General features: G+C 41.1%; 1 protein-coding gene and 1 pseudogene across 2 annotated transcripts; one reads left to right on the forward strand and one right to left on the reverse strand.

Moving 5' to 3' along the window:
• Positions 1 to 281: 281 nt before the first annotated feature.
• Positions 282 to 35,751, reverse strand: Fcrl2 (Fc receptor like 2). 2 transcript variants are annotated; one of them, XM_058574108.1, is made up of 12 exons: positions 35,463 to 35,748; positions 34,526 to 34,546; positions 28,917 to 29,174; positions 28,371 to 28,655; positions 27,272 to 27,559; positions 25,850 to 26,128; positions 25,091 to 25,207; positions 3,578 to 3,605; positions 2,585 to 2,703; positions 2,289 to 2,357; positions 633 to 661; positions 282 to 536 (listed from the first exon to the last, which is right to left on the reverse strand). In XM_058574108.1, the coding sequence occupies exons 1-12, from the start codon at positions 35,491 to 35,493 to the stop codon at positions 498 to 500; spliced, it is 1,563 nt and encodes a 520-aa protein (XP_058430091.1). In that variant the 5' UTR covers positions 35,494 to 35,748; the 3' UTR covers positions 282 to 497. The 2 variants fall into 2 exon arrangements, 1 of the variants encoding a protein (XP_058430091.1); XR_009225363.1 differs by lacking the exons at positions 282 to 536; positions 633 to 661; positions 2,289 to 2,357 and adding an exon at positions 3,813 to 3,913 and having other exon boundaries at positions 2,618 to 2,703; positions 35,463 to 35,751.
• Positions 35,752 to 53,720: 17,969 nt separating this feature from the next.
• Positions 53,721 to 54,046, forward strand: LOC124082476 (thioredoxin-like; annotated as a pseudogene).
• Positions 54,047 to 72,089: the final 18,043 nt, after the last annotated feature.

Below are 72,089 nucleotides of genomic sequence, written 5' to 3' on the forward strand. Positions count from 1 at the left end.
GACACTGTGGCAAGTACCCCAGGCTGCCGTTTCCTCCCACAGAGTCCCCTGTCAAGTTCTCACAAAAGCAAAAGAGAATTCCGTTTATAAGTGAGGTCTCTGGGGGAGGCAAAAGGTAACCGAGTCCTAGTTTGGGAAGGAAAAAAAGAAGCCCCTAGACGGGTTCTATTGTTCTCACTTCAGAGGAGGAGAAGGCGAGGCCTTGTCTCTGTGTTCAAGTCTTTTCACGTTGATAATTTAAGAGAAGATCTAGAGATCATTCACTTCACAGTACCTGGATGTAGTAGCAGTTCAAGAAATATTTAATGAATAAAAGAAAATGTTGGGGAAGGAAGTTGATGGGAATAAAAATCATGACCCGAGGTGGCTTGCTTAGAGTCCCTGGGGCACATTCTTGCTGTGACAGGGGGTCAGCCTTGAGCATTCGCATAGGGGCTAATAAAATCCATAGTGAGGCGCTATCTTTGCAGCCCATCTGCTCTTGATTCTGCCAAGTTTTATGACTTCTTCACAGAGGTGTAGATGACTCGGAAATCCTGGGAGAGACACAAAACAGTGGGACACACCAGCATGAGAGAAGGAATAAGGTGAAGAAAGTCGAGACGCAGGGATTGCCAAAGGCTCTACCTCACCTTGTTCTCCAGAGACGTCCTGATGTTTGCTGTGGAGGAAAAAAAAAAAAGATACTGAATACTTGGGTCTCTGCTTATATCCTTGGCCCAGACTGTGTGCGGCAGGGCAGAGAAATGCTACGTTTCATGGATGGAAGTCCAACCCTTCCTGTTCCGTAAAATCCATCCATTAAGTTTGCTCACTCTGAGCTCCTATAAGACTGCAAGCCCCACGTCCCCCACCAACACTTACTAACAAAGCTCTCCCTCTCTCTGATGCAACTTCCTGTGAGCTACTATCCTCATGATTTATTTTATTTTATTTATTTATTTTTTTTGGCTTCTCTGACCATTACAATATCCTTTCAGGGCTCATTTTCCTGTCATTCCTCTATGTTTTTTAGATAATCCACCACTGATGGTTCACCTTACCATAGAGAAGGATACTTAATGCACATTTAAAGATGACAGATCCCAGTCACCCAGCAGTTGGAGTCTGGCTGCAGGGTCTGCTCACTACTGTCTGCCTCTTTCCCCCTTCTTTCAAAGTGTATAGTAGGACTGAATCTCCTCCTTCTCCTTAACTGCAGATCAACACCTCAAGAGCTTGGAAGATGAACACCCAGTAGACACTACTGTACTTTTTCCATTCTGCTGGGCTGGTCCCAGAAGGAAACAACAGAGGCACTACTTTAATCCACACTAACAGAGGACCTAGCTTCACAGGTTCAGAGGACAAAGGTTGAGTGACCACAGGTCAGGAAATTGACCAAGCTACCAACAGCCACTGGCTCTGTCAGAGGCAGCTAAGAGCACAGAAGAAAGGGCAGGGTTCAGGGCAACAGTTGGAAGGACAGAACTCTGCACTGCCACAGAACTGTCATCTTGGTTCCTGCAAAGCTATGTGTCCAAGTGACAATTGTCTAGATCAGGTGATTCGTGGAGTCATCCCAAGTCTTCAGGCACTTAAAGAGAGGCACGGCTTATTTCACTTTGCATGATGTTCTCCATCTCCACCCATTTACCAGCCTGGGAGGTACTGAGGGACAAAATCTACCAAATCATGTTGTGTCTACGGCATGAATTGACCACAAGAAATCCCACCTTTGTATGTGATTAAATACATCACTTAAAATAATGGTCAATAATAATGATGATAATATTAAAAATAGGAGATGAATAGAGCAGATCAGTAGAGGGGGAAGAAGGAGGGGAGGGGAAGGGAAAATAATGAGGCATGAGATTAACCAAATTATGCTATGTGCATGTACAGATATGGCATTTTCAATCCCACTATTATGTGTGATTATAATACACTGATTAAAAACATAAACTAAAAAAAAAAAGGCTTTGCAATGACCCATTCCAACTGAGGGAATTCTTCCTGGACTTTGGATATGATAGCTTTAGAAATTCTAACTCTTTTCTGTTTTTTCTTCTCTCTTTCTTATATCCTGGATACTCCTTAACTGTCTAGTCCTATTCAAATGAAGAATTATTGGATCTTCTGCTTTTTTTTTTCTTTAGTTCAGTTTATTCACAAGAGCCTGCCTCCAGGTACCTCTTGATCCTTCTTGGATCATTCCAAGGGTAAGTGATATCTTGCAGCCTGTTGTGCACAAAACGCACATTTCCAAGGAAGATCCACCTGACAGGAATCACTCTGAATTTTCTTACCTGAGCCTTCTGGCTGCTGGCTGCTATAGATCTGGGAATAAACCACATCCTCATCTCCTCCGGGACTCACTGCAGGAAGAAGACAAGTGTTCTCTGATGTTTACCTTTAAGTTCAAGCATCAGCTACACCTTCCCAGTCTCCTGCTCCATGACCATACCCCCAACGTGGCTCTGAGGGACTCATTGATTTCTTGGAGTGACTGGGCCTCCTGAGGTTGGGGAGGCAAGACCGCCTGGTTGTCTCTTCTGCTTCCCTCCCTGTCCCAGCGCTAGATCCCCTCCCGGTGGGGACTCACCATTGACATACTCCGGCTGCAGATCCTCCGAGTCCGGGAGTGGGCTGGGGTGGGTGAACCCTTGAGGATTCAGGCTGGCAGCACCTCTGTGAGAAAGTGAACTATCTACGTGGTAGTCCCTGGGGAGAGAGAGAATAGAGAGGGAAGAGGCTGGGGAGAGCATAAGTAGAAGCCAGGTGCAGGACACCCCCGTCAGGTGACCAAATAGCCCATTACACAGATTATTGGTTCTGACTTGGCAACAACTTTCTCTTCCTCATATTTTTTTCTCCCTAGATCTATTTTTTTTCTCTTATAAACTCTCACAGAACTTAACCAGCATCTTTCTCATTACTTTATCTCTGTCTTCCTTGTTCTCTGTGCATATCTTACATCTCCTATAAGATATTATCTCTCTTGAGGAAATAGGACTCTAGTCTATGCATATTTTCACCTCTCTAGGGGCTAGGGATATAGCTCAATGGTAGAGCACTTGCCTGTCAGGCATGGATTAGAGGAGCTATTTTCTGGACTTCTGACTAATAACTCTATATAGATGGCACATGGATGGGTATAGGAGCTCCTCTGGCTTCAAAGGAATAGAAACTTTATAATTAGTTTGTCTGTTACTCAAGGCTCTGGATTCAATCCCCAGTACTGCCAAATGATAATAATCATAATCATAGTTAATAATAATATTTTTACCCCTCTAAATATCTAATGATAACTTACTCATACATATAGGTACTCGATAATCATTAATATCTAAGTTAGTACATTAGTTAAAATATATTTAATCCTAAATAACTTAACACCTGGAGTCATGTGGATCACCCTAAGATAGAGCTCTGATAGCATAAATGTAATGAAGTATTAAGAGACAAGAGTATTAAAAGGAAGACACCACATGATCCAATAGCCTCGGTCTCTATTACAAACAGAGAACTCATAGGTATTCCAAATTGCGATCGAGGGAGCACTCCAGAGTTGCAATTTTGCCTGGGAAGTTCTCACCTGGGTGCATTAATGGCAGAACTTTCTCCTGAAAACCAGAAAAAAGAACATTCATTTCAGAATAGAAGCTTTTTCTCTTAAAGCTTTGACATACTTATCTGTGTATAATTAGCTAGTAAGACATAAGATATAGAAGAATGAACCAACTGTATTTCATCCAAATGATTACTTCCTTATTCCAACACTATTAGTTATTATTTGAATAAATCATCTGCCATCCCCACTCCACACATACATCCAGACTTGAAATGCCATTTCCAAGAGAGCTTCCTGCATGAATCCATCACTGGATGAATTTTCTATGGTGTTCTGCTGTCTCTTTGTCCATGCACACACCTGTACAATACAATTTTTAATTATTCTAAGATATATTTTAATTGTTAACGGATCTAGTTTTACTTTGTTATTCTTCCATTTTAGATTCTACATGGCCATTCTTAATTTTTAAATGTTTTGATGTTTGCAACACTCAGCCTACAGCAGTGGTCTTGGGGTTAAGCTTGATACTGATATTCTTAAGATCCATTAGTCTATATCTTGCACCATTCATCTTTGCAGAGAGATGCAAAACAAGAAACATGGCCTATTAGCATAGAGGTACCAGGTATGTGCTCAGAGAAGCTATTTTCTGGACCTCAGACTAATAGCTCCATACAGATGGCCACACGGATGGGGAGTTCCCCTGGCTTAAGAGAAAGAGAAACTTCATAATTAGTTTGTCTATTATTTAAGGAAAGAAAAAAAAATTACTTTAGTTGTTTACCAAACAAAACTATTATTCAAGCATCAGACTTGACATTTTAAATCATCTACGAAATTAGTGTATGTTTCTAGAAACTCTTTCTTGAAGACATTATTTTTAAAATGGACTTCAGCCTACTATCTAAACATTCAGAACAGAAACTGATGATCTGCTGTTTCACAAAAGAGATTTAAAAATATTCCCAAAAGTAGATACATTATAAATATTCTCTGATTGTAACAAAACTGGTAATTCATAACAAAACCAGGAAAAGTCTAGATGTGTTTATAACTTTTATTTTTGGTACTGAGGATAAAACTAGGGGCACTCTATCGCTGAGCTGTATCACCAACCATCCTGATTTTTTATTTTGAGACAGGGTCTGACTAAGTGGCTGAGGCCAACTGCAAACTCACAATCCTCCTGCTTCAGACTCCTAAATTGCTGGGATTACAGGTATACACCATCTGCACCCAGCTCTGCCTATACTTAAAAGAAAAAAAAAGGAAATAAATCTCAGGATATTAAATATGCAATTTTTTTCAAAATAATGAGGATAGAGAAAACAGAAGGCAGTAACTAAAAAAGATAAAAGCAGAATTCTAGAATTATAAAGCAAAATGGTTAGATCAAATTAAAGTAATTATAAGAAATGTACAGTACTGCCATAGAGGCCATATCTTTCTGGTTTAAATTTCAAATGTATGGCTCTCAAATCCTTGAGATAGACATTCCTAGGTGGTACAAGTGGCAAGAGGCAGGAAGAAGATTTATCTCAAAGAGGCAGAGAAAAAAATTGACAATTGGAAGTTTTCTAAAGTTGATGGTCAAAGAAAATGGATACATAATTGATTAAATTCATTAGCCATTGGTGATTAACTCCATTTCTACCTCCTGTTCCTTCCCCAGTGGCCAGGGTGGGACTGAAGTTCTAACCTTCTAATTACATGGTTGATCTTCCTAGTAGCCATCTCCCATTCTGAACACACCTAAGTTCCACTCAGCCAAGGACCATCTTATTATTATTCCTCAGGGAATTACAGAGCTCTTAGGACGTCTGTGCCAGTAACCAAGGACAAAGAGCATGTATACCACAGTGAATCTCACCATCACGCATATTCACAAGACACTAACTAAAAAAAAAAAGCAAAAGACAGACAAAAAACTAAAATTAAATAGCAGAAAGGTCATTAGAGTAGAAGGACAGGAACAGTGGGAGGGAGGAGGGATGAGAAAGGGGAAATACTTGGGACTAAATTAGAGCAAACTATATTCTGTGCCTTTATAATTATGTCAAAATGAATCCCAATGTTATGTATCACTAAAAAGAATCAATGAAAAGTGAAAAGAGAGAGAGAAAGAAGAGTAAATTAACAAAAAATGTTCAGGTAATCCCTAGTATTTCAGAAGCTCTTGTGAAGGGCTGCAGGTGTAGTTCAGTAGTGGAATGCTTGGCTAACATACATGAAGCCCTGGGTTCAGTTTTCAGTACCACAAAGTTTTTAAAAATAAAATTAAAAAAAAGAAGCTCTATGGTTAGAAACCAAGGACAAAGACCAAATACATACTTTTTATATCATAATATCATGGTATATTATAAAGGTATCACTTCACTGAGGGAATGTTTTATGAAATAAATGGTATAAGAACAAATATGTAAAGGCAGGTGTGGTGGCACATGACTGTGATCCCAAAAACTCAGGAGGCTGAGGCAGGAGGATTATGAGTCCAAGGCCAGCCTTAGCAATTTATACTAAATGTGAGGCCATAAGCAGTTTTGTGAGACCCTGACTCTAAATAAAAAATAAATTTAAAAAAAAAACCAACTTGTAGCTATCTGGGAAAAAAAAAAGTACATACATACATATGTACCCTAGTACATACTTAAAAATATTTCTGGACAGATAAAAAAAATAAATATGAATCTAAAACAGTTTTGCAAAAAAATAGGAGACTTTTGTTTATCATCTAAAAATGGAGAATGCTAAAACATGTTACAAAATCCCAAATCCACACAAGAGAGATTGAGAAACTAGACTACCTAAACCCATTTCTTTTGTATAACAAAAAAACCACTGTGAAAGTCAGTCAAAAGCACTCCAAAACCTTTTTACTATTACATAACAAAAGGCTAATATATTTAGTAGGAGAATACCACAAAATACTCAGAATAAAATGTCAGGTTCTTTGGATCCATGTCTAGGCTGCCCTTCTTCAGCTCAGGAAGCCCGAGTCTCTCTACTCTGCTTGGGCTGGAAGATCCTCAGGGAAAATCATGGGCATCATAAAAACCAGGAAATGAATAATGTCTTCAAGATGTAGCAAGATGGCAAAGTAGAGGGGAGAGGCACTTCCCATTTGCTCTGCTGTTTGGAATTTGAACCATCGGAATAAGGTCTGAGACTCCTACAAAGGGGGAAAGTAAAAGCCTGCAGTGAAACTCTATATAGAGACTCCCCTAACAAGTTTGACTCCTTTGGATCAGAGATGAGAATAAACAAATGATAAACACAAAGAAAAAACCCTACTTCAAAAACCTGACCAAGACCAGGCACGGTGGTGCACGCCTATAATCCCAGTGGCTCCAGAGGCTGAGGCAAGAGGATCATGAGTTCTAAGCCAGCCTCAGCAAAAGCAAGGTGCTAAGCAATTCAGTGAGACCCTGTCTCTAAATAAAATATAAAACAGGGCTGGGCATGTGGCTCAGTGGTTGAGTGTCCCTGAGTTCAATCCCTAGTACCCCCCAAAAAAAGAAACTGACCAAGAACAATAGTTTAGTGGGTTGCAGAAGAACATTATTAGTATTTTTTTTTAAAATGTATTAGTAGAAGGCATTCCTCTGAAGTGGCTATAATTACTGTGGATCAGTATCTCATCTCAATGTGATGTTAGAGACAGAACATAGTAGCAAGTTCAAAATGAGTGAAAATACTGATATTTAACCAACCCAGGACACGCAGTAAAGAAAAAACAACTCACTAAAAAATCCCTCACATAAAAGTAGAAGAAAGAATTATCCCAGAAGATGGGCATAAATACTAACAATATGAAAAATGAAGATAGCAAGCTATCCCAAGTACCTCACGACAACTGATCCCACGGACACCTCAGAATAGAGGAAACGCCAGAAAAAGAATTTAGAAAGTTGATAATTAAAATGTTCAATGAAATAAATAAGATTTAAGGAAGGAATTAAGATAGACCATAACAGAAAGTGAAAGAACATTTCAACAAAGAAATAGAGATTCTGAAAAAGGACCAAACACAAATCCTGAAAATTAAAAATTCAGTTGAAAAAATCACTAATAGACTAGACCACTTTGAAGACAGATTCTCAAACCTTGAAGGCAAAATATGTAACTTTGAAAGTAGAGTCAATGATAGAGAAAAAATGTTGAGATCAGAATATTCAAGAAATCTGTGATAACATTGAGAGACCAAATCTAAGAATCATTAGCATCCATGAAGGAAGAAAATTAAGATAAAAACGCACAATCTTTTCAATGAAATTAAAAAAAAATTCAAACCTCAGGAATGAGTGGAAAACCAAATGCAACAGAAAATTAGAACTCCAAATAAACAAGATCAAAAAGGACACTCTCTAAGACACATTATAACTGAAATGCCTGCTCTGTAGAACAAGGATAGACTTCTAAAAGCCAGAAGAGAAAAAGAAGAGGCCACCTTTAGAGTTAAGCCCATTATAATTTGTACTGATTTTTTTTCAACCTAGAACGTAAAAGTCAAGAGGGTTTGGAATAAAATATATAAAGCATTAAAAGATAACAATTTTCAATCAAGATTACCATATCCAGAAAAACCACCCTTCAGAATCAAAGCAGAAGTAAAAAAATTTCAAGACAAACAGAAACTAAAAGCAGTCATAACCACTAAACCTGCACTACAAAGTATACAAAGTGAAATATTTCATACAGAAGAAATAAAAGGTAAAAATATCAAAGCCAGCATATGGCTGAACTTCACTAGAAGAATAGTTAATTAAAGGAGAATAAAATCTGGATAAAGCATCATAAATAAATCAAAATGGCCTGGATGCATCTACTCACATTTAAAAAAAACCCTACTAAATGTAAAGAATCAAATAGATCATAATTTAATATTTCTGGCTGATTTCAAAACATCTCTCTTACCAATAGATAGGTCATCCAGATGTAAACCAAGATTCTTCAGAACCAAACAATGCTATTAATAAAATGGATCTAACAAACATCTATAGAATATTCTACCCATCAATAACTGAATTCACTTTCCTCTCAGTTGAACCTAAAACCTTCCCTAAAATAGATCATATTTTAGGACAAAAAGCAAGTCTTAGCAGTTACAAAAAAAAATTGAGATAATTTCTTGCATTTTATTAGATCATTATGGTATGAAACTAGAAATCATTAACAAGATAAAAACAAATCATTTAACACCTGGAGATTAAATAATATACTTTTGAAGGAGGAGTGAGTCATAGACAAAATCAAAGAAGAAATAAAAAAAATTCATAGAAACAAATGAGAGTAGAGAAACAACATACCAAAACCTCTGGAATAGTATGAAGGCAGTTCTAAGAGGAAAGATTATAGAATTGAGGGCCTACATTAAAAAAAAAAAACTCAAATAAATAATTTAATATTACACCTCTACGCCCTGAAAAAGGAAGAACAAACTAGTTCAAAAATCAGTAGAAGGCAAGACATAGTTAATATTAGAGACAAAATTAATAAAATTGAGAACAAATGCAATACAAAGGATCAAAGCAACAGAGTTGGCTCTTTGATATGATAAGCAAGATTGATACACACTTAGCCAAACTAATCAAAAAAGGAGAGAAGACACAAATCAACAAAGTTGGAGATGAAAAGGGAGATATCACCACAGATACATCTGAAATTCAGAGGATCATGAGAAACTATTTTGAAAGTTTATACTTCAATAAACAGGAAAACCAAAGAAACATTGATAAATTTCTATGATCTACCCAAATTCACCCATGGAATATAGAAACGTAAACAAACCAATATCAAGCAATGAGATTGAAGCAGCAATTAAAAGACTTCCAACTGAGAAAAGCCCTGGACCAGATGGATTCTCAGCCAAATCCCACCAAACATTGAAAGAAGAAATAATGCCAATCTTCCTTAAATTATTCCATGAAATAGAAAGGGAAGGGATACTCCTCAATCTAATCTATGAAGCCAGTATCACACTGATATGAAAACCAAAGACACACCAAGAAAACTATAGGCCAATGTTCCTGGTGAAAATAGATGCAAAAGTATTTAATAAAATATTAGCAAACTGCATTCAAAACCACATCAAGAAAATAGTACACCATGATTGAGTGGGTTTAATCCCAGGAATGTGAGATTGGTCAAATACATTAAATTAATAAATGTAACTCACCACATAAATAGAGTTAAGAACAAGAGGTACATTATCATCTTCAGAGATGAGAAAAAAGCATTTGATGATATCCAATACCTGTACATATTAAAAACACTAGAGAAGTTAGTGATAAAAGGAAATTACCTCAACATTATAAAAATTACATATAACAAACTCAAAGCCAACATCATGTTGGACGGACAATAACTAAAAACATTTTTTTCTCAAATCAGGAACAAGGCAAAGATGTTTACTCTCATTATCCCTCTTCAACATAGTTCTTGAAACTCTAGCCAAAATAATCAGGCAAGAGAAGGAATGAAAGGGATACAAATAGGAAAAGAAGATGTCGAATTATCTCTATTCACACATGACTTTATCCTATATCTAGAAGACCCAATAAACTCTACCAGAAAACTTCTAGAGCTGATAAACAAATTCAGTAAGGTATCACTATGTCAGATCAAAATGCATAAATCATTTGCTTTCCTATACTCCAGTAATGAATTTGCTGAGAAAGAAATCAGGAAAACTGTCCTGTTCACAATAACCTTAAAAAACAAAATAAAATACTTGGGAATAAATCTAACCAAGGAGACCTCTACAATAAAAACTACAGAACACTGAAGAAAGAAAATTGAAGAAAACCTTAGAAGATAGAAAGATCTCCCATGTTCCTGGATAGGCAGAATTAATATTGTCAAAATGGCCATATTACCAAAAGCATTAAAAAGAGTCAATGCAATCCCCATCAAAGTACTAATGACATACTTTACAGAACTAGGAAAAAATCCTAAAATTCATTTGGCGGAATAAGAGACCCAGAATAGCCAAAGCAATCCTTAGGAAGAAGATGCAGGAGGCATCACAATACCAGACCTCAAACTATACTACAGAGCTATAGTAATAAAACACCATGTTATTGGTGTTTTCACACCAAGACAGGCCTGAAGACCAATGGAACAGAACAGAAGAAGCAGAGACAAAGCCACATAGATACAGTCATGTGATACTTTACAAAGGTACCAAAAAATATGTTGGAGAAAAGATAGCCATTTTAACAAACGACAGTGGGCCATATTTAAAATAGTGAAGTGTGATCCATTAAAAAGCCATATGTAAAATAGTGAAATGTGATCCCTCTCTCTCATCCTGCACTAAAGTCAACTCAACATAGACCAAAGACCTAGGAATTAGACCAGAAACTTTGCAACTGGTAGAAGAAAACATAGACTCAACACTCCAACATATTGGTGTAGGCACTGACTTTCTTAAAAGACCTGAAAAGCTCAAGAAAAAAAAAGACAGTAATTTATACATGGAATAGCATCAAATTAAATTAAAAAGCCTCTGCAAAACAAAGGAAATGATAAGGAGCATGAAGAGAGAGACTACAGAATGGGAGAAAATCTTTGCCACCTATTCCTGATTAGGGGGTTAGTATTCAGAATATATAAAGAACTCATAAAACTTAATACTCCTAAACCAGCCCAATCAGGAAATGAGCAAAAAAACTAAACAGACATTTCTTAAAAGAAGAAATGCATATGGAAAACAAATACATGAAAAAATGTTCAGTTTTCCTAGAAATCTGGGAAATGTAAATCAAAGTCACATTGATATTTCACCTCACTGCAGTCAGAATGACAATCATAGAAAATACTAAAAAAAAATAAATAGTGGCAAGGATGTAGGGGGAAAATACACTCATACAGTATTGGTGGAACTGCAAATTATTTCATACTCTAGAAAGCAGTATGGAGATTCCTCAAAAACTAAGAATGGAACCACCATCTGACCCAGCTATCCCATTCCTTGGTATTTATCCAAAGAATTACAATCTGCATACCATAGAGATGCAGGTACATCAATGTTTATAGCAGCATAATTCACAATAGCCAAGTTATGGAACCAGTCCAGATGTCTGTTAGCAGATGGATAGATAAAGAAATGTGGTCTATGTACACAATGGAGTTTTCGTCAGCCATAAAGAAGAATGAAATGGGTGGAACTGGAGAACATCATGTTAAGTGCAGTAAGACAGACTCAGAAGTCAAAGGGCAAATGTTTTCCCATGTGTGGAAGCGAGAGCAAAATAAAAATAGGTTGTGGGCGGGGTGGGGGGACACCATGATAATAAAAGGGAATCAGAGGAATGGAGAAGGAAGATTGAAGGGGGGCAGGTAGCGTAGGGGTGGTAAAGGGAAACCCAGTGAAATGAGGTTGATCAAATTATGCAGGGTGCTTACGTAAAAGTGCCTCAGTGAATTCCATCTGTATTACTATAAAGAACAAATTCATAAAAACCAGAAATAGATGCAGGGAAAAGCCTGGGAGTAGAGGAGGGGAAACCAGGGGCATGGAGAAGGGGCAGAGGAAGGAGGTACTGGGGACTGAAGTGGAAAAAATTATATTCCATGCATGTTTGATGTCAAAATGAACCCTACTGTTGGGTTCAGGGACACCAAGATGGCGGAGACAGAGTATTAAAAAGAAGCTGGTGAAGGACCAGACAGGAGCAGAAGTCCTGATCCTGTTTGTAATAAAACCCATTACCATGACAACTCCTGCCACTGAGGACATCACCATGACAACTCTTGCCATTGAGGACATCACCATGACAACTCTTGCCACAGGTTCAAATTTTGAAATGACCGAGGGAAGTCAAGTGGGCAGTATTCTAATTAGGTTTTCTAAAGTAATCAATGGGGAAAAATTGGAAAATTTTCTAATCAGATATCATAAGACAAATAATGGGAGAAATGGGGTAAGGTCTTCAATCAGGTCTATTCAGGGAAGAGGACACCCTGTGCCAGGAAACAAGACCCTAATTTCCAGACATCGGGGCCTTGAGCTTCTCTCTTGCACTTGGCCCCCTCCATTCTACCTACTGGAGTGCTATCTTCACTTTAAATAAATCTGTACTCTGTTACTTCTGTGTGTCTAGCTCAATTCTTTGTTCAGGACATCAAGAACCTGAACTTCAACTGGGTATCCCAAGGGTAACACAACTATTATGTATATCGTAACACACTAATAAAAACTGGAATAAAAAAAGAGATTAAAACAATAATAACAATATACTGGAGATCCAACATGGTGGCGGGCGCGGAGAGATCAAGTCTCTGACCTCTTCAGCTGCGCGGGCATAGGGAGTCGTAAACCATTTAAATGCTGTTTGCTCAGGATCACTAGGCAATGCTGAGCTGACGTGGATCTGGGGCGAACAGTCTGGGCCTCTCAGAACACACATCGAGCCCGGATCGGCTGAATTCAAGTTCCCGTTCGCCTGCATCTCGCAGACAGACTGTGTGACTCAGCACTAAACAATTCCGCTGAAACAACTGGTCAGCCCTTCTGCACCTACGGAGGTAAATGCCAACCGAGCCTTCATAGGCAGTGGCCACAGGATTGAAACAGGGCTAGGGAGAGCCAGTCAGGACCCACCCGTTGCATTGGTCACCGGGCAAAGGGAAAGAACTGTCACCATTTGCATGGGATACCACCATGGCAGAGAACTGACATCACCAGAATGCGGCGGAGGAGATAACTTCATTGAAACCAGCGGCGACAGGTGTGTAACCCCCTAGCCTTCCCTCTCCACACAGCAGGAAACCTTAAGGGCCCCTCCCAGCTCTCCTGTGAGCGCGATAGCCAGACCTAGGGAATCAGGAGTGGCGCAGGACCTGCGGCACGGAACCCCCGGCTACCGCTCCCACCAGTGCTGACAACTGAGGTCTCTTGCACCAGCTACCGGAGGCGTGGCTACTGGAGGGCAAGCAAATTTCGCTGAGTGTTCTCAGCCCCAAGCTCTACAAATTTAGGGTCTAAGGGAATGGCAAAGAGGGAGAGTGTGCCCAGTCGTACATGAAAACAGGGCTCCCGGGAGCAGCAGACCTGGCGTGTAGCCAGTATTGTGGTGAGCATCACCCGTGAGCGGGGCCTGGCTTGAGGAAAAGTGGGGAAGTGACTAGACACAAGAGAAGGCCCTAGGCACTCAGGATTGGAGACCCGCCCAGTCTGGGAGGAGGAGCTGCTGCACAGTGATTGGTTCCCGCGTATTGAGAGGAGAAGCTTGGCGCGGTGGGCACAGCTCCGCCTACTGGAAGAGAAGTTAATCAAACTCTAAGACTGCATTTATTAATTTTTTAAAAATAATTTGGGTTTTTTTTTTCATTTTCATTTTTTTTGTTGTTGTTTTTAAAATTTCATTTTTTAAATTTTTTTTATTCTTTTTAAAATTTAATTTTTGTTTTTTTATTATTTTTTTAATTTTTTTTCTTTTTTTCTTTTCTATTTTTTTCTTTTGTCTTTTCATTTCTTTTCAATTTTCTTATTCCCCCTTTCTTGAATTCTACCTGCTTACTCTCATTCTCTTTAGAAGCATCAAATAAATTTATAGGAGTAAACAGTAACTCAGCAGTCAACAGAACAAGAAGTAACATGAGCAGCATGAAAAAGCAAGGAAGAAAAGGAGTACAAACAATGCAGGACAGCCTAAATATTCAGGAGGACCTAGAGTCAGCAGAAAAATGGTCATATAAAGAACTCAAGGAATACCTTAGACAGATGGAATGGAACCTTAAAGAGGATATGAGACAGCAAATTCAAACAGTGAAAGAACACATTGAAATTGAATTACATAAACAGATAAAAGAAGAAGTTAAGAATCTTTATCAGGAGATAGAGATTATTAAAAAAAATCAAACAATAATTGTAGAAATGCAGGAAACTATAAACCAAATTAAAAACTCAAATGAGAGTATCACTAACAGAGTGGAGCAAGTAGAAGCCAGAATGTCAGATAATGAAGACAAAATATATCATCTTGAAAGGAGTCTAGCCAACTCAGAAAGGCTGGTAAAAAATCACGAGAAAAACATCCAAGAGATATGGGATAACATTAAAAAAACCAAACTTAAGAGTCATCGGAAAAAAAAAGAAAAAAAAAGAAAAAAAAAAAAAGAGTCATCAGGATAGAGGAAGGTATAGAGATTCAAACCAAGGGAATGAGTAACCTGCTGAATGAAATAATTACAGAAAACTTTCCAGAAATAAAAAAGGAAACGGATATACAAATTGTAGATGCATACAGGACACCGAGCATACAAAATCACAGTAGACCAATGCCAAGACACATTGTTATGAAGATATCCAATATACAGAACAAAGAGAAAATATTAAAAGCTACAAGAGAAAGGAGGAAGATTACATTCAGGGGTAAACCAATAAGGTTAACAACGGATTTTTCATCACAGACGCTGAAAGCGAGAAGATCCTGGAACAATGTATTTTAAACTCTGAAAGACAATGAATGCCAACCAAGAATTCTGTATCCAGCAAAATTAAGCTTCAGGTACAACAATGAAATAAAAATCTTTCATGATAAACAAAAGTTCAAAGAATTTGCAGCCAGAAAACCAGCATTGCAAAGCATCTTGAGCAAAACACCACATGAGGAAGAAATGAAAAACGATAACCAAAACCATCAGTGGGAAGTGCCTCAGTAAAGACAGAGGGCGGGGGGAAAGCTAATCATGGAGAAACAAACTAAATTTAAAAAAAAAAAAGATAAATAATCAAACATGTCTGGAAGTACAAACCATATATCAATAGTAACTCTAAACGTTAATGGCTTAAACTCTCCAATAAAGCAACATAGGCTGGTAACATGGATTATAAAAACAAATCCAACAATATGCTGCCTCCAGGAGACACATCTAATTGGAAAAGACATACACAGGCTGAAGGTGAAATGTTGGGAAAAAATATACCATGCACACGGTCCTCGTAAGCAAGTAGGGGTGGCCAGCCTCATATCGAATAAAATCGACTTCAAGACTAAGTTAATCAAAAGGGATAAGGAAGGACATTATATACTCTTAAAAGGAACCATTCACCAACAAGACATAACAATTATCAATATTTATGCACCAAATAATGGTGCTGCAACATTCATAAAACAAATTCTCCTCAAGTTCAAGAATCAAATAGACCACAACACAATACAATAATTATGGGTGACTTCAACACACCTCTCTCACCATTGGACAGATCCTCCAAACAAAATTTGAATAAAGAAATTATAGAACTCAATATCACAATCAATAACCTAGACTTAACTGACATATATAGAATATATCAACCATTATCAAGTGGATATACTTTTTTCTCAGCAGCACATGGATCCTTCTCAAAAATAGACCATATATTATGCCATAGGGCAACCCTCAGTAAATATAAAGGGGTGGAGATAATACCATGCATTTTATCTGATCATAATGGAATGAAACTGGAAATCAATGATAAAAGAAGGAAGGAAAAATCCTACATCACATGGAAAATGAGCAATATATTACTGAATGATCAATGGGTTGCAGAAGACATAAAGGAGGAAATCAAAAAATTCTTAGAGATAAGTGAAAATACAGACACAACATATCGGAATCTATGGGACTCAATGAAAGCAGTTTTAAGAGGGAAATTCATCGCCTGGAGGTCATTCCTCAAAAAAAGAAAAAACCAACAAATAAATGAGCTCACACTTCATCTCAAAGCCATAGAAAAGGAAGAGCAAATCAACAGCAAATGTAGCAGAAGGCAAGAAATAATTAAAATCAGAGCGGAAATCAACGAAATTGAAACAAAAGAAACTATTGAAAAAATTAACAAAACTAAAAGTTGGTTCTTCGAAAAAATAAATAAGATCAACAGACCCTTAGCCATGCTAACGAAGAGAAGAAGAGAGAGAACTCAAATTACTAACATACGGGATGAAAAAGGCAATATCACAACAGATGCTACAGAAATACAGAAGACAATTAGAAATTATTTTGAAAACCTATATTCCAATAAAATAGAAGATAGTGAAGACATCGATAAATTTCTTAAGTCATATGATTTGCCCAGACTGAGTCAGGAGTATACACACAATTTGAACAGACCAATATCAATGGATGAAATAGAAGAAGCAATCAAAAGACTACCAACCAAGAAAAGCCCAGGACCGGATGGGTATACAGCGGAGTTTTACAAAACCTTTAAAGAAGAATTAATACCAATACTTTTCAAGTTATTTCAGGAAATAGAAAAAGAGGGAGCTCTTCCAAATTCATTCTATGAGGCCAACATCACCCTGATTCTGAAACCAGACAAAGACACCTCAAAGAAAGAAAACTATAGATCAATATCTCTAATGAACCTAGATGCAAAAATCCTCAATAAAATTCTAGCGAATCGGATACAAAAACACATCAAAAAAATTGTGCACCATGATTAAGTAGGATTCATCCCTGGGATGCAAGGATGGTTCAATATATGGAAATCAATAAATGTTACTCACCACATCAATAGACTTAAAGATAAGAACCATATGATCATCTTGATAGATGCAGAAAAAGCATTCGACAAAGTACAGCATCCCTTTATGTTCAAAACATTAGAAAAACTAGGGATAACAGGAACTTACCTCGACATTGTAAAAGCTATCTATGCTAAGCCTCAGGCTAGCATCATTCTGAATGGAGAAAAACTGAAGGCATTCCCTCTAAAATCTGGAACAAGACAGGGATGCCCTCTATCACCACTTCTATTCAATATAGTTCTCAAAACACTGGCCAGAGCAATTAGACAGGCGAAAGAAATTAAAGGCATAAAAATAGGAAAAGAAGAACTTAAATTATCACTATTTGTGGAAGACATGATTCTATACCTAGAAGACCCAAAAGGGTCTCCAAAAACCTACTAGAACTAATAAATGAATTCAGCAAAGTGGCAGGATATAAAATCAACACGCATAAATCAAAGGCATTTCTGTATATCAGCGACAAAACTTCTGAAACGGAAATGAGGAAAAACACTCCATTCACAATATCCTCAAAAAAAAAAATACTTGGGAATCAACCTAACAAAAGAGGTGAAAGATTTATACAATGAAAACTACAGAACCCTAAAAAGAGAAATAGAAGAAGATCTTAGAAGATGGAAAAATATACCCTGTTCATGGATAGGCAGAACTAACATAATCAAAATGGTGATATTACCAAAAGTTCTCTATAGGTTTAATGCAGTGCCAATCAAAATCCCAACGGCATTTCTTGTAGAAATAGATAAAGCAATCATGAAATTCATATGGAAAAATAAAAGACCCAGAATAGCAAAAGCAACTCTAAGCAGGAAATGTGAATCAGGCGGCATAGCGATTCCAGATTTCAAACTATACTACAGAGCAATAGTAACAAAAACAGCATGGTACTGGTACCAAAACAGGTGGGTGGACCAATGGCACAGAATAGAGGACACAGAGACTAATCCACAAAGTTACAACTATCTTATATTTGATAAAGGGGCTAAAAGCATGCAATGGAGGAAGGATAGCATCTTCAACAAATGGTGTTGGGAAAACTGGAAATCCATATGCAACAAAATGAAACTGAATCCCCTCCTCTCGCCATGCACAAAAGTTAACTCAAAATGGATCAAGGAGCTTGATATCAAATCAGAGACTCTGCGTCTAATAGAAGAAAAAGTTGGCTACGATCTACATATTGTGGGGTCGGGCTCCAAATCCTTAATAGGACACCCATAGCACAAGAGTTAATAACAAGAATCAACAAATGGGACTTACTTAAACTAAAAAGTTTTTTCTCAGCAAAAGAAACAATAAGAGAGGTAAATAGGGGGCCTACATCATGGGAACAAATTTTTACTCCTCACACTTCAGATAGAGCCCTAATATCCAGAGTATACAAAGAATTCAAAAAATTAGACAATAAGATAACAAATAACCCAATCAACAAATGGGCCAAGGACCTGAACAGACACTTCACAGAGGAGGACATACAATCAATCAAGAAGTACATGAAAAAATGCTCACCATCTCTAGCAGTCAGAGAAATGCAAATCAAAACCACCCTAAGACACCAACTCACTCCAGTAAGATTGGCAGCCATTATGAAGTCAAACAACAACAAGTGCTGGCGAGGATGTGGGGAAAAGGGTACTCTTGTATATTGCTGGTGGGACTGCAAATTGGTGCGACCAATTTGGAAAGCAGTATGGAGATTCCTGGGAAAGCTGGGAATGGAACCACCATTTGACCCAGCTATTGCCCTTCTCGGACTATTCCCTGAAGACCTTAAAAGAGCGTACTACAGGGATACTGCCACATGGATGTTCATAGCAGCACAATTCACAATTGCTAGACTGTGGAACCAACCCAGATGCCCTTCAATAGATGAATGGATAAAAAAAATGTGGCATTTATACACCATGGAGTATTACGCAGCACTAAAAAATGACAAAATCATGGAATTTTCAGGGAAATGAATGGCACTAGAGCAGATTGTGCTAAGTGAAGCTAGCCAATCCCTAAAAAACAAATGCCAAATGTCTTCTTTGATATAATGAGAGCAACTAAGAACAGAGCAGGGAGGAAGAGCAGGAAGATAAGATTAACATTAAACAGATACATGAGGTGGGAGGGAAAGGGAGAGAAAAGGGAAATTGCATGGAAATGGAAGGAGACCCTCATTGTTATACAAAATTACATATAAGAGGTTGTGAGGGGAATGGGAAAATAAACAAGGAGAGAAATGAATTACAGTAGATGGGGTAGAGAGAGAAGATGGGAGGGGAGGGGAGGTGGGGGATAGTAGAAGATAGTAAAGGTAGCAGAATACAACAGTCACTAATATGGCATTATGTAAAAATGTGGATGTGTAACTGATGTGATTCTGCAATCTGTATTTGGGGTAAAAATGGGAGTTCATAACCCACTTGAATCTAATGTATGAAATATGATATGTCAAGAGCTCTGTAATGTTTTGAACAACCAATAAAAAAAACAATATACTGTAATAAAAAAAAGAATATTAAAAAAAAATCAAAGGGTTAAAAAAAATGGCATGCGCAGAAAGCTCACTAAAAAGAGAGATTCAAATAAAAACTATAAGGCGTGCCGGGTATGGTGGCGCATGCCTGTAATCCCAGCGACCTAGAAAACGGAGGTGAGAGGATAGGAGGCTAGTCTCAGCAACTTAGAAAGACCCTTCAAAAAGTAAAAAGTAAAAAACACGGGGATGTTGCTCAATGGTAAAAAGTGTCCTAAGTTCAATCTTTAGTACCAAAAACACAACAACAAAACTATAAGGCAGTAATGTTTCTCAGTTAACAAGGAGACAAAAATGAAAAACTCACATTGAATGGCTAGTCGATCATGAAATAAGGACTTACATCTCCTTATGAAACAAACTTCCTCTGAAAATAAGGGCAACTTCCTATAACTTTTTTTTTCTATAACCTGCATTTCCTCATGCTGAGAATAGAAACTGCCTCATGCTAAGGAGAGAGAGCAGGGAGTTTTCAAATGACAAATTCTGTTTAACTAAATCTGCATATGCATATCCCCTGTCTTTTGTCCCACTTTGCTTATAAAAGTTTTCTGAGCCCCTGAGACCCCCCAAATAGAGTTATGAGATAGAAAGTTCTCCTCTGTCTTCCTGAAAGGTGCTTTGGAATAAACCTATCTTCCTGTCAATATGAGAATGACGAGTGAGTAAAGTACACTTGTGGGAGTGTGATTTGGCGCAACCACTATGAATAATGCTTCACTACAGACATCAGGTTAGGACGGTGTTGAAGGATCTGGGGAAATGCCACTAGAAAATGTGCTTCTTTAGCATACCAACGGCTTCAATCCAAAAGCACCTGGTGAACAGCGAATGCAGAGAGGGACTTTCTCCAAACTCCCCTTATTTGCCTGAAGGTAGATCCTCCAAAGGGAACACCCCAGTCATCAGTCTCAGGAGTTTCATAAACCAGGAAAAATAAACTCCTGTCAGCAGAAAGCAAGACTAGAAATCATCACGACACATCATCTATCATCTATTCTTATAAGGGCCTGTCTTAGTCTGTTTTCTGTTGCTTTAGCAAAATATGGGAGGTTTATTAAAAGAATCAAAGGTTTATTTATTTAGCTCATAGTTCTGGAGGCTGGCAAGTTCAGGAGCTTAGCGCTCCATCGTAACATGAAAGGGGTCATCACATGGTAAGACCAAGCAAGCATGCATGCTAGCTTGGGTCTCTAGCTTCCTCTTTTTACCAAGTCACTAATGCAGTCATGGGAATCCCCACAATCATGAGTTCATTTAACCCTATTTATCTCCCAACAGCCCCGCCTCTCTTATTTCACTATTAAATATCACTAATTTATGACTTTGGGGTTAACATATAAAAAGTTCTAGCATATGAACTTTTGGGAGATGCACTCAGAATATAACAGGACCCATTCATCTTTCCTAAAAACCACTTAACTCTCCCTAAGTGGCCTGTATCCTCTCTCCCTCCCCACATATAAAGAGGCTACACAAGCTCTTAAATCTCCCTGGTTTTTCGTGTATTCACTTTTCATTCTTCTGAGACCCTGGTGCACATAATAAACTTGCATACCTTTTCTCTTTTAATCGGCCCATTGTCAGTTTATGCTATCGAGAATCATTCTTAGGGATCTATTGACACATGTAGCATTGTGCATAATGGAAAATGACTTGAGGTGACCTAAATAGCCATCATTAAAAGGCCATTAAAATATTTATCATGAATCCTTAAGTAAAACACTTCACAGTCGTCAACAAGATGTGGTGAAGCGGAGTGTGGCTGACACTTGCCTGTAGTCCCAACTGCTCTGGAGACTCAGGCAGGAGGATCACTTGAACCCAGTAATCCAAGGCCAACCTGGCAACCTAGCAAGATCCCATCTCAAAAATAAGTAAATAAACAAACAGATGAAGAGTCATTGTGGTTCTGTGTGTATTTAATATGCAACATCCCCAAATCGTATTCATGAATATGCTAAGTTATACATAGCAGATGGTACGTTACATGAGATATTGCTGATAGACGAGATATTGCTATAGTGGAAGCCCTTGAGAAAAAGAACTGAGAGACCCAGGAAAGTGGGTGAGAGAAATGGTCACTTTTCACTGTATATTTTGGTATCGGGTTTTTTCTTTCTTTTTTTCTTTGTGATACTAGGGATTGAACCCAGAGACTAACTGAGCCACACCCCAGCCCTTCTCCACTTACCATTTTGAGACAAAGTGTCTCTAAGTTGCCCATGCTGGCCTTGAGCTGGGGATCCTCCTGCCTTAGCCTCCCGAGTTGCTGGGATTAAAGGCATGAGACACCACACCCAGCTACTTTGATATCTTTTGACTGTTTTACCCTATACATTTGTTACCTAATTTACTTAAAGATTTAAAGAAAAAAAATGAAAATTGCACCACTATGAGGACAGCTTATGAGTGGTTAATTTTAGGAGAGAGGAGATTAACAAAAATAAAACAAGACATTGTTTTCACTATAGCCAAACTTCTGTCCATATGTTGTAATGCTATGCAGAGCTCAAAAATTAATGATTCGAATATGGCTGATTTATATAGTGGCCCAGGGACCCTCAGGGGGGCAAACAATCAAGACCTTGGCTTTCTTTTATTATCTTCCAATGGATACATGTAGTTCCAACTGGGTTTGCCTACTTGAAAATTTAAAAAAAATAAATAAAATGAAATAAAAGTAGGTGATTTAAGTTAACCACTCTCACCGTGAAACAGGATGTTAATTTCAGATATCGAAGGATCCAAATCATGACCACTTGTGCTTGAGATTGAAACCTCCTGAAACAGTCACCCTAGTTTTATAAGTAGATAGCTGCATGTGGGTATGCGCATGTACACTAAAAAGCACTGGGAAGAAAGAATTATGACCGAAAATGCAGCCCAGTGTCCGCATGCTACATCAATCTGTATTGATGTCCCCCAGTCTGTTCCCAGATTTCTGTATGCAATGATTTGCAAAGTGATTTTGTCATTCCCCAGTAAAGAGGTAGAGACTATTTTTCCCATTTGCATTTGGGCACGTCCATGTGACTTACTTTGGTCAATGGGACAATAGGAGGCTTGAAAGGTGTTCTCATAACCCTATGTTGGACATTGTTACGGACTGAATGTTTGAGTTCTCCCAAAATTCACCTATTGAACCCTAAAGCCCAATATGGTCACATTTGGAGATAGAGTCCTTAATTAAATTTAAGTGATTATGTTTAAATGAAGCCACAGGGTGGGGCCTTTATGCAATAGGATGGATGTCCTTATATGAGACACCAGAGAATGTGGGGTCTTTCCCAGCACATTCCTCTAAGTAGTCATGTTAGCACACAGCAAATGACAGCTGCCTACAAGCTGCCTATCAGCTAAGAGAAGAGGGCTCTGAGTGAAATCTGCTTTGTTATATCCTGACCATGGACTTACCAGCCTCCAGATCTGTGAGAAAATTAAGCCACCTAATCCATGCTTTTTGCTGTTGTTATAGCAGCCCAAGCAGACTCATACAGACGCCCCATGCTGTCACCATGGAAAAGAACAAATACCCTCTTTTGTGGTCTAGACCAGTTGAAGTTAAGTCAGGTGATTCTATTTTCTTATTTTGTGGATGAGGAAACAGAGAAGGACTTGTTACCTTCTGCCCACGTAGAAGGTCCTGGAAGACCATTTCATCTCCCCCAAAGCAAGTCAGTGATAAGGAAAGAAGGTCTAGAAAGGCATTAGGGCCTGAGAAAATTATATGGGGAACAGAGCAGTGGAGAGGAACAGAGAAGCTGGTGTAGTATCATAATTCCTTAATCTTGGGTTGTCTGTTTAAAAATAGAACTTCCACAGGACTTGAAAATACTGGCTGAAATATTTACTAATTGGAAAAAAAAATTAACTGATGAATTCCCCAAATTCCTTTTAATTGGTGTTAATAGATAAGTCTAAGGAAGTGCTTTGCACAAGCTTAAAAGTTTGCATAGAGATTCTGGTGTGCTTATCCTGTATCTGATAGACTGAATGAATATCAGCGTGGTGCAGGGGTGTATGCCTGTAATCCCAGCTACTCTGGAGGCTGAGGCAGAAGCATGCTGGCCACAGGTTGGGACACAGGCTGAGACTGTCAACTAGAGCACATGCATATGACCTCTCACTATTGCCCAACCTGAGCAATTTAGTGAGATCCTGTCTCAAAATTAAAACAAAAATAAAAATTAGAAGAACTGGGGGGGTGTAGCTTAGTGGTAGAGCACCCCTGGGTTTAATTCCTAGTATCATGAAAATAAATAAATAAATAAATAAATAAAGCAATAAGATAATAAAGGGCCTGAGAAAATTATATGGGGAACAGAGCAGTGGAGACTTGGGGAGGATAGTCTCAGGGAGATAAACCCGGCTCCTGGAATCACTTTTTTCATTAAAACATTTGCAGATTCTTGAGGGCAGCTGAAGGTTTGTATTTTTTTTAAGAGAGAGAGAGAGAGAGAGAAAGAATTTTTTAATATTATTTTTTAGTTTTTTCGGTGGATACAACATCTTTTATTTTATTTTTATGTGGTGCTGAGGATTGAACCCAGCACCCCGTGCCTGCCAGGCGAGCGCACTACCACTTGAGCCACATCCTCAGCCCCAAGGTTTGTATTTTTTATAGTCATTTGGGGTTAGGAGAGTGGATTCCAGTCATGGGTTGGAATATGTGGTGGTGTGTGCAGAAATTTTTAAATCATGGCTGCAGATTCTTCACTATTTCCCCCTTTAGAGGTGGGCTCTGTGTCCTCTCCTCTTATATCTGGGCCAAATTTGTGGGACACTAGCCCACCATAACATGGTGGCAGATCATTCCCACTCACTCTGGAGTCTAGGCTAACATGAGAAAAATATGACTATTTTGAAGTCATTGTGCTCTGAGGAAATCCACAGAGAGAGGTCATCTGCATGTGCTCTAGTTGACAGTCTCAGCTGGGATCCCAACCCAAAGCCATCATCAACCACAAGCCATGGGTGACGTTGTCTCCTTATGACTCAAATAATGGATCCAAGAATTCAAAAAGAAGTCACTGCTCTTGTGAGAGCAGAGTAACTAGTAAGAAATGGATCAATCAAAGAGAAATGATCACACCAAATTGTTTTAGTTGATTTAAATCTACCTTACATATATCTTATTCTATTGTGTATAAACTATGTCTATTAAAAATTATGGAGTTGTATTCAATGCTTTGACTTTTAAGTTAAAAGTGAAGCATGGAGAAATGTGTCCGCATTTCTATCTCAAATGACCACAATTGGAAATAGTGGCATATTGTAAAATCAGTGGTGTGGTGGCAGTGTTGCCCTCTGCAGGGGACCTTGCAGAGTTGTGGAGTACGGGAAGAAATTGTTGGCTTTTAGAAAGTTTTCCTTTCCTTTTCTTCTAAGTCTTTTTTTCTTCTCTTTCTGTAAATCCAGTCTATATTATTGATGGAAAAGGTGATAGCAAGAAAGGGAAAACAAAAAGAAATCATAGACACCCACCTGGTGCCTTGTGGGACCAGCAATAACACAGCAGAGCCACACCAGTGGAGCCAAGGACCCCAAAGAGTCCCCCAAGAACTTTGGCTGTGACATGGCTTTTTCTATGTCCATCAGGTCCTGAGGGAAGAAACCAGGGCTTCAGCTTCAGAAGGTCAAACCTTGGGCCCTGGAGCCCAACAATGCTAGGAAGGAATGGTACGTGGCAAATGGAGGTTCAGTGGATTAGACGAAGGGGAATGGAGGGGAAGGGAGAGAGATCAGGGAAAAGACAGACAGTGGGATGACTCGGACACAAGTTTCCTCTATACATACATGAATCTCACCATCAGGTATGTACACAAGAAATTAATTTAAAAGGTAACTATGGGTAAAGGGCGGAAAGATCAATAGAGGGGAGGGAGGGGAAGAGGAAGGAGAGGTACTGAGATCTGAATTAGAATCAGATAGATCCCATGCTTGAATAATTATGTCAAAATGGATTTCACCGTCATGTCTAACTAAAAAGAACCAATACAATAATTAAAAAAAAAACAAAACAGGTAGATACAAATTCAGGTAAAAGCTGATTTAAGTGTAGACTGTATTCTTGTGGTTGGGAGGAGAAAATCAGATTTTAGACACTGAGACTCCCCTTCCCGCCTCTCCACACACCACAGACATCACCCTCCTGTCTTCTGAAATCCCAATATTGTACCAATAAGGACAGGTGGGGCAGTCATGGATCATAGTACGTCAAGTATCTAGGGGCCCCAAGCCCACCTGAGATGAGGAGTAACAGGGCCTTGCTGCGCTGGGCACCCTGGCCATTGTCAGCCTCGCAGGAGTAGTTTCCAGAATGTTCTGCGGTCAGAGAGAGGTTGAAGGATGCTCCTCCCCCAGAGGGTGCCGAGCTGTTCCCCAGGATGACGTCCTCAAGATAAAACTGGTACAGGATCGGGGGAGAGCCCCTCAGGGCCTCGCAGTGAAGCTCCACCACGTCCCCCACCTCAGCCTGGGCCCTGGGAGCCCCGAGGGTGAGGACAGGGCTGGACACTGGAACTGAGAGGCACAAGAAGATCATCAGTGGATCTGTGAAACGGCAGCAGAACCCCGCACCCCACACTAGGGCTGCAGCCGAGGCCTGGGGTCCTGTTTATCATTCTCACATTTCACCTCACCAAACAGAGACACTTTCCTCAACAGTGTGCAGTTGCCCTTGAACAAGGTGTCGGTTAGTGGGGCCAACCCCTGCGCCATCAAAATCCACCTATCACTCTGGACTCCCCTAAAACTCATCCACGAGTCGTCTCCTGTTGGCTGGAAACCTTACCAATGGACAACCGATGAACATACGTTTTGTATGTTATATTATCTGATACAGGGAAAAATAGTCCAGAACCATGAGAAATCACAATTTCCTGGAGAGATAGATGAACTGCTCATGAGCTGACTGGAATTAATTACAGGGTGCTTAAGTGCACACTTGCAATACTTGATCTCATCGCAATGGCACCAGCAGGTGACTCTGAAGTTACTAGAGCACCACAGTAGGCACAACAGTTAATCTTATGCAAGTTTACTTTCATGCCGCACCCTGACGTTTGTTTACGCTTCTCTCCACTGTGAATGGTACCGCGTCCAGCCTGCATTGTGTAAGTTTTGACAAATTTTAGCTTATTATACGATTTGTCTGTACTTTATGATAGTAAATAATAAAACAGATTATTATTTACATATATTTTAGGCATTCATGGCATGCCTAACTTAAAATTTTTTTTTTGAAATATTTCTAGGCTACATGGTTTATGGTTGGTCTGTGGATTTTTTTTTTTCTCAAATTGCTGTAAATCTAAAGAAACAAAACAAAACAAAACCCAGGTTTGTGGTATGAGCAGAAATGTGCAGGTCAAACCCATATTGTTCAAGGGTCAATTGTATCTAAAGATTTGGAAGAATATTGGTTCTGTGATACTGTCTAGAGATAGGGTGATTTGTTGTTCTCATTTTATTTATTTATTTATTTATTTTAGACCAATCCTTCCATGCAAAGAAAGATGTCCATTTAGTTTTCATGGCTAATCCATCTTCAAATTGTCTTCACAACACTGATCCCTGAGACCACCTGGGATTTCCTCATGCTACCTGGGTACCATGGTCTTAGCTTTAGCACGTTCAGCAGAGATGAATGAGAACATAACTCACTTCTCACAAGAATGTTCAGCACCTGGCTCTGGACAGGATCATGACCATTGTCAGCTGGACAGAGATATTTCCCGCCATCGCTCTCCTTCACAGCTGGGATCTCCAGCTCTGCTGATAAGGAACCCTGGGTCTTCTTTCCTAGACGGGTTCCTGTGGCCTCTCTGTGCCAGGAGAATGTGATGTTTCCTGTGCCCTCAGCCACGGAGCAGAGCAGGACCAGCTTCCCACCTTCTATCACTTGTCCCCCAGGGGCCTGGGTCTCCAAGCTCACTTTGGAAATGGGGACTCCTAGATGGGTATAAAATGACATGTGAGAAACCCTGACTTCAGGAGACTCTGAGAACAGCTGATAGACTGATTCTGCTCTCCAATGCAAGGTGTGGGAACATGGGGATTGCATCTGTACTCCGTGATAAGCATTCCTACAGAGATAGGGAGTCCATGAAAAATATCCTTGAAGAACATTGTTCTTGGCTAATTTCACGGGTAGCAGTAATTACAGATTTTTGTGATGAATTATCCATTTCATGAGATGGGAAACTTGAAATTTTTTCTGGATGAGTCACTTTGCAGACAGTGGTCCTTTACACAAAATGAAGAGGGACACTGGTATCGTCAGCCCCTCCCCTCCACCTTGCAAAAGGCATATTTTTCCTCTAATAAAATCGCAATAAAAATTCTTCTATTACTCTTGGTTTCAAGGCTTAAATCACAACCTCTCCACTGAGTTCTGTTCTGTTCACTTTGATCTCTGCTTTCTCTGATGCTTCATTTAGCCCCACAGGCCTCTGTAGTATCACTTAGCCTTCAGATTTGTGACCCCAGCATGTGGGCATTGGAAAAGCCAATGAACAGCAGGTGTCTTGCTTTTTAAAGTGCCCAGACCACTGCTCTTTGCTAATAAAGAAGAGAAAAATGATAAGAAGCTTAGTCTATTCCTGATTCTTAGAAGACAGATGTCAAGAGCAACTTGGAATGTCTCTATCTGGGTTCCTGCTTTCCACAAGGACAGGCGTTGCACAAAGAAGGAAAAAGACTGTAAATCCAAGTTCCAGTGCTCATCTCTTTCCCCCCTGGGCTCAACCTTGCTGATACTTACTCCGCACATGAATCTGGGATCGAAGGCTCTGTTTTCTGATCCTGTGACTCACTGTTTCTGCCTGGCACCAGTAGGACCCTGAGTCCTCTGTCCCCAGGGCGGGAATCTGGAGCTCTGGGGAGATTCTCCAGCCTGACCCCAGAACCTGATCGTCTCTGAAGAAGCAGAACCGGAGCTGGACATCTGACCTCTCTGGAGGGAGCTGAGTCTGACAGGTCAGGGTCACTGGACTTCCCTCCGTGGGCTGATAGGAGCTCGCTGTCAGCACAGGACGCGGGAACAGCTCTAGAGAGAAGGAAAACAATAGTCCCAAGAGCAGTGAGATTCAGGTTCCTGCTGAAAAGTTCTGGGTGAGAAGTGGCCGCAGGAAACAGGTGATTCAGGACCAGACACATTCCCCTCTGTGTCTCCTCTGCATGCTCAAATAGCAAGCGCGTCAGTGCACATTGGGTCCTTACTTGGGCAGCTTCCTTCTGCCAGATACCCATTCTGCTCCGTCCCCAGCCTCCTGCCCAGCCCATCGCACACAAGAGTGAAGGTTTTTACCTTGAACTGTGATCTTTACTTTTTCTGAAGATGTTTCCCGTCTCAGAAAGGTCTTAGAAGCAGCAGTACAGAAATAAATGCCGCTGTCACTCAAAAGCGCACCTTGTATAGGGAAGCTTGAGAGTTCATCGGAAGAAGAGAACTTTTTCCCGTCCTTATAGAAACTTATCTGTTTTTTTCTATTGTTTTCTTCCCAGCACGTCAGAACAATACTGTCTCCTTCAAAGACAGAAGAGGGCGCCAGGAGGGTCAGCCCATCTGCAAAGGAAGGAGGGAAACTCTATTTACCATTCCTGAAGGGAACCCCGATGTCCCTCCTTGCTCTTGGGCAGTGAAGTGTCAGGCAGAGCCTCTACATCTTTAGACAAGAGGAAGGTGCAAAGTCAGACCTTCATTACTAAGCGTTGCATACCATTTTTCCTTAGGGGGTGTGCTAGTCAGCTTTTCGACACTGTGATCAAAATACCTGGTACGAACAACTTTAGAGGCACAAAAGTTATTTGATTCAAGATTACAGAGGTCTCAGTACATGGCTGACGGACTCCATTGTCCCGGGCCCAAGGTGAGGTAGAACATCATGGTGAAATGGCATAGAGGAAAGCTGCTCAGTTCATGTTAGCTATCAAAAGATTAATCCACTTGCTGAATTAATCCACTGATGAGGTCAGAGCCCAAGTCATTGCCTAAAAGCCCCACCCTTGAACCATGTCGTATTGGGGATCATATTTTCAAAACACAAGCTTTGGGGGGATATTCCAGATCCAAATCATAACAGGAGAATCTTAGTTCAGGCTGTTGTAACTAAACACCACAAACCGAGTGGCTTTTCAACAATGAGAATTTACTTCCCTCACGTCTGGAGGCTGGAAGTCTGAGGTCAGGTGCATCTTTCAGGCTGTAACTTGCTGACTTCTCATTGTATCCTCACATAGGGCAAAAAATAACTCACTGGCTTTCTAGATTCATCTTAAAAGGAACCAACTTAGATGAATAAAGAAAATGTGGTTTATATACACAATGGAATATTACTCAGCCTTAAAGAAGAATGGAATTATGGCATTTGCAGGTAAATGGATGGAACTGGAGAATACCATTCTAATAAAAATAAGCCAATCCCCCAAACCCAAAGGCTGAATGTTTTCTCTGATATGCAGATGCTAATTCACAATGTGGAGAGGTGGCTAGGGAAAAATAGAGGTACTTAGGATTAGGTAGAAAGGAGTGAAGGGAGGGGAGGTGGTATGAGGGTAAGGAAGGAGAGTAGAATGAATCGGACATTATCACCCTATGTACAAATGTGATTACATGACTGGTGTGATTCTACATCACGTACAACCAGAGGAATGAGAAATTCTACTCTATTTATGTGTGATGTATCAAAATGCATTCTACTATCATGTATAACTAATTAGAACAAATTAAAACATCTAAAAAAAGAAAAAATATATTTATTCCATTTCCAAGGGCTCCAATCTCATGCTTAATTGTATCTCAAAGCTTTTACCTCCAGTCAGGTGTGGTGGCCCATGCCTGTAATCCCAGTGGATTGAGAGGCTGAGACCAGTTCACAAGTTCACAAGTTCAAAGCCAGCCTCAGGAGAGGTGAGGTGCTAAGCAACTCAGTGAGACCCTGTCTCTAAATAAAATACAAAATAGGGCTGGGGATGTGGCTCAGTGGTTGAGTGCCTCTGAGTTCAATCCCTGGTACCCCTCCCCATAAAAAGGTTCTTAACTCCAAAAACCATCCCATTAGGATTAGAGTTTCAACATGTACTTTTGGTGGAGGTAGTTGGGACAAGAACACTCAGTCCATCCAGGAATTTAATCTAATTTCTCTCCTGTCAGTTCACTTATTTGCGGTACCAGGCTATGTTCTGTGTTAGTGACACTTCCATTACATTTTAGGATTATAGGTGAGAACTTTGACCTTCAGGTAAATCACTAAGGCATCACAAATAAAAAATTTTCCTTAGCACTATTTGATTGTATCGTGACTGCCTGTCTCTGGGTGTGTAGCAGAAGGAAGGAGAGGTGTTGGCTCATAGAATACCACTGCAGAATCACAGCCAACAGGCCACAGGAGGATTGTGGAATTTGCGATTATAATTTTTGAGAAAGCTTGTGCTTTATTATTGGATGCTCCAGGAAAATCATCATGACCCGTTGGGCATTAGAAGACAAACTTTTTTTTTAAGTGGGTTTAATTGGATTTATTTATGGAGTACTGCTAGGCAGTGACTGAATGGGGGTAATTAGCATATCCATCACCTCAAACATCCATCATTCTTTTAAACCACTAGTATACACTTCCTTCAGAAACTGGAAAAATAATTCCTGGGGAAAGAAATTTGTTGGGAAGAGGAAACATTCTGAGTCATTGGTTAAGGACCCTGGTGACAAATGGTAAAATGGGCAGCCTCACAGGTAGAGGCCTGCTGCAGAGAGAGTCTTTGGGTCAGTTGATTCATTATCTCAAACTCCTTAAGGGTCAGAATGCCCCAAGAGTTAGCCACAGGGCAGAGAGCAGAAGGGACTAGAGGATGCTAAAGACATGCCATTCGCCCAGTAAGTGGGCACAGCAGGGTGAGCTGCCCGCAGCAGCCCGTGGAGGAGTCCGCTAGGGAGAGGGCATACAGCTGGGACGCACAGACGTGAAGGGGCAGCGAGAGTGCTTCATTGTCAAGAGTGACTGGCTAAGGGTCAGGTCACACTGCTTTGAATCCAGGTCTCCTGAATGATCTCGGACAGAGCACTTTAGCTTTCTCTGCCTCCGTTTGAACAGTGAAGAATATCTGCCTCTCATCGGGCTGTCTTAAGGATTCTGTGAAATAAGCCTAGAACCGAGCTTGCCTCTCCGGACCCCTCGGTTAACGATGAGGGTAGTTGAGGGGCAGGGGTTTGTTGCCGAAGCTAATGATGACAGAGGAAGAATAAGAGGTTATCTTGGCTGCAGTTCAAAAGCAACGGAAATAGTGGGTTTCAAGTCTGCAAGATGGGGTGTACACGGGGAGCCTGAGGGGTGACGGTGGCTTCAGTCAAGCCTCTTAGGAGTGGCATCGTAAGGAGTGGGCTTGAGCTGGCGCACAGCTTCACCAGGGAACCCCAGAGCTGGCACAGTGTTTGTGTTGGAGTCTGTGTCCACTTGCTTCCAGGGTTGCTGTGACTACTCCCACCACCTGGCCATTAGGAAGCCTCAGCAGAAGTGTGACCGACTCTCCTTGGCTCTGGTGCGGTCCATTCTGGGTACAATAGCTCTGGTGGACAGAGATGGATCAGAGGCCCTGGAAGGGCAGCGTGAGGAAGCCCTAATGCTGACTGTTCATCCTCAGGGGGTTCCAAACCCTCTAGCAATGAGGAGGGTTAGACTACTAGATGGACAGGAGCAGGGGAGGTGTGGGAAGGAGATGCAGGCTGCGCGCCATGGGGCAGCACACAACTGGCCGCTACATTGCCCAGGGAGCACCTCCTTGCAGGCAGACAGCTCCCTGTCAATCTGGAGAAAACAGGTGCAGGCCACTGGGGTGATTGCCAACAGGGTGAAACTGACCTTAAGGAGGGTAATGGCTGGAACTTCCCCCAAATGAATAATTCATAGAACGGGGAGGAACCTAAGCAGGCCATAAACGTCCACACCCAGAAGCTGTGGGCTTTGCCTTCTCCCTTGGGGCAGACACTCCCGCGTTCATTTTGCTAAATAAACCCTTCATCAGTGCCTCTTGTGGAAGTCTTTCTTTTGCAAGAGAAGAATGGATTCGCCCATCGCCGGGTGACAGGATTGATCAAGACCCAGCACGGTCATCCTGAGGGCAGGAGCACCCACAGGGATCCTGCTGGATTATAAGGGAGAATCGCACTGAGCTAACAGCAGTGAGGGGAAGGGGGAGCTCAGGCTGTGAACAGAGAAACCCTTAAGCAGAACAAACAAACGGGACCACAAAAGTGTAACTAGGGTCAAGCTATTTAGAGGCTTTTTGATTTTTGTTTTTTTACAAGAATTTCTGTGAAAAAAAAATATTTTCAACCAAACAGCAGCAAAAGCAAAAGGCAAATGATATTTCTCAGAGGTTTGCATGCGAGGGGGAAGTTCCCAGGTGGTGCCAGCAGGTTATGGGGTGGGGGGAGCCGAAAGGAGGAAACGGGCAGAGGGGGGCCACCTTGAAGGTCTGGGTGGAGAGAGTCATTTTCGGCTGCTCTGCAGATTGGCATTTTTGTCCCTTTGCAGGGATGCATTCTCAACAAGCCATGATTTGAATCTGGCCTCTCGGGCTGTGTGACTTCTACTCTTTTCACTACAACAGGCTGAATAAGGTCCTCCCCGGTTTTTTTTGTTTTGTTTGTTTGTTTGTTTTATTTTGTTTTCTTAAGGGAGAGCTCTGAGTGCTCTGAAGACCATCCCGTTTTCTGAGAACGGGGAAGGAAAAGGAAGTCAAGTGGCTGTTGCCCTCTTCTGTGAGCGAGGCTGAGGGTGAGTCACCGCAGGCGGCCTGCTCCATGCCACACTGAGACTGAGTAATAGCAGGATTCCCACCTGTTGTCAGAAACCAGCTCAGCACTGAGACTTCTGCACATGACCGCCCAGACAGGTGGAAAGGGAAGTAGAGTGACCACCATGGCACGGGGGCCTTATGTGGCTCAAAATGAATGCAGGAGACGAGACTTGATGATGAAGGCCCGGCCAGGACTCTGAAGGTGTCCCTGAACACTCCTGTTCCATTTAGGGTGAAATTGGAGATCTGCTTATCCCAGAACAGTTTCCAGGAGCCCAAAAGAGCGCCTTCCACTGATCCCATCACTGGAGAGGCAAGAGAACAATTCTCTCTTTCTTTAGATTTAGTATTCTGTATATTACAGATAAAATGTTTTCCTTACCTACTCTCTTTATTGAACACAGCTTTAAATCAAAACGATCGAGATGGAATTAGTCACAATTTTAGAAAAGCACTACGTGGTTTTTTTTTTTAAAAAAAAAAACAAAACTAAATAATGAGTCTAGAGCAGGGGTTGGCAATGGACTGTGAGTCACAGATGTCCCGTTTTGGTAAATAAAGTGTCATTGGAACTTAGGCATGGCCCCTGTCACTTACATATGATCCCTATCAGCTTTTCCGTCGGGAGGATAGGGTCCAGGAGTTAGGCCAGGACCAGAGAGCCCTAAACTATTTACTCTCTGGACTCTTATGGAAAAAAATTGCTGCCTCCTGACCCAGCACTAGACAAGCACTGTTGGCACAGGCTGGGTCTGACCACCCAGAAGTGTTGAGCCCTCGGCTTTTCTCTATGAATAACCATCCTCAGAGCTGTGAGCACATTCGGCACTCAGCCAGACAATACTGAGGAGCTGTAGATATTCTGGATGCAGTCTCTTCTGCAGCCAGCCTGCAGATCCTCTTTGGGATGTTACCTCTCTCCCTGCACCTGGATTCTTAAGGGGTGTGGTGTGATCACCCGGGAGGGTTGGCAGTGTGGGAGCAGAGACTGCATCATCACAGAGTGTGTCAGCCCAGGGGAGTGGTAACATCTGGACGTCTCCACAGTCCTTTTGCCCAACCCTGTGGTGGCCAGTGACTAATATGCCCTAAGGGGGGGGAACAATAAAAGAGGGTACTCACCTCCCTGTTTGCTGAATGGCACTGTAATGGGAGCAAAAGCCAGAGGTTAGCACAGAACATTTGTGTTCGAAATTTAGAAGTTAAGATCACTCTCAAAGGTTGCTCAAAAATCTTCTGTCCATCTTCCCCCTTTCTCTATTCTCCTACTCCCTCACAACCAGGAATCCAGTCTTCCTCAAACACACAATTAGCCTTGATCACAAGTCAAGCTGTGAGCTGTGGGTATGGCTCAGTGGTAGGGCACTTGTCTAGCATGGATGGGACCCTGCATTCAATCCCCAGCAGCAAATAAACAACAACAACAACAATAAACAAGTCAAGTTGCAAACTCATCCCTTGACCAGAGGCATTGCTAGGAACAAGTCCCATGGACATTGAGTGTTTAGTGATTCTCTTCTTTATTTCATTCTCCTTCCCCCACCCCAGGACCCTCCCTCATATCCAAGTTTTTCAAGCACCACATTGCCACATGCCAAGGCAGTCACATTCACGAAGTGTTCATCAGGAAATATATACATGGGGAGAGACATGAGAATTGAACTCAGCCTAAATCGGTACCTTTCCTCAGACCGTATTTTCTATGTTAGAGCCCTTTGATTCCAAGGTCAAACATTTATTTAGTGTGAGTATTAAGCTCTGAGATCATGAACATTTTACTTAAGAATGTATCATATTCCTCGACGAGCTCCAAGATATTAAGACACATACTTATGATCAAAAAATGACAAGGAAGCCTTCCCTGAATGTTAAGGGTTAGAATGTTATGCCATTTCATGTTCTATAGCCCCGGATTTGCATCTGCTTCTGAAGTCAAAGCTGGAAACAGAGACTCGATTATCCCACTGTTATCTGGGCTCTGATAAAGCCTCAGACCTATTGGAAGCTGGAAATCTCCTCCTGCTTCTACCTCTGTCCTAATTCAAATTATTGAACTTACCAGAGAAGACCAGCAATGTCCACAGCAGCATGAGAGCTTGATCCAGCTATTTGAGAAGCAATCTCTCAGCCACCGTCTGGGGCCTGTGAACACAGGATGAAACGTGCCTTTCAGAATAGGTTTTGTATAATTAGCCAAAAAAGGAAGTAAAAGAGCCCAGCAATGAATGACCATTATCTTTCATCCTGTGGCATTAAGAGAATTAGAGGCCGGGCACAGTGGTGCATGCCTGTAATCCCATGGCTCGGGAGGCTGAGGCAGGAGGATGGTGAGTTCAAAGCCAGACTCAGAAAAAGTGAGGCGCTAAGCGACTCAGTGAGACCCTATCTTTAAATAGAATACAAAATAGGGCTGGGGTTGTGGCTCAGCGGTTGAGTGCCCCTGAGCTCAATCCCCAGTGCCAAAAAAAGAAAAAAGAAGAGAGAATCAGAGTGGTCCTTTTAATGCCAGAGCAAGTTCACTTGTTGACACTAATGATAACAACTACTAATTCCACATGGCTCTCACTGAGGGGGACCCAGTTCTGTGTGCCTGACCCTCGAGGTTACTTCAGACCTTCATAGAGCTTCTGCAGTCAGCACCATCCCCTGAGCACGAGGAAAGGTAAGTGACTTAGTCCATCTGAATGGCTATAATGGCCCATGTTAGACTGCGTAATCTATAAGCAACAGAATATTACTCACAGTTTAGGAGGCTGGTAAGTCCAAGACCAAGGCACCAGCAGATTTGGTGTCTGGTGAGGGTCTATTCTCATAAATGATACCTTCAGTGTATCCTTGCATGGTGGAAGGGGGAAACGAGCCCCCTCAAGCCTCTTTTATAAGGGCGCTAATCCGATTCACTAGAGTTCCAGCCTCACAATCGAATCATCCCCTGAGGGCCTCCCTCTTCATAGGATTGCTTTGGGGGTTAAGAAGGAACATGGGACTCTCCAAGGAATACAGCTGCTCAGACGGTAGCAGCAGTAAGTTGACCAAGAACAACATGATCCATTTCTAGTAGAAACAGAACCAAGACTCCAGCCTAGGCAGTCTAGCTCTTAGGTCTGGCTCTTAAACACTGATATATTAGCAAGATATATTGCTTCTCCACGTTCCTTAAATTAAAAAAAAAAATCCCAGAAGTAAATAATTAATAAGTTTTAAATTGTTTTGCTGCTCTGAGTAGCATGATGAAACCTCACTAAAAACATAAATCAATCCTTGGTCCAGAGTATCTCCCTGAATATATTACCCACCATTAGTCACTTACTAGCCTCTAGTTTGTCAAATTGAATGTCATGATTTCATGACACTTGTGTTAAAGTTACCTTTATTTTAATTAACGATGGCTCTAAACTACGAGTAGTGGTGCTGGCCATTTAATTACCGTGCATTGTAATAATTATTCTACTTTAAGTCATCGATGTTAATTTATTACTATGCCTGATTTGTACATGTAACTTTTTCATAGGTGTGTATATATAAGGAAAAACCTAGAACCATGAGGAGAGCTGCACACCTCCACTGGGGTCCTTGGAGCACATCCTCCATGAATGAGGGGGAGTCTACTGTATGACCGCCTGCTCAGCATCTGTGTCCAGACAGAGGCAAGTTGACATTTGGGAATGTATGCAGCATGAATTAAATCACAAAATTATAGGGAGGGACTGACCAATAGTGAAGTACCCATAAACTCAATGTCATCTGTTCAGGTGAAGTCCTAACTTTTTTTTTTTTTTGGTACTAGGAATGTTATAACTCTGAGCTACACACTGAGACCCTTTTTATTTTATTTTATTTTAAGACATGATCTTGCTAATTTTCCCAGGCTGGCTTCCTCTGCCTCAGCCTCCCAAGTCACTAGGTTATAAGCCTCACCACACCTGAGTGAACACTTCACATTTTATTACCCACTGTTAATATAGTTTCACTTTGGGAAATGCTGATGTTTCCATGATATTTATATGTTTATCATGGCCTTGCTCCTGATAGTAAAAGAGAAAATACTAAAAATACCTCTAGAAGGGCAGATTTAAAAACAAGTGTGTGTGAAAGTCATGTGGAATGCTAAGCGGTAATTAAAATGATTCTGTGGAAGAATATTTCACAGCAAGATAAGATGCTTTGCATAATGATGATGATGAAGGGGAGATCTGTGGAGAGATGCAAATGGTGGAGGGTGAGAGGAGGGGAGGGAAAGGGAGGCACTAGGAAGTAGATTGAGCAAATCATGTTATGTGCGTGTATAAACATGGCATAGCTGTTAGGTGCAGGACAGGCTGAGTAAGTTGTCTGCAGGGCACGCCAAACAAAGTTAGCTGCAGGATGACCTGGCCACTCAAACCCTCTGTCTGGTTCTTTATCAACTATTTGCTTCAAGCCCAAATGCCCAAGCCCCCACTCAAGGCTGAACACTCAACCCCCTGCTCAAGGCCGAACACGTAACCCCCCTTGTGCCAACAAGGCAGCTTGCAGACCCAGAGACACCATTAGATTTGGGCTATAAAAACTCCCTCCTGCTGGGCCCCTCTCTCTCTTGCTATCTCTCTTGCTGTCTCTCTTGCTCTCTCTCTTGCTATCTCTCTTGCTTTCTCGGTCTCTCTTGCTCTCTCTCTCTCTCTCTCTCTCTCTCTCTCTCTCTCCTTCTCTTTCTCTCTCTTCTCCTCTGTTGCACTGCTGTAATAAAGATCTCTTGGTCACTCCGAGTGTTGTGGTCACTTTCCTTCCATTGGTGCCCAGACCCAGGAGAGGGTTAAAACCCACTTCCTTCGGAAGTGCCACTCACCGGACGGCCTGAACCCATTTTCTCGACCCCAGAACTCCATCCACCCCCGGCCTTCGATTGGTGAGTTTCCCCTCCCTGGAGCCCTAAACCCAATGGTGGTGTCAGAAGGATTTGACCGTTGATTGTCCGGCAAACCTCTTTGCCCACCTGCGGGGAGGAAAGCACCCACCACAGCCTTCAAGGCCACGGTGGCCCTCAGGGACTCCTTCCTAGGGCAGAATAGACTCCTGGGTTCAAAATTATTCCCCTTGCCCTTCCCAGCTGGTAGTTTACCACATAGGCTTTGTAGGTCTCCCTCAAAGGACTGTGGAACCTCCAGGGACACACGACAGAGAACTGAACATCACCTTCGCGGTCTCGGTGGCTCTCATAGAGTCCTAGTCCTCACCTTCAAGACTGAGCTGCTAGAGAGACGCTTACCCTCCCCTTCCTCCCTCTTCCCCTGTCTCTCTCTTTCCCCTCTTTCCGGCCCTGCGAGTCTCCGGCCTCTCCAGGAGGGGTCCCTAAAAGCCTTGGCCAAGGTCTCCCACGGCTCCGGCTCCGTCCAGGACGAGAGCTTCAACTGTCAGGATTCGGTGACGACCAATCTCTGCAGCTCGAACCTGCCACTAAGACACTCCTGATTTTTGGCTCTAGTGGGGACGCCCCTTTTGCCAATAAATCAGTTTCCTCCTTCTCTCTTATACTATCTTTGTGTCTCCTTCCCTCTCCCTATACTACGTTTGCGTCTCCTTCCTTCTCCCCTGTACTACGTTTGTGTCCTCCTCCTTATACTACGTTTGCGACATGGGTAATGTGTCCTCTCTGTCGGTCGACTCTCCCCTACAATGCCTCTTGGATAACCTCAAAACCCTCTCCTTGACACCAGACATCAAACCCAAAAAATTGATCAAATATAGCACCCAGGCCTGGCCCACTTATCCCTTAGACAACCAAAGCAGATGGCCCCCTTTTGGGTCCCTGGATCCCTCCATTCTGAGGGATTTCTACAATTACTGTGAGCATTTGAAAAAATGGGTAGAGATCACTTTCTTCTTGCTCCGATCCAATCCTGTTCTCTGCACCTCTTGCAAACCTCTACAAATTCTTCCAGCTTGCAAACCAACTCCCCCAACCACGATCCCCAACTTTCTCCTCCTCCGGACTCATCCACTACTTTTGACCCTGCTAATGAACCTCCACCCTATCACCTGGCTGGAATAGGTCCTCACCCTCAGCCTTCTGCCCCAGACTCTCCGCCGTCACTCCCACCTCAGTAACCTGCTTTCTCCCTCCAATTACTAGATCAAAAACCTACACCACCGCCCTTCCTCAGACCGTTGCCCCCTTGCTGAGGTAGCAGTTATTGAGGTACCCCTCCACCCACTCACTCCTCTCTTCTACTGTTAGCACCCACACCGGGTCCCACCAGGTCCTCTTACCAGCTAACCCCAAGCTCAAACCAGCTGAGGAGAGCCCTTGGACCCCTATCAGAGATCTGGTGAAAGTGGCCTCTAAAGTTGCTTTGTCATCACTGAAAACAGGTTACTAAGAATTGTCCCTTATAGGCTTTTGGGGATATTCATTCCTGTCTTCCCCTCTGCTCTACCTGTCCTACTGCTCAAGTTTTCCTTGCTAGGGAAAATCCCAAACCCCTTTCCCATTATTCTTTTACATCTCCTTCCTCATTCTCAGATCCACAGAGCTGCTCTCAGCCCCACCTTCCCGTCTTCCCCCTCCCTACCAGGCCCACAGAAAAGTCTTAACTGACCTTCTCCAGCAATATTCACCATGGCTGATTTTAGGACTTTCAGCAAAAGAATCTCTACAAAAAGAATTCAATGTAGATAAACTTCCACTTTTCATGTTGCCCTGTTTTACTTGGCCACTGTCTGAAAAAATCAGCACTCCAGGTGCTAGACACCCGCTTACTAGTTTTTCACAAAAATATGTGAACAAGGCCTCTGGCCTTGAGCTGGGCTTCACAGTGATGACTACATTTCTAAGATAAGGGTGTTACCGACTGGGCTCCGTGGTAACAACTGGCAAGGGGAGGAAAGAGAGGGGAAAAAAGCTCTCCCCTTCCCAGGTGTCCTTGAAGGGTTAATTTGCCCAGAACAGAAAAAAAAAAAAACAAAAACTGCTTTTTCTGAACTTCTGCAGACTGTGAACTTCTGAGCCCTCCCCTTACATGTTGGGTGCAAAATTCTGAAACTACCTAAACTTGGGGTTCAGGGGATTAATTCATTACAGCAGAAGGTGTGCTCTCTGAATCTGGCTGCAACCAAATAAGACTGTTTCCCTATCTTTGGTGCTATCTTAGGTGCCTTGCCTTGTCTGTCCCTACAACAGTATAATTCTATGTACTTAAACATTGTTCATGTTTTCATGAAATAGTAAACAGATGTGATTAATTGTGCAAATAACAAAATATCTCTTACTGAAATGGAATAATTTGCCTAAATTCAGAAATTTACAAGGATTGGTTCAAAGTGTGAATAAAGAAGGAATTAACAGATGGGAAAGAGAAATTAGAAGGTTCTAGGTATGGATTTAATAGAAGGAAAATGTGTTTCTGGATAAGAGAGTCTATGTGATTAAGTAAATAAGAGGGTTTAAGCAAGTGATAAAGAAGGTCGGTGTACATTGGCTATATAGGTGTAAGTAAGTGATAAAGAATTTCTGTGTATGTTGGTTATATATGTAAGTTTTTTGAGCAAGTAATCTTGAAGGAATTAAGCATTATACAACTATGGTTAAACAACAACTGTTATTTTGCAATATTGTAATATTTTATTTCTTTAAGAGCTAAACTTGATTAATATAAAAACATCAATGTAATTGTGGTACCATTACTCTTCTTTGTATATTAAATGTGTTCATATTTTCCAGGTATATAAGTCTTTAAGATAGAAGCTTTAAAAAAATTATATCAAGCTGGTGTTCTCCAAAGGGTTGCATGGTAATTTTAGGCTTATAAAAATTACATATTGGAGATTTATTTATATAATTTAATTTTCTATAACTGGACCTATTATCAATAAGTTAATATAAAGTTCTATAAACTGGGTACAATTTAAATGTAATATATTGTGTTAGCTAGTATTCATATGACCTTGAACAACAATATATGTAAACTTTATAAAATAATATTTAAAAACAAAGATCAGCTTCAATACTAGAACACTTTACCTAAGATTTATAAAGAGCCCTGCCTTACTTGAGATAAGGCTATGCCTCCCAATCTTACTACATGTAAGAATGACTCCAAAGTAGTCCAGACTTCAGCTAAAGCCCAATACTGTTAATTTAGGGTGAAACTGACTTTGCTGGATGTTTAAGATCAAGACTTAAAGTTAAATTAAAAGGGCCAAGAAAACCAATATTTGGCTCTGGCCCTCTCAGTCAGTCTGAATCTAGGGAACAGGGAACTTCTCTAAAGAGCTTTGCAACTCTGGGCCACATAACCTCCTGATCAGGGAGATTAATGAGACCACTGGAGAATGAAAAGCCAATCAGTGCATTTGCTATGAAGAGGAGAGTCATTGAAGAAGGGAGACATCCCTGATGCTTCCAAGGGAAGCCACATGGTCAAACAAGACCTGGACCCATCCTAGCGCAGATGGCACTAGCAGAACTAAGAAGCTGCTCTCAAGTTCCCCCACGAGCGACCCCTATGGGAACTTGGCTGACTCTTAACAATAGATAGAAACAAAGTCAATTTTGACCAGCTTGATCTTAAACACCTACCAAAAACAGTTAAGCCAAAAAGTCATTCTTAGGAATAATGAAAGACAAGAACAGCTAAAAAAAGAGGAGACAGCAACTAGGCCAACAGGCTCCATGGGGAATGTTCAATCAAGTATGGCCTTGGCTCCTCCCCCTCACAGGATCCCTATTAGTCCTCTTTATGTTTCTACTAATAGGACTATGTCTATTAAATTGCCTACAGAAGTTCCTGAAAGATAAGATACACAAATTCACCAACCAGTCAGTCAATCAACCAGTTCTTTAAAATTACCAGTCCCTGATGCCCAAGGAGACCTACGACTCATGACCAACTCCTCTAGCTCCAGAGACTCTGCCCCCACCTAAAACCCTCCCTAACCCCTTTTCCAGATTTTACAACCCCTCTTTCACTTCCTAGGAATGAGAACTACTCTCCAGCAGGTCCACCTGCTTATTCTGTCTGCTCTACAGTATCCCCACAAGGAAGCATCAAACCTAAACTCCCCACACCTAGATGAGGAGCCACCAGCCAGACGAAGACTGGTGGATAAACTTCACTCACATGCCTAGGCACAAAAAGCTTCGCTACCTACTTACTTTGGTTGATACTTTTTCAGGTTGGATAGAAGCCTTCCCTACATCCAGGGAAACTGCTGACACCGTCACCTCCATCCTCATCCAGCACATCATTCCCAGGTTCAGACTTCCCACCTCCATCCAGTCAGACAACAGTCCGGCCTTCACTTCTCAGGTTGTTCAATAGTTTCCAAAGGCCTCAACATCACTTGGAGGCTCCACATCCCCCACCAACCCCAATCCTTGGGTAAGGTTGAGAGGCCTAACGGCATTCTCAAGGATCATCTCACTAAACTTACTATAGAACTCAGGCTCTCCTGGCCCAATCTCCTGCCGTTGGCCCTCACCTGAATCAGGCAGCCCCAAGGGCCCCCTCAGGCCTTAGCCCCTTTGAGCAATTCTATGAGTGCCCTTTCTTAACCACCCAAAGCTTTCCAATCACTCCTCCTCCCCTGTGCCCTACCTGCCCTATCTCACACTTCCATGCAAACTCCTAAGGGAACATGCATACCAGTGCCTTCCTGTGCCATTCATTGCCTCAATCCCAGCACAACCACAAACTGAATTGGACCCTCTTCAACTGGGTGACTCAGTCTTACTTCAGGAACTGCATTCTCAATCATTGAAACCTTGCTGGACGGGACCCCATACAGTCATACTTACTGCCCCAATGGTGACCAAGCTTTTAGACACTCTCCCTGGTACTATGTCTCCTGCCTTAAAAAGGCACCTGTTCCAAATGTCCAGTCCTGGACTTCCACCACGACCACCAAACTCAAAATTTCTCGCCAACCCTCTTCTTCTTCTACTAATCATTTTTCTCTCTCAAGTTTTTATCCCAACCACAGATGACACTTTAACATCCAAGCGACATGGCACGAGGATGACACCACCCACTCTCAGTTTATGGGTCAAGGTGATTGTCCTTCCACTGGCTGCAATCGGGCTGTCACCCTTAACATTACTGGATTCAACCAAGCCACCTCCAATACTTCCTAGAGTCCCTGCTACAGGACCAGTGGCTGATACCAAGAATCTCCTCCATCCAGGACTGGTTTGATGCCATCAACAACCTATGGCTTCAAGGAACTTTTATGGACTTTACCCCTATCAAAGTAGTTGTCTGTAGCCACTGAGTGTTATTTCTGGCTGCCCTGGTGTTCTCAGACCTGTCCCCTGAACATTCCTCCACTTTCCCTCCTAGGTCCTACACCGCCCACCATTAAGCAAGAAGTAGCCAGAGGACTTTACGCCATTCCGCATGTCACTTAGAAAAACAAAAAGGGAGGAATGTTAGGTGCAGGACAGGCTGAGTAAGCTGTCTGCAGGGCACGCCAAACAAAGTCAGCTGCAGGATGACCTGGCCACTCAAACCCTCTGTCTGGTTCTTTATCAACTATTTGCTTCAAGCCCAAACGCCCAAGCCCCCGCTCAAGGCTGAACACTCAACCCCCTGCTCAAGGCCGAACACGTAACCCCCCTTGTGCCAACAAGGCAGCTTGCAGACCCAGAGACACCATTAGATTTGGGCTATAAAAACTCCCTCCTGCCGGGCCCCTCTCTCTCTTGCTCTCTCTCTCTCTCTGTTTCTCTCTCTCTCTCTCTCTTCTCTTTCTCTCTTTTCTCCTCTGTTGCACTGCTGTAATAAAGATCTCTTGGTTGCTCTGAGTGTTGTGGTCACTTTCCTTTCAATAGCGAATCCCACCACTATGAATAAATGTAATGAACTAATAAAAAATTTAAAAAGATCAGGTGCTTAGGATATATTCTTAAGGAAAAGTGGCTACAGAATGCAATTCAGTTACTGTACACCACTCAACCCCACCCTAAGAAAAGGTATCTTGTACAATAAGCACCAAAGAGTTAGTGTAATTATATCTGAATAATGGAATTTAAAGTGATGTTTATTTTTCTCACTTTGTTTATTAGTGATTTCTAGTATTCTTAAAAAAAAAACATCTGCTATTTGTGTATTTAAAAAAAATAAGCTGTGGGTTTTGTGGTCTTTCTCCCCTCAAAGTCTTCCAAACAAGGCCATTCTGCACAGGTGAATGGGCAATCAGAGTTTGGAAGAGAGAAGGTTCTTCTCTCCCTGGGGACAGAGCTGTCACTTTTCTCATTAGGCTGTGCCTCCTGGATGGGCTTCAGGCTTCTAGGTCTGTCATTCCTCTCAATCTCACCAGCCAGGAAGGCATGGCATTCTGACGGGAAGTGAACTGAGGAGAGAATATGCGGAGGAGCATGCAGAAGACGGTGGAGAGTTGGTGGTAGGTATACCTATATTTTCATAGACATCTGAAGAGATTATTCACACTATTGATGTCCTTCATTTATTCTGATATTCCATTCATAAAAATGTGGCCACTTCAGTTGAGAATTTATATTTCCTTAGGCATTACAAAGTGGTATGAGGTAGAATTCACGGTTGGTTCTAAAAGGAGTGTTGCAGGTAAAGAAGAGACCAATGAGCCAGAGACCAAGGCTATTGTAGTGAGATGGTAGGAAACAAGGGTGACAGCAAGCCCTCTGAGTATTATCAGCTGGTAGACAGCCAGTAGACATTTATAGGTGTATAGAAATAGCTTAAAAGCATACCCAAAATTGGATGCAAACTTAGAACCACAACCAGAGACTAGAAACTTAACAGTTCCTCGGGGGAAAAAGCAACTTAATGATTAAGGTTATAAGTGGTAGAAATGACATTTTGTATGGAGAAATTGGCTAAAGTGAGAGAAAACAATACTTCTTGTGCAAAGATATTTAGCTACCAACATATTGGAGTCACAGATATTGAGGGAATCAGCATTAGATAAATGAAAAAAGCCCCTTAGATCCACTAGGTAGATCCTTAACCCGGAGATTCCACCGTGGGTAGCATACAGAAGAATACAGGTGCCGAGAAACAGTCTTCTCTGTGAACCGTGTTCAATATCTTGAATAGGATACAAAATAACAATGCCAAGTTGGGGCACATTAGGGTTGAGACAGAAACAAATAGCATCTTCAGGAACTATACGTCAGGGCCAAATAAATCATATTTCCTAACTGAAGAGGTTGATTACTGGGATAGTTACAGTTAAAGTTGAAAAATGGTGCAGTTAACTTCAGAGAACCCTAGATATCTGTAGTTGAACCTGGGGTTTGAGGGCCATTATGGCAGAATTAAATGTCATATTGTATATAAATCACTTACCATAGTATAAGTGCTACATAAATGGCAATAGAGTAGTCATAAAAATCCTGATTATCATAGTTGTCGTGGTTGTAGTGGTCACAGTAATTTTAATTGCCTGGAACAACATTATGTGTCTTTGTTGAATGAGACTTGATCTAAGAATGTTGTGCCCAAAGTTATAAATAAATATATACTTCTGGAGGTACAATAAAGGTGATACTGTTGGTTGGGGAACTCCTGGAGCAGAATTCGCCAGAAGAAATCTAGATACTATCTCCATAGACACTTTCTAGATGTTATTCAGGCACACTGAGTCCCTTCTACCTAGAAGATCCTCTTCAGTGTCATTCATTAATTTATAGAGCTACAGTGGAGACCCGGAACAGACCAAATCATGATAGGGAATTTGAACTGAGTAAGAAGGGCTGGAAGCTATCAATCATTCCCTCTCTGGCAGAGAGGAAGAAGGACATGCCCTAGAGATCTAGTTCCAAAAAAAACTTGCATTTGCATATTTATTCCAAGAAATTAGAGAATGGCAAGAATAAACTTGTGCTTTCAGGTAATGACTTCTGTATTGACTGGAGTTTTACAGAGCTTCTATGTCTTTTATACGTTTATATGAATTTTTTATGAAGAGTATCAGTTCCTTCAATAGTGTAGAAGATATGCTGGTTCAAAAAGGCATTGCTACTCCTCGGGTGGAGAATAAAGGGGAATCCAGTTTTGGAGTCTGAGGAGAGGCAGGGGGAGGAAGATATCATGATTTTTGGAAGACATTACAGCAGCATCTGCCACAGGAAGCAGCCCTCCCTCTGTGGGAGAAGATGCCTCTGGCAGGTGGGTGGCACTCCATGGGGACAGCAGGTGGGGGGGGGGGGACCCCTAGGGGATCAAAGAAAATTCAGTTGCAGCTTCTCTACTTTCTGTTTTAATGATACCTGTGTGGGTTTTCCTGAAGAAACGAAGGCTGATGACTAAGGGTAACTGCAGTCCATGGGTCATTGGCTGTACCAGCCCTTGAAGAGGCACCCACAAGAGTTTCCTGTGGGTGTCTTCCTGGCAAGCAGGTAAGTATCAGTTGTATTGTGGTCAAAGAAGTCAAGAACCAAGATCCAGGGTGTATTTTTGGCTTTCAATATCGGTTTCCCCTGAGGTTTTCTGCTTAATCTTCTAACATGTTCTGTTAAAACTCCTTCCCGGTTCACAGAGGTATGATTTCCAAGAGAGGAAGCATGACATCACTGACCGAGGCCTCCATTCATACATTCATCTATTTTATAAAGTTCTCTTCAACGCTCTCTACTTTCTGGGCACTCTGCTAATGCACCACATGCACACAGATAAAAAGATATTATGGTCCCCAACCTTCTAAGAATCCCAGCTTAGCAACAGAAGACTAACATTGATAGATGACGCATTCATGTGTCATACCCCGTGGGGGACTCTATACGGGATGCGAATAGACACGGTGGAGGTTAAGGAGTAGAGAAATAAAGGCTTTCAAAAGAAATTGACATTAAAAATTAAATTACATTAAAGAAGAAGTGGATATTGAAGGATGGGTAGGTTTTAATCAAGCAAATAAGACTTGGGAGGAGGGGACCCTCCAGGCCTGGAGAGCAGGAAAGCAAGATGAGTGACAGGGACACATGTGGGCTTCTCAGGGAACCATGGTTACTTGAGATTGGCAGATGCATCCGTACAAGGAGACAAATCCCAAAGGTGGGCAGGGGAAAAAATGAGGACACACCTTGCAAACATGCTGAAAATCCGGTGAGAACCCTCATATTTCCGCAGGGTGGAGGAGGCATGCACTGTATTTCCCAGAAAAGAACAGTAACAGTGCTCCCCCGTCCCTACTGCTTTCTCTTTGGCACGAGAGAAGAGGCCCATCTGATTGATGAGTTGGGATGAAGACACCACCTCACAGTTTCTTGCTCCCTCTTCTTTGTCCCGAAGCAGAGAGTAATCTTTCATACTCATTTTCCCATGTGGAATTTCAAGGAGCCGTCAGAGAAGCCTGCTTCCTCTGCTTTTGGGTTGGTCACAACTGTCTTAACAAATGAGCCCCAAAGTCTATTGAGAAAAGTAGAAACCCTCCATTTGGCTCAGATCCAAAGCTCATGATCCAGTCTAGCATGGTCTAGTAAGGCTGATAGTTTGGTTCCAATCTGACTTTATTCTCAATTTAGTTCAGAACCTTGAGGGGAGATGTAGGTAAGAAGTTCCATGAACTCCTAACTATTCTGAGACTAATAGGAACCTTTTAACCATGATCACAGCAAAATTATTTTGGATTTTAACAACTGGGTATGTTGTGGACTGGAGAGAAATAATTAGAGAGAAATAGAGTAGTTGGGTGACCACTGATACATGGGGAGGATAATTACAAGAAATGCCAGAGAATCAAAATCTGTAGGACTTAGTGGCTGATTGGATGTGGGGTGTGAGAGGAAAGCCAGAATTCAGGCACATGCCCAGATTCCTGCACCTTGATTTTACTGAGTTATGAATTTACTGTTTGTTTTTTGAAAGAGAAGCCTGATCTTCTTTTCTTGATAGAGGTCCCCCACCACCGCCCCCCACCAATTTTTCTTAATTCCGGAGATTCCCGTTAGAAGACATTCTAGACTTCCTGCCACGTGAATTGCAGTCTTGTTATATAAATTCTGCGGAGCTCTCTCTGACCACTTTCTCAGGTATTTGTCTCACCGTTAGCTTCTTTCCTCCTCTCTGTAAGCATCATGCTCAAACTCAGCCTGCTGCTGCCTATGAGTAGCATGGTGGCAGCTTTGTCTATGACTTACAGGAAACCTCCACTCTCCAGGAAAGAAGCCACCTACTATGGATGATGCATAATAATGTACGTGGCAAAATTATAAATTGCCCCACTGGGCAGGGAACCCAGAGCTGAGCAAGGAGAGAGCAAAGGACAGGCTCAGCTCTAGAGCTCCCTTCTAACAATTTCAACATCCACATGTAACCAAAGTTAGAGTTTCCCCCCAATAATTTCTAATTCATAATTTGAATTTCATAATTCAAACTTCCCTTTCATGTGGCATCAGATACATTGGAGACTAAAAGTAAGAAGTTTTAAAATATGGTTTTTGAATTGATGGTCACAACACTGCAAGAGATTACTGCTGGTTACAAGAGAAAGACAATTGGGGCTGGGGTTGTGGCTCAGTGGTAGAGCACTTTCCTAGCATATGTGAGGCACCAGGTTCGATCCTCAGCACCACATATAAATAAGCAAAATAAAGGTGCGTTGACAACTAAAAAAAGTTAAAAAGAAAAAAAAGAGAGAGAGAAAGACGATCAAAGAACAATAGAAGCCTATGAATACAGATAATATTAAAGGTTACTGATATTTTCAGAAAGCCTCTGTTTTCAGGCAGGAATATTTTTAGGATTTATTGTTATGTTAAATATAAATGTATATTTTCCATTACAATAACTATTCCGTGATCCAAGCTGGATAAATAAGGACTGATATTTAAATCTCCTTACTTTCAAAGTCTCATTAAAAGATGGGAAAAAAGCCAAAATGAAAATAAAGCCACATCCCCACTGGGAAAACAAGAAGTGGAGTTTATTGGTTCTGGGAAACTGTGGTAGACTAAAAATCCTGCAAATCCTCCCACTTTAAATGCTTGTGCGTGATGAATAAATAGCATCTAACTTTAAGTGCAAACCTAAACATGCAAGAAGGAAGGAAATTCCCCCCATTACAGACAAAACGGGAAGTAAAAATTAAAAGTTAAATATTTAAAATGGCATTAGAGCCCCCACCACCCGGAAGGAGGTCTGAGAGAGGAAACTCTATACTAGGTAATTTACATAGACACATATGTCTATGTGGAACTAAGGGATAAAAATTTGGGCTTTCAAAAGGCAGACTCTTGAAACTAAACCACCAGCATAAAGTGTAGATTCCAAATGAGTGGTCGGTGGGGGGGAAAGCCACCCACCAGCCTAGACAGATAACAAGAAATTTGTGTTTGTATGAGCTCTGGGGGAAATAGAAATTTTCTCCCACAATAGCAAAACCCAGGACTGTGTCACGTGCATGGGTGTGTTTCTGGGAAGCCCCAAATAAGGAATCACTATAAGACTCGGTCCTGAGCTGACGGTATTTCTAGGGCTTAGAAGAAACAAATGCAAAATGGCTCTTGAAGGACACAGAAGCACAGGACAGAGTAACATCAGCAAGATGGCAGACTAAGAAATATCAGCCTTCACCTTCAAAATAAATAGGCAATTAAAATTTTTTTTTAAATTAAAGCAAGAAAGAAAAAAAGAGAAATTGAAAAGTCGATGATTTGGATATAATTTGTCCTTTCCAAAACTCATGTTAATGTGTGTCCCCAGCACATTAGGGCTGAGAGGTAGTGAGGCATTTAACAGGCAGTTAGGCTATTCAAGGGTTAACGCCGTTCTCAGTGGAGTTTTTTCTTACTCTCATGGAGCTGAATTAGTTACTGTGAAGAATGAGTGGTTAGGAAGCAAGCTTGGCTTTTTCTTCCTGGCTTCCCCTCTTCACGTCCCTCCACACACACCCATGCCCATGTCTGATGCATGGGCATGGCACATCAGTCTCTGGCGCCACTCAAGCTGGATCTGAAACTCAAGAGGGCTCCTCTCCGCCATGATTAACCAGGTGGGGGAAAAGGATATTGGAAGGACCACAGATACCTCCACTACTGAAGATCTCAAGTGCTCGGTGCCTCTGAAGACTCCACATTATTGGCTACACCTGTAATCTTTGCTCTGCATCAAACTCAGCTGAGTAAATGCATGGAGGTAAGCATGCGTGTCCTCATCGGAGCCAGAACTACTGATGCCACCCAGCTGGTGCCATCACACTCACCACTGAAACCAGTCCATAAAGTCTGGAAGAGTTGAGTGTTCCATCAGTGAGCAAACCACAGAGAAAGAAAGGCAAGAAGAAACAGGAAAAAGCAAGTAAACAAAACACCACCCAAAGAACACAATGGTTTTCAGTAACTGACCCAAAGAAACAGAGACCTAAAAACTGGCTGACCAAAAAAAAAAAAAAAAAAAGCCAACTTTTAGCTGGACAAACTTTTAAAAATGAGAAAAGACTTGAATAAGTAAAATCAGAAAAGGAGACATTACAACACATACCACAAAAGTACAAAGAATCATGAGACTAAACAATTATATACCAACAAGTTAGATAACTTTCAAGAAATGAATAGACTCCTACAAATACACCACCTTTCAAGATGGAATTATGATGAAACTCTGCACAGACCAATCATAAGTCAGGAGACTGACTTAGTAATAATTTTAAAATCTTCCATCAAAGAAAAGCTCAGTACCTGATGGCTTCAGGGCTAAATTCTACCAAACATTTAAAGAAGAATTGATATCAGTCCTTTTCAAATTCTTCCAAAATATTGAAGAGGAGAGAATTTTTATATATTAATTATACAAAGTCAGCATTACCCTGACACCAAAGTCAGATCAGTACACTACAAGGAAGGGAAATTTTTTTTTCTTTTTTTTTATTGGTTGTTCAAAACATTACAGAGCTCTTGACATATCATATTTCATACATTAGATTCAAGTTGGTTATGAACTCCCAATTTTACCCCAAATACAGATTGCAGAATCACATCGGTTACACATCCACATTTTTACATAATGCCCTATTAGTAACTGTTGTATTCTGCTACCTTTCCTATCCTCTACTATCCCCCCTCCCTCCCCTCCCATCTTCTCTCACTACCCCATCCACTGTAATTCATTTCGTCTCCTTGTTTATTTTCCCATTCCCCTCACAACCTCTTATATGTAATTTTGTATAACAATGAGGGTCTCCCTCCATTACCATGCAATTTCCCTTTCTCTCCCTTTCCATCCCACCTCATGTATCTGTTTAATGTTAATCTTTTCTTCCTGCTCTTCCTCCCTGCTCTGTTCTTAGTTGCTCTCATTATATCAAAGAAGACATTTGGTATTTGTTTTTTAGGGATTGGCTAGCTTCACTAAGCATAATCTGCTCTAGCGCCATCCATTTCCCTGCAAATTCTATGATTTTGTCATTTTTTAGTGCTGCGTAATACTCCATGGTGTATAAATGCCACATTTTTTTTATCCATTCATCTATTGAAGGGCATCTGGGTTGGTTCCACAGTCTAGCAATTGTGGATTGCGCTGCTATGAACATCGATGTAGCAGTATCCCTGTAGTACGCTCTTTTAAGGTCTTCAGGGAATAGTCCAAGAAGGGCGATAGCTGGGTCAAATGGTGGTTCCATTCCCAGCTTTCCCAGGAATCTCCATACTGCTTTCCAGATTGGCCGCACCAGTTTGCAGTCCCACCAGCAATGTACAAGTGTACCCTTTTCCCCACATCCTCTCCAGCACTTGTTGTTGCTTGACTTCATAATGGCTGCCAATCTTACTGGAGTGAGATGGTATCTTAGGGTGGTTTTGATTTGCATTTCTCTGACAGCTAGAGATGGTGAGCATTTTTTCATGTACTTGTTGATTGATTGTATGTCCTCCTCTGAGAAGTGTCTGTTCAGGTCTTTGGCCCATTTGTTGATTGGGTTATTTGTTTTCTTATTGTTTAATTTTTTGAGTTCTTTGTATACTCTGGATATTAGGGCTCTATCTGAAGTGTGAGGAGTAAAAATTTGTTCCCATGATGTAGGCTCCCTATTTACCTCTTTTATTGTTTCTCTTGCTGAGAGAAAACTTTTCAGTTTAAGTAAGTCCCATTTGTTGATTCTTGTTATCAACTTTTGTGCTATGGGTGTCCTATTAAGGAATTTGGAGCCCGACCCTACAATATGTAGATCGGCACCAACTTTTTCTTCTATCAGACGCAGAGTCTCTGATTTGATATCTAGGTCCTTGATCCATTTTGAGTTAACTTTTGTGCATGGCGAGAGGAGGGGATTCAGTTTCATTTTGTTGCATATGGATTTCCAGTTTTCCCAGCACCATTTGTTGAAGATGTTATCCTCCCTCCATTGCATGCTTTTAGCTCCTTTATCAAATATAAGATAGTTGTAGCTTTGTGGATTAGTCTCTGTGTCCTCTATTCTGTACCATTGGTCCACCCTCCTGTTTTGGTACCAGTACCATGCTGTTTTTGTTACTATTGCTCTGTAATATAGTTTTAAGTCTGGTATCGCTATACCGCCTGATTCGCACTTCCTGCTTAGAATTGCTTTTGCTATTCTGGGTCTTTTATTTTTCCATATGAATTTCATGATTGCTTTATCCATTTCTACAAGAAATGCCGTTGGGATTTTGATTGGCATTGCATTAAACCTATAGAGAACTTTTGGTAATATCGCCATTTTGATGATGTTAGTTCTGCCTATCCATGAACAGGGTATATTTTTCCATCTTCTAAGATCTTCTTCTACTTCTCTTCTTAGGGTTTTGTAGTTTTCATTGTATAAATCTTTCACCTCTTTTGTTAGGTTGATTCCCAAGTATTTTATTTTTTTTGAGGATATTGTGAATGGAGTGTTTTTCCTCATTTCCGTTTCCGAAGGGAAATTACAGTCCAAAATCCCTGATAAGTACAGATCTGAAAATTCTCAACAAAATGCTAGCAACTGAAATTCAACATCCCAGTAAGAGGATCATTTACCATGAGCAAGTGGGATTTATCCTTGGAATGCAAAGATAGTTCAAATAAGCAAAGTAATAGATTGATGGATCACATTAACAAAATGAAGGACAGAGAACATTTGACCACACAATAGATGCAGAAAAGCATTTTCATCATCTTTTATGACAAAAAATAAAAACTTTCAATCTCACTATTATGTACAGTTTTAATGCATGATTTTTTAAACTTTTTTGGGGAAGTCAATTATTTATTAGTGATGCAAACAGAGGCTTAATGTTCGAATTTTTTAAAAAGGAAAAAAAGATAAAAATAAGGCAGGCTGCAAGCTCCCCTCCCAACTCTGTCGCATGGTGCCTTGGATCTGTTTCCATCAGATGCAACAGTCACTCATTAGACCCCCAACAGCCCAAATGGTGAAACAGATCAGCAACCAGGAAGCTTTTCAGGAAATCTCGGAGTCTGCAGGACACAAGCTTGTATTAGTTGACTTTTCAGCTATATGAGGTGGCCCTTGCAAAATGATCAAGGCTCTCTTTCATTCCCTCTCTGAAAAGTATTCCAACTTGTTGTTCCTTAAAGTAGTTGTAGACAACTGTCAGGATATTACTAAGGATCGTAAAGTCAAATGCATGCCCATTTTCCAATTTATTAAAAGTGTCAAAAGGTAGGTGAGTTTTCTGGAGCTAATAAGGAAAAACTTGAAGCCACCATTAATGGATTTGTCTGTGATTTCTGAACAATGTAACCATCCATCAGTTGTTCAAAACTTGTAATTTTTTAAATTTATGAAAAGTATGAAGTACAGAAACTATATATCCTACTGCCAATAAAATATTCATTCTACCATTTTTTTAAAAAAGAAATAAACTCTCAACAAATTATGATAGAGGGAATATACCTGAATATTATGTAGGCTATATATCATAAGCTTGTGCTAACATCATACTCAATGGTAAAATGTTAAAAGATTTTTCTCTAAAAATCAAGAACAAGGCAAAGATGTCCACTTTCACCATTTTTCTCAACCTAGGGGTCCCAGCCAGAGCAATTAAGCAAGAAAAAAAATTAAAAAACATCCTAATGGCAAAGGAAAAAAGAAAAATTGACTTCTCTCATAAACAAATGACATAATCTCAATGTAGAAAACTGTAAAGACTCCAAAAGGTGGGGGGGGGCACATTAGAAACAATGAGCAAATTCAATAAAGTTGCAGCTTACAATTCAACATACATAAATAATTTCCATGTATTAACAATGAACTGTCTGAAAAAGAAATCCTTAAAAAATCTGTTTCAAGAGAGTCCAATGTATAAGCAGAGGTCACCAAAAGCAGAAGTTACTAAGAGACCAAATTAAAAAATGGATAAATCTAGAATAGCACAAAATGCAATTTATTAGGGACAAAGAGATGGATGTGTCTTTAACAGCAGCAAGACAGGAGGAAGGGGTTTGTATGCTAAGTTAGACAAACAGCCTGTGACCAACTGGAATGTACCTGGGATTTCTGAAACACTATTAACAGGTCAACCATCAATTAACAGGCATCTTAACAACTTTATCTTATAGGGTTTGAAATGAGTGCCAGAGTCACCTGAGGGCAAGATGGCAGTTACAATCAAGATGGCTATAATTATATCCATCTGGAGCCCTATAAAAACACTCCCATATAATAAAGGATAATAAAATAAAATACTTAGGAATAAATATAATCAAGTATTTGAAATTCTGTATACTGAAAATATTGATGAAAGAAGTTGACACAGGTACAAATAAATGGAAGGATATCCTATAATCATGAATTGGAAGAATTAATATATTGAAAATGTCCTCTCTACCCAAAGTGATCCTCAGATCCAATGCCTCCCCTATTAAAATTCCAATGATAGCCGGCCACATCGGCTCACACCTGTAATTTTTTAAATTTATGAAAAGTGTGAAGTACGGAAGTACTGCCAATAGCCAGCAGCTCAGCAGGCTGAGACAGGAGGATCATGAGTTCAAAGCCAGCCTTAGCAACAGCAAGGTGCTAAGCTACCCAGTGAAACCTTGTCTCTAAGTAAAATACAAAATAGGGCTGGGGATTTGGCTCAGTGGTCAAGTGCACCTGAGTTCAATACCTGGTACAAACATATATTCATATTCCAATATGATTTTCCCAGAAATTAGAAACCCAATTTTAAAATCTACAAAAGACCCCAAATAGTCAAAGCAATATAGCAAAACAATTCTGCTAGAATTAAATTCTATTAATTTGGCAGAATTTGTTCTTGGGTAAAGAACAAAATTGGAGACATAAACCTACCTGATTTCAAAACATAGTACTAAGCCATAGTACTAGTAATTGAAACATAATTGAATTAGCTTAAAAACAGATATATGAACAATAGAACAGAATAAAGATTCCAGAAATAATCTTGTGAATTTAAAATTAACTGATGATTTATAAATTAGAAATTTAGATGGTCTCTTCAATAAATGGTTTAGAGAAAAATGAGCATTCACAAGTAAAATAATCAAATTCAATGCTTACCTCACATGGTAAGAAGAAAAAATTCAAAATAGAATAAAGTCTCAAATATTAAAATCAGAAACTGTAAAACTGCTGGAGGAAACTCAGGGGAAATTTTGATATTGCTTTTGGCAATAATTTTTTAGATATGACTCCAAAATCACAGGCAGCAAAAGCAAAAATATGGACTAGTAGGATTGCATCAAACTAAAAAAAAAATTTGTGTAGCCAGAAAATAATAAACAGAGACAAAAGGTAAACCTACAGAATGGGAGAAAATCTTTCCAAATGATGTATCTCATAAAGGCTTAATATCCACTGTATAAGGGACTCAATTTGGTAACAATAAAAGAAACAATTCAATAAAAATTGACAAAGACACTGAATAGATATTTGTCCAAAGAACACATACAAATGGCCAATAGGTTTGAAATGGGCATAAGTTCAAATCATTAATAATTGCGGAAACAGAGATTAGAACCACCCAGAGCTCACACCTGTTAGAACGGTTGCCTATCAAATAGGTGAAAGTCAACAAGTGTTGGAGAGGATGTGAGAAGAGGGAACCCCTGTATACCGTTGGTGGTGATGTAAGTTAATACACCCATCGTGTACAATAATTCAGGGTTTCTCCCAAAATTACAAACAGCGCTACTGTATGATCCAGCAACCCCACTACTGAATCCATTCTCAAAGAAGATGAAATCGCTATGTCATCTTCGCTATGCGCTATGCGCTCCCTTGTTCACGGCATCATTAAGCACAACAGCCCTCAGTCCATCCATCGGGGGGAAAAAAGGGCAAAAGCCAAAATATTGGCTATTTTCTCCTGGACTTTTTTACTTCCTTGACTTTGGTCTGCAAGTTCTGGTTTTAAACATCCAGCAGGCCAGATTTGCATTCTTGAAGCGGCAGTAATAGGTTTCAACTTGAATATCTGTAATTTACAGTTAGCCCTTTGTTGGCTTCACGTTAGTATCAGTGCTGGGAGTCAGTGCTGTGTTTTATCTGTCCTGGAGGGGATTCCTTATGGTCTCAACTTAGGTCATTCTGTTACAATTAGTACTTACTCAAAACTCTAACAGGCAACAGTTATAAAGTTTTGCAAGGAAAATACAAAATGTCATTTACAAAAGCAAAAACATATTTAGTTCTTATACTATCTTTGGAATAAGAAATATAATTTCTGTCACAGTGCTAATGTATTTTTGGTATTTACTTAGCCTCTATGAAGATCTATAAATTCTAAAACTCTTATAATATTTATATGCATTGTGTAATTTACCCAAACCTTTACCTAGTTATGTATTATATCCCCTATTTGAGATCACATTACTGGCAGAAATCAAACAATAGTCTTAAACCTATTTATTTATTTATTTATTTGGTGGTGCTAGGGCTTGAACCCAGGGCCTTGTGCATGCAAGGCAAGCACTCTCCAACTGAGCTATATTCCCAGCTTAAACCTTTTATACATTCAGGAAACAGTGCTAATAATCAGAAACAGACATTATCTGATGTATAAATCCATCTCATTTATTTTTTATTTGTTCTCTTTAGATATACATGACAGTAGAGTGTATTTTGACCTATTATACCTACTAATGGAGTATAACTTTATGTTCGTTTGCTTGGACTTGATGTGGAGGTACGCTGGTTGTATATTTATACATGAACATGGGAAATTATGTCTGATTCATTCCTAATTCCCATCTCACATCCCTTCCCTTCATTCTCTTTGTCTAATCAAATGAATGAGTTCTATTCTGCTTTCCCCCCACTCTTATTGTGTTAAAATCCACGTATCAGAGAGAACATTTGGCCTTTGTTTCTTTGTGATTGGCTTCTTTCTTTTGTTTGTTTGTTTGTTTGTTTGTTTTTATTGGTTGTTCAAAACATTACAAAGCTCATGACATATCATCTTTCATACATTGGACTCAAGTGGGTTATGAACTTCCATTTTTACCCCAAATACAAATTGCAGAATCACATCGGTTACACATTCACATTTTTACAAAATGGCATATTAGTGACTGTTGTATTCTGCTACCTTTCCTATCCCCTACTATCCCCCCTCCCCTCCCCTCCCATCTTCCCTCTCTACCTCATCTGCTCTTGTTCAAATTCTCTCCCTTGTTTCCCCCCCTTTCCCCTAAAAACCTCTTATATGTAATTTGTGTAACATTGAGGGTCTCCTACCATTTCCATACGATTTTCCTTCTCTCTCCCTTTCTCTCCCCCCAACTCGTCTCTGTTTAATGTTAATCTTTTCCTCATGCTCTTCCTACCTGTCCTGTTCTTAGTTGCTCTCTTTATATCAAGGAAGACATTTGGCATTTGTTTTTTAAGGATTGGCTAGCTTCGCTTAGCATAATCTGCTCTAATGCCATCCATTTCCCTGCAAATTCCATGATTTTGTCACTTTTTAGTGCTGCGTAATACTCCATTGTGTATAAATGCCACATTTTTTTTTATCCATTCATCTATTGAAGGGCATCTAGGTTGGTTCCACAGTCTAGCTATTGTGAATTGTGCTGCTATGATCATTGATGTGGCAGTATCCGTATAGTACGCTCTTTTAAGTTCCTCAGGGAATAGTCCGAGAAGGGCGATAGCTGGGTCAAATGGTGGTTCCATTCCCAGCTTTCCAAGAAATCTCCATACTGTTTTCCAAATTGGCTGCACCAATTTGCAGTCCCACCAGCAATGTACAAGTGTACCCTTTTCCCCACATCCTCGCCAGCGTTTCTTGTTGTTTGACTTCATAATGGCTGCCAATCTTACTGGAGTGAGATGGTATCTTAGGGTGGTTTTGATTTGCATTTCTCTGACTGCTAGAGATGGTGAGCATTTTTTCATGTACTTGTTGATTGATTGTATGTCCTCCTCTGAGAAGTGTCTGTTCAGGTCCTTGGCCCATTTGTTGATTGGGTTATTTGTTATCTTATTGTTTAATTTTTTGAGTTCTTTGTATACTCTGGATATTAGGGCTCTATCTGAAGTGTGAGGGGTAAAAATTTGTTCCCAGGATGTAGGCTCTCTATTTACCTCTCTTGTTGTTGTTTCTCTTGCTGAGAAAAAAAAAACAAAAACTTTTTAGTTTAAGTAAGTCCCATTTGTTTATTCTTGTTATTAACTCTTGGGCTATGGGCGTCCTATTAAGGAATTTGGAGCCCGACCCCACAATATGTAAATCGGAGCCAACTTTTTCTTCTATCAGGCGCAGAGTCTCTGATTTGATATCAAGCTCTTTGATCTATTTTGAGTTAACTTTTGTGCATGGCGAGAGGAGGGGATTCAGTTTCATATTGTTGCATATGGATTTCCAGTTTTCCCAGCACCATTTGTTGAAGATGCTATCCTTCCTCCATTGCATGCTTTTAGCCCCTTTATCAAATATAAGATAGTTGTAACTTTGTGGATTAGTCTCTGTGTCCTCTATTCTGTACCATTGGTCCACCCGCCGGTTTTGGTACCAGTACCATGCTGTTTTTGTTACTATTGCTCTGTAGTACAGTTTGAGATCTGGTATTGCTATACCTCCAGATTCACACTTCCTGCTTAGAATTGCTTTTGCTATTCTGGGTCTTTTGTTTTTCCATATGAATTGCATGATTGCTTTATCTATTTCTACAAGAAATGCCATTGGGATTTTGATTGGCATCGCATTAAACCTGTAGAGAACTTTGGGTAATATCGCCATTTTGATGACGTTAGTTCTGCCTATCCATGAACAGGGTACATTTTTCCATCTTCTAAGATCTTCTTCTATCTCTCTCTTTAGGGTTCTGTAGTTTTCATTGTATAAATCTTTATTTCACTTAGCATGATAGTCTCCAGTTCCATCCATTTACCAGCAAATGCCATAATTTCATTCTTTTTTTTTTTTTTTTTTTTTTTTTTTTTTTTTAATTTTTTATTGTGGGTTGTTCAAAACATTACAAATTTCTTGACATATCATATTCCACACTTTGATTCTAGTGGGTTATGAACTCCCACCTTCACCCCATACACAGATTGCAGATTCACATCAGTTACACATCCATTGATTTACAAATTGCCATACTAGTGTCTGTTGTGCTCCGCTGCCTTTCCCCTCATCCACCCTCCCCCCTCCCCACCTCTCCCCTCCCCTCCCCTCCTCTCTCTCTACCCCCTCCACTGTATAACCCTGAGGGTCTCCTTCCATTACCGTGCAATTTACCTTCTCTCTCCCTTTCCCTCCCACCTCTCATCCCTGTTGAATGTTAATCTTCTTCTCCTGTTCTTCGTCCCTACTCTGTTCTTAGTTACTCTCCTTATATCAAAGAAGACATTTGGCATTTGTTTTTTAGGGATTGGCTAGCTTCACTTAGCATAATCTGCTCTAATGCCATCCATTTCCCTGTAAATTCTATGATTTTGTCATTTTTTAATGCAGAGTAATACTCCATTGTGTATAAATGCCACATTTTTTTTATCCATTCGTCTATTGAAGGGCATCTAGGTTGGTTCCACAGTCTTGCTATTGTGAACTGTGCTGCTATGAACATCGATGTAGCAGTGTCCCTGTAGCATGCTCTTTTTAGGTCTTTAGGGAATAGACCAAGAAGGGGAATAGCTGGGTCAAATGGTGGCTCCATTCCCAGCTTTCCAAGAAATCTCCATACTGCTTTCCAAATTGGCTGCACCAATCTGCAGTCCCACCAGCAATGTACAAGTGTACCCTTTTCCCCACATCCTCGCCAGCACTTGTTGTTGTTTGACTTCCTAATGGCTGCCAATCTTACTGGAGTGAGATGGTATCTTAGGGTGGTTTTGATTTGCATTTCTCTGACAGCTAGAGATGTTGAGCATTTTTTCATGTACTTGTTGATTGACTGTATGTCCTCCTCTGTGAAGTGTCTGTTCAGGTCCTTGGCCCATTTGTTGATTGGGTTGTTTGTTCTCTTATTGTCTAATTTTTTGAGTTCTTTGTATACTCTGGATATTAGGGCTCTATCTGAAGTGTGAGGAGTAAAGATTTGTTCCCAGGATGTAGGCTCCCTATTTACCTCTCTTATTGTTTCTTTTGCTGAGAAAAAACTTCTTAGTTTGAGTAAGTCCCATTTGTTGATTCTAGTTATTAACTTTTGTGCTATGGGTGTCCTATTGAGGAATTTGGAGCCCGACCCCACCGACTGTAGATCGTAGCCAACTTTTTCTTCTATCAGACGGCGCGTCTCTGATTTGATATCAAGTTCCTTGATCCATTTTGAATTCACTTTTGTGCATGGCGAGAGAAAGGGATTCAGTTTCATTTTGTTGCATATGGATTTCCAGTTTTCCCAGCACCATTTGTTGAAGATGCTATCCTTCCTCCATTGCATGCTTTTAGCCCCTTTATCAAATATAAGATAGTTGTAGTTTTGTGGATTGGTTTCTGTGTCCTCTATTCTGTACCATTGGTCCACACGCCTGTTTTGGTACCAGTACCATGCTGTTTTTGTTACTATTGCTCTGTAGTATAGTTTGAAGTCTGGTATCGCTATACCGCCTGATTCACACTTCTTGCTTAGCATTGTTTTTGCTATTCTGGGTCTTTTATTTTTCCATATGAATTTCATGATTGCTTTCTCTATTTCTACAAGAAATGCCATTGGGATTTTGATTGGCATTGCATTAAACCTATAGAGAACTTTTGGTAATATCGCCATTTTGATGATGTTAGTTCTGCCTATCCATGAACAGGGTATATTTTTCCATCTTCTAAGATCTTCTTCTATTTCTCTCTTTAGGGTTCTGTAGTTTTCATTGTATAAGTCTTTCACCTCTTTTGTTAGGTTGATTCCCAAGTATTTTATTTTTTTTGAAGATATTTTGAATGGAGTGGTTGTCCTCATTTCCATTTCAGAGGATTTGTCGCTGATATACAGGAATGCCTTTGATTTATGCGTGTTGATTTTAAATCCTGCCACTTTGCTGAATTCATTTATTAGCTCTAATAGTTTCTTTGTAGAGCCTTTTGGGTCTGCTAGATATAGAATCATATCATCTGCAAATAGTGATAATTTAATTTCTTCTTTTCCTATTTTTATGCCTTTAATTTCTTTCGTCTGTCTAATTGCTCTGGCCAGTGTTTCGAGAACTATGTTGAAGAGAAGTGGAGAGAGAGGGCATCCCTGTCTTGTTCCAGATTTTAGAGGGAATGCCTTCAGTTTTTCTCCATTCAGAATAATGCTAGCCTGAGGCTTAGCATAGATTGCTTTTACAATATTGAGGTATGTTCCTGTTATCCCTAGTTTTTCTAGAGTTTTGAACATAAAGGGATGCTGTACTTTGTCAAATGCTTTTTCCGCATCTATCGAGATGATCATATGGTTCTTATTTTTAAGTCTATTGATGTGGTGAATAACATTTATTGATTTCCGTATATTGAACCAGCCTTGCATCCCAGGGATGAATCCTACTTGATCATGGTGTACAATTTTTTTTATATGTTTTTGTATCCGATTCGCCAGAATTTTATTGAGGATTTTTGCATCTAGGTTCATTAGAGATATTGGTCTGTAGTTTTCTTTCTTTGAAGTGTCTTTGTCTGGTTTAGGTATCAGGGTGATGTTGGCCTCATAGAATGAATTTGGAAGTTCTCCCTCCTTTTCTATTTCCTGAAGTAGCTTGAAAAGTATTGGTATTAGTTCTTCTTTAAAGGTTTTGTAAAATTCTGCTGTATACCCATCGGGACCTGGGCTTTTCTTAGTTGGTAGTCTTTTGATGGTTTCTTCTATCTCCTCAATTGATATTGGTCTGTTTAGGTTTTCTATATCCTCCTGACTCAATCTGGGCAGATCATATGACTTAAGAAATTTATCTATGCCTTCACTATCTTCTAATTTATTGGAGTATAAGGATTCAAAATAGTTTTTGATTATCTTCTGTATTTCTGAAGTGTCTGTTGTGATATTGCCTTTTTCATCCCGTATGCTAGTAATTTGAGTTCTCTCTCTTCTTCTCTTCACTAGCATCGCTAAGGGTCTGTCGATTTTGTTTATTTTTTCAAAGAACCAACTTTTAGTTTTGTCAATTTTTTCAATTGTTTCTTTTGTTTCGATTTCATTAATTTCAGCTCTGATTTTAATTATTTCTTGCCTTCTACTTCTTTTGCTGTTGTTTTGCTCTTCTTTTTCAAGGATTTTGAGATGAAGTATGAGATCATTTATTTGTTGGTTTTTTCTTTTTTTAAGGAATGAACTCCAAGCAATGAATTTTCCTCTTAGAACTGCTTTCAATGTGTCCCATAGATTCCGATATGTTGTGTCTGTGTTTTCATTTATCTCTAAGAATTTTTTAATTTCCTCCTTGATGTCTTCTATAACCCATTGATCATTCAGTAACCTATTGTTCATTCTCCAATTGATGTATGCTTTTTCCTTCCTTCTTTTATCGTTGATTTTCAGTTTCATTCCATTATGATCAGATAAGATGCATGGTAATATCTCTACTCCTTTATATTGTCTAAGAGTTGCCCTGTGACATAATATATGATCTATTTTTGAGAAGGATCCATGTGCTGCTGAGAAAAAAGTGTAACTGCTTGATGTTGGGTGGTATACTCTATATATGTCAATTAGGTCTAGGTTATTAATAGTGTTATTGAGTTCTATAGTTTCCTTATTCAACTTTTGTTTGGAAGATCTGTCCAGTGGCGAGAGAGGTGTGTTGAAGTCTCCCATGATTATGGTGTGGTGGTCTATTAGACTCTTGAACTTGAGAAGAGTTTGTTTGACGAACATAGCTGCACCATTGTTTGGGGCATAAATATTTATGATTGTTATGTCTTGTTGGTGTATGGTTCCCTTAAGCAGTATGTAGTGTCCCTCTTTATCTCTTTTGATTAACTTTGGCTTGAAATCTATTTTATTTGATATGAGTATGGACACGCCTGCTTGTTTCCGAAGTCCATATGAGTGATATGATTTTTCCCAACCTTTCACCTTCAGCCTATGTATGTCTTTTCCTATCAAATGCGTCTCCTGTAGGCAGCATATTGTTGGGTCTTGTTTTGTGATCCATTCTACTAGCCTGTGTCTCTTAATTGGTGAGTTTAAGCCATTAACATTTAGGGTTATTATTGAGATATGGGTTGTTCTTCCAGCCATATTTGTTTATTTCTGTTACTAAACATTGTTTGTTTTCCTCTTTGATTGTTTCCCCCCCCCCTTTACTGTCCTACCTCCCACTGTTGGTTTTCATTGTTATTTTCCATTTCCTCTTCCTGTAATACTTTGGCTAGGATGTTTTGAAGAGATGGTTTTCTAGCTGCGAATTCTTTAAACTTTTGTTTATCGTGGAAGGTTTTAATTTCATTCTCCATCCTGAAGCTTAATTTCGCTGGATACACAATTCTTGGTTGGAACCCATTATCTTTCAGTGTTTGAAATATGTTATTCCAGGATCTTCTAGCTTTCAGAGTCTGTGTTGAAAGATCAGCTGTTATCCTGATTGGCTTGCCCCTAAATGTAATCTGCTTCCTTTCTCTTGTAGCTTTTAAAATTCTCTCCTTATTCTGTATGTTGGGCATCTTCATTATAATGTGTCTAGGTGTGGATCTCTTATGATTTTGCACATTCGGCGTCCTGTAGGCTTCTAGGATTTGGGATTCTGTCTCATTCTTCAAGTCTGGGAAGTTTTCTTGTATTATTTCATTGAATAGACTGCTCATTCCTTTGGTTTGGAGCTCTGTACCTTCCTGTATCCCAATGACTCTTAAGTTTGGTCTCTTAATGTTATCCCATATTTCTTGGATGTTCTGCTCATGGTTTCTTAACAGTCTTGCTGAGCTGTCTATGTTCTTTTCCAGTTGAAATACTTTGTCTTCATTGTCTGATGTTCTATCTTCTAAGTGTTCTACTCTGTTGGTAGTATTCTCCATTGAGTTTTTAAGTTGGTTTATTGCTTCCTGCATTTCTAGGATTTCTGATTGCTTGTTTTTTATAACCTCTATCTCCCTGTATAGTTGATCCTTTGCTTCCTGGATTTGTTTGCGTAATTCGTTGTCGAAGTGATCTTTCATTGTCTGATTTTGCTGTTTAATGTCTTCCTTGATACTCCAGATCATCTGAAGCATGTATATCCTGAATTCTTTATCTGACATTCCATCTGCTGCAGCTGTTACCTCTTCTAAAGTTGCGTTGACCTGCATTGCTTGTGGTCCTTTCTTTCCTTGTCTTTTCATACTGCTTGCGTATCTTTCCTGCAGGTGCGGGCGGCGGCTCTGCTCTCTCCTTATTCCAATTGGGGTGTCGTGGCTACCACGCCGGCAGGTCACTGGGCCTGTTCTGGGAGCTGGTGGCGGCTCTGTTCTGCCCCACTCCAATTGGGGTGACGTGTCTGTCGTACCAGCAAGCCACTGGGCCTGTCCCGCTGGTCGGTCGCAGATCTGCCCACCTTTCGGGCACGGGTGGAGGCTCTGCTTTGCCCCTACTCCAATTGGGGTGTCGTGACTACCCCGCCTGCAGGATGCTGGGTCTGTTCCTGGCAAGGGAGGCGACTCTGCTCTGTCACTACTCCAATTAGGGTGGTGTTTGTACCCCGCCGGCAGGCTCCTGGGCCTGATCCGCCGGTCTGTTGTAGGTCTGCCTACCTTGAAGGCGCGGGCGGCGGATCTGCCCTGCCCCTCCTACCACGCCTGCGGACCCCTGGGCCTGATCTGCAGGTTGATCACTGGTCTGCTCACCCTGCGGGCACGGGTGGCGGTTCCGCTCCACCCCCACTCCAATTGGGGTCACGTGACCACCACACCGGCAGGGCCTGATCTGGGCGTGGGATAAGGATCTGCTCTGCCCCTACTCGAGTTGGGGTGACGTGTGTACCACACTGGCAGGCCACTGGGCCTGACCCGCCAGGCTGTCACAGGTCTGTTTACCTTGCAAGCGCGAAGGGCGGCTCTGCCCTGCCCCTCCTACCACGCCCATGTACTACTGGGTCGTGGGTCTGCCCACCTGGCGGGTGTGGGTGGCGGCTCCGCTCCGCCCCCTCTCCAATTGGGGTCACGCGGTCACCACGCTGGCGAGCCGCTGGGCCTGCTCCGGGGGCTGGCGGCGGCCCGGCTCCTTCCCTCTGGCTCGAGGACAAATTGAGGAGACTCGGGTGACTGAGCCTCACCCCCCTTACCAGGAGACCAACTGCTTATGTCACCGCTGGTATTGATGAAGATCTCTCCTCCACCGCTTTCTGCTGACATCAGATCTCTGCCATGTTGGTATCCTATGCGAATGGCAGCATTTCGTTCCCCTTGCCAGGCAACCCAAGCAATGGGTGAGTCCTGACCTGCCCTCAGCAGGACCCGGACCGAGACACAGTTTCCGCGGGCTCCTAGCCCCGGTCCAGGGAAGTTCCGGGAGCCGGAACTCGGCCGCTCCGTGCTCGGTGTAAGCTCCTATAAGTGTAAGCTCCAAGAAGCAGCCCCCGCGGGCTCAGTTCCGGGAGCCGGAATTCGGCCGCTTCGTGCTTGGTGTATGCTCTGATAGTAGCAGGGTCCAAGAAGCAGCCTCCGCGGGCTCCGCAGCCCTGAGCCAGGGCGGTTCCGGGACGGTTCCGGGAGCCGGAACTCGGCCGCTCCGTGCTCGGTGTAAGCTCCTATAAGTGTAAGCTCCAAGAAGCAGCCCCCGCGGGCTCAGTTCCGGGAGCTGGAATTCGGCTTCTTGGTGTTTCGTGTTTGCTCTGATATTAGCAGGGTCCAAGAAGCAGCCTCCGCAGGCTCCGCAGCCCGGAGCCAAGGCGGTTCCGGGACGGTTCCGGGAGCCGGAACTCGGCCGCCCCGCGCTCCGTGTTCACTCCGATAAGATCAGATTTTAAGAAGCCCCCAGGCGCTGAACCCTAGCAATCTGTCTGCAAGCCGCAGGCGAATTGCAGCCTGAAATTACCTGTTCTATGGCTGAATGAGCTGTGGTCAGTCAAAAACAGGTGTGGTGACGTCAGTTTACCAACATGGTGGCTGCTGGCCTCCTCTGTGGTCTGACCGGTGTGGAGAACCGAGATGGACCGCTTCCTTCCCCGTCTCGAACCCAGAATTCAGCCCTGAGTGCGGTGCTTGCGCGTCTGGCAGAAACTGCAGCGCTGTAACCCTGCGTCTCTATCCCAGCGCGCCTTGCAGACTCTAGCCGCGGGGCGATTTGCTTAATAAGCAGTGTTACCCTCCATGCGACAAACCTCTCGCGTTTGAGTCCCCGTAGCCGATCCTCATACAATGGAAATCCTTCCTCCAGGTTCCGGCGCACCCCACTATTGCTGGAAATTCCTAACAAGATATCCTTTAGCCGTCCTGACTTGTCATACTCCCACACAGTGAAGCAGCACACGGGGGTAATGCACTCCCCTTGCCGCCATCTTCCCTCCCCCCAATAATTTCATTCTTCTTTATGGCTGAATAATATTCCATTGTGTATATATACCACATTTTCTTTATTCATTCATCTGGGTGAAGGGCACCTAGGTTGGTTCCATAGCATATTGTTGGGTTTTGTATTTTAACCCAGTCTGCCAATCTATGTCTTTTGATTGATGAGTTTAGGCTATTTACATTCAATGTTATTACTGATAAATGATTTTTATTCTCTGTCATTTGATTTCTGGTTTTTAATTTGAATCAGTTTATGTGGTAAGCCATTCTTATAGACCGTGGCCGCCATTAGAAGATGGCGCCGGCTTCCACTGTGGCCTGTGATAAACAACTCCTTTTTTGGAGAGTTGGCGCGCAATCCCTTCCCACCCTATGAGAGAGATCCACGTGGCAGCTTGGGATTGGTATGCGGGAGGCTTTATTAGGCTGTGCTTGGGCGCTCGGCGGGGGGTCGCTAGAAGATGATACTTGAATCAAGGCCTGAATAAACTGCTGAAAGAAGAATCCTGTGTCGTGTTTTCCCTTGCCGGCGAGGGGTCGCGACAAGTTTATCCTTTGATTGACGTGTCTTCTGATATAGTTCCCCTCTTTTCTGATATTCTGTTTTACTTTTCATTTCTACTTCATGAAATATTTTACTGAATATGTTTTGCAGTGCTGCTTTCCTGTGGTGAATTCTTTTAACTTTTGTTTATCTTGGAAGGTTTTTATTTCATCATCAATTCTGAAGCTTACTTTTTCTGGTTACAGTATTCTTGGCTGGCTTCCATTTTCTTTCAGAGCTTGGTATATATTATTCCAAGACTTCCTAGCTTTGAGATTCTTGGTGGAGAGATGAGCTGAGAAATAAATTGGCTTCCCTCTAAATATGACCTGTTGTTTTCCTCTGGCAGTCTTTAAAATTCTATTCACTATGGTAAGCATTTTTATAATGATGTGCATTGGTGTGGATCTGTTGTAATTTTGTATATTTGGGGTTTTGTGAGCCTCCTGTATTTGGTTTTCTATTTCTTTAGGTTTGGAAAATTTTTCTGATTTTATTTCATTGAAAAGGTTGTGCATTTTTTTTTATTTGTGTCTCCAAGCCTTCGTCTATCCCAATAAATCTTATGTTTGGTTTTTTCATGATATCCCTTATTTCTTGGAAGTTCTGTTCATGGTCTCTTCACATCTTTTCTCCATGGTCAACTTTATTTTCAAGATTATATATTTTGTCTTCATTGCCTGACGTTTTATCTTCTAAGTGGTCCAGTCTGTTGGTGATGATTTCCATTTAATTTTTAATTTGGATTATTGATTTCTTCTGATTGATTGTTTTTTCAGAATCTCTACTTCTTTATTGAAGTGATCTTTCACTTCCTGTATTTTCTTGCTGATTTCACTCCTTACATCATCCTTTTTCTTGCAGATTATTTTAACTATGTACATTCTAAACTCCTTCTCTGACATTTCTTCCACTGTGATGTCAATGGATTCTGTTACTGAAGTATCTTTATTGGTTAGGTGTGATTTGTTCTCTTACTTTTTCATGTTGTTTGTGTGTCTTCCCACTTACAGTATGGGTGTGAGACAGTAGAGTTTCTACACTGTAGACTAACAGTGTCCCTGAAGTTTTCCAATACCTCACTGTGTAGGAGGAGACAAATAATAACAACAACAAATGCAAAAAATATACAGCATTAAACCAAATAGTTCCTACTAAAACATCAACAATATTAATTGTCACAATAAACAAAAATGATATGTTTCTTTATTGCCTACAATAAAAACAGTAAGTTTGCAAAAGGATTAACAACTTCGAATGGTGGACACGGAGCAAATAGAAGTGATGTAAGATGTGATGATTTGTGGGAAGGGTGCATGAGGGCAAGAAAGATGGTGGAATGAGATGGGCATCTTTACCCCAGGTACATGTATGACGGCACATATGGTGCAACACTACATATTGTACAACCAGAGAAATGAAAAGTTGTGTTGCAGTTATGTTCAATGAATCAAAATGCATTGTGTTGTCATATATACCTAATTAAAATAAATAAATTCATAAAAAATTGTGATGATTTTGAGGGAGGAGAAGAAAAGATAGAAGTAAAAAATTAAAGAAAGAGTGAAAGAGAGAACAATACACATTGGTGGTTAGCAGAAGAAAAGAGAGAAAGAGAACCAAGATAAACAGAGAAGTGAGAGAAAAAATACCTAAAGTAAAAATTTTTTTAATTAAAAATAAATATAAAAAAATACAAAACAAAACTGAAATATATGAATCAAACATCCTACTCCTCAAAATACTGACCCACGAAAAATAAATGGCTTCAAGTGAGAAATGAGAAAAAACAAATATGAATATGTATAAATGTACATGAACATTAAGATCACAATTAAACAGAGAAAAAAAAGAAAAGAAAAAAGAAGGTCTGAATAAAAAGTTAAAGAAGTATTTTCATCGGCATGCAAAAGATTCTTGGCTTCCCATCTCAGCTTTGTTAGGTGGGGTCCCTGGAGTGTGATGCTTGCTCTCCATTCAGGGTGGGGTTGCTGGAGTGAGAGAGGTAATCCTGTAGGGGGAGCTCTGGTGGCAGGGTTTAGGCTTAGGTCGGCTCCAGATTCTTCGATGAATGTAAATCATCTGGGGATTTTAATCAGTGCACCTCCAGGGCCCAGCAATTGCTGATCTCTGAGAGACTGCACCCCAGGGATCTCCCCTGAGTTCCACTCGTGTGGTGGATGAGCCAATTCTTGGTGGACTTCACCACCTGTGGACCCACTTTTACTGGTCTCAGGTTTAGTCTCCAATCTCAATCTCCCCCACCCCGGCTTTGTCAAATCCTGACCAGGCACCTCTCTCCCAGCCAGTCCAGCAAGCAGTGGGATTGGGGGAGGAGGGGAGAGCCAGGAGGGTTTTCACAGCCAGTATTCCCTGTGAAAACCTCTCTACATTTGATTTTCTCCTGGTCACTTAGACATACTGAATGTCATGCAGTGTGGGTTTGCCAGGCCTGTATTTTAGGCCCCGCCAGGAATCAGCTGTTGGTCCCCACACCGTGGCTGTAAAATAGTGCCTTCCTCTGTCCCCCCGAGATGTGGCTTCTTTCCTGCACAGGGATACTGTGCAGCATGCTTTTCAGTTTAGTTGGGCATTATATTTGATCTCTAAGCTCTCTGCACCCAGACTTGCCTTGGGCCCCCTAAAAATGTGGGTTCCTTTAATTCCCTTGTTACTTCCTTTTGATTGTAGAGGGACCTCTCTGGTTGGTGCCTCCAGCCACGGTAGTGGCTGTGGTGCTGAGGGTTTCTTCCTTATTTATTATATCCAACCTGATCTACTTTGAATGTTCAGTTTTATAATCCAGTAAAGACTTCCCCCCCTTTTTTTTTCACCCACCTTGTTGAGAAGCTGCCTGGTTTTTTTGGTTTCAGGCCACAGAGCATCCAGGAGAGCGACCATCTTTATTCTTCCATCTTGAAACCCCCTCCAGTACTTGTCCTTAAAATTTATCTCATTTGTATGATGAAAATTTGCTCATGCAGCTTACGTTTATGGATATCATACAGGCAGCTCAGCGTTCTGAGCGTTTAAGAGGCAAAAAGCTTATACACAGGTCACTTGTGACCATTTTTTTTCCTCTCTTTTTTGTAAAAACAAGTCTAACATCAAGAGGTTGTTATGGTTTATGTTTCCCTCCAGAGGTCACTTTTCTCTGTCCCCCAGTTGGTCATCAGACCAGGCTTGGGTGCAGAAAGACCCTTGGCATTTCTTTCTCACGGTTTGGGTGTCAAATTTAGCACAATTCCTTTTGACACACTGTGGAGGGGTGGAAACCCAGTTTCCTATCTATGAGACGGAGGGAAGGGTGGGAGCGTCCCCCACTGTTCTCTGTCTCCTACAAACCAGAGCATCCCTGGTTCTCCTCTTGCACAGTAGCCAGCCACGTACAGTAGCAGTTACTGCATAGCAACGGGTTCTTTCTCCTGGGCGACCATGAAGAGAGATGGTGGCCTATTGGACTGTCCACTTTTACCAGTGTGAGTCAATCTGAAACTCCCTCTGGTGAACTGGATAATTTCCTAATTGAAGCCTGCTTAATTCTGGGGTGACTTGAGCCCACCACCAGTTCAAAAAAAAAAAAGCAACTTTCAGAGGGAGAACTGGACCTCACTCAGAATGGAAGATAGTAACTTATTATTTTTGATAATTATTTGAGTTAAGGGAGGGCATTTGCCAGCTGGTTGTGCTTTTAAAATTTGTCTTACATGTTCCTCTTGACTCTTGGGGGTCCTTTTACTCATAGGACCATGGCCTCTTGTTGTCTTCCTCAATTTGAACAAGGAGGCAAGCCTGATAGTGTTCTGTATCCCGCTTTTCCTGCAGAATTAAGGGGGATATGGAATAAAGGGTGTCTTGTGAATATCTAAGGAAGGCAGTCTAATTTTGAAACTAGGGGAGCTCTATCTTGGTAATCTCTTACAACGGGTTTCTGTTTGAGAGGATCACCAGGGAAAGATTTGGGGGTTGGGTCCCAGAAAGTACTTGAAAACCTAGAAGTCCCTAGGCACTTGATAGAAGGTGAGAGAATTGAGGGTCAGGAGGACATAAAGGGTTGTTGGGAGTAGCCTGAGCATCAGGGGGTACATGGGAAGAAGCATTTTTGCAGAGAAGGAAAAATACTCCTTGGTTTATGCTGTGCAGATTAATGGGTAGCCTCTTTCCCAAAGACCTCAAATCAGACTAAGACTTCATCTCAGGATCCAAGACTATCTGGGAAGGCTGCCCTTCGCCATCAGGCCAAGTCAGTCGGAGAACAAAACACAGATAGTGGTTGCTATTTGGTACCCCTGAGGGCTGTCAAGGTCAGACTCAGGATATGAGACCTGTGTGCATCACTGGGGGAGTCACACCAGTCTGCTCTCTTC

Source organism: Marmota monax, unplaced genomic scaffold (assembly GCF_021218885.2).
Source record: "Marmota monax isolate L192 unplaced genomic scaffold, Marmota_monax_Labrador192_F-V1.1 WCK01_AAM20220418_F8-fsc00145, whole genome shotgun sequence".
Lineage (NCBI taxonomy): Eukaryota > Metazoa > Chordata > Mammalia > Rodentia > Sciuridae > Marmota > Marmota monax.

What these genes read in the sequence shown, in the direction of transcription:
- Fcrl2 (XM_058574108.1), bottom strand. Translation starts at nt 35,493, where the DNA reads ATGCTGCTGTGGACATTGCTGGTCTTCTCTG. An exon ending in GCAGCCGGAGTATGTCAATG is followed by an intron (nt 2,358 to 2,584) that starts GTGAGTCCCCAC and finishes TTCTTCCTGCAG; the next exon opens with TGAGTCCCGGAGGAGATGAG. An exon ending in CCAGCAGCCAGAAGGCTCAG is followed by an intron (nt 662 to 2,288) that starts GTAAGAAAATTC and finishes TTTCCTCCACAG; the next exon opens with CAAACATCAGGACGTCTCTG.